The 72,089-nt window shown below is 38.5% G+C and overlaps 1 protein-coding gene across 2 annotated transcripts; it reads right to left on the bottom strand.

Annotated features, from left to right (window-relative positions):
- Positions 1-25,515: 25,515 nt before the first annotated feature.
- On the bottom strand, positions 25,516-47,697 carry USP38 (ubiquitin specific peptidase 38). 2 transcript variants are annotated; one of them, XM_063310691.1, is made up of 10 exons: positions 46,687-47,697; positions 44,979-45,111; positions 39,032-39,161; positions 38,763-38,864; positions 37,427-37,585; positions 36,490-36,683; positions 35,471-35,564; positions 34,865-34,971; positions 32,851-34,204; positions 25,516-26,491 (listed from the first exon to the last, which is right to left on the bottom strand). In XM_063310691.1, the coding sequence occupies exons 1-10, from the start codon at positions 47,408-47,410 to the stop codon at positions 26,330-26,332; spliced, it is 3,159 nt and encodes a 1,052-aa protein (XP_063166761.1). In that variant the 5' UTR covers positions 47,411-47,697; the 3' UTR covers positions 25,516-26,329. The 2 variants fall into 2 exon arrangements, with proteins under 2 accessions (XP_063166761.1, XP_063166762.1); XM_063310692.1 differs by lacking the exons at positions 44,979-45,111; positions 46,687-47,697 and adding an exon at positions 42,226-42,438.
- Positions 47,698-72,089: the final 24,392 nt, after the last annotated feature.

Consider the following 72,089-nt stretch of genomic DNA (forward strand, 5'->3'; position numbering starts at 1 on the left):
CCTGATTCTACATATTTGAAATTGTGGGCATATAGTTCCATTCCCATGATCTAACGTTGAACATGATCAGCAGAATAACACTGATGTGACAGGTGAGAATATTTCCATTGTGTTTCCTCCCAATTTAGTAAACATTCAGAACAGTTAAAGGAAGGTCCTTTACCTTTTCTCTTATTTAGTCTGCCAGCACTAGAATGTTTATGAAAATTCAGACCCTTCACACTGCTTATTTAATAGAAATACAAAGCTTTAATGCCACCACAAAAAATCCCTTAATGTGTTACATTATAGTTGCCTTCTTACTTGTGTAGCTGTCTAACATAAGCATTTTCCCCCATAGGCCCATTCAATAATCCATGAAGTATGTTTGAATTTATATTTGCTGCCATCTGGGATGCGTAATCTACAGAAAACAATTCATATTTATCTGCATGTATATCATCTGGAAGTATGGCTTTGTCTAAGTCAAGAAAGACTATTTTTTTGCTTTCACAGGACAAGCTAGCTCCATTCTATCAAGCCTAATTTACTTTATTATAATTCATGATAACCTTAAGTTTAATGTATGTATTATATGCTCCCATTTGTAATACTTTCTTATATTTATAACTGATACAGGACTTATTAGATCAGTTTGATGTTTTTGCAGTGTTCGGATTTTTTTTACTGAGCAAATAGCTAAATGCATACGTGAATAAAGATGTGATTGTTGTCATGACATAATTCATGTTTACTAAAAACATGTTAGGATTGTAATTTCAGTTGCATACTTTTCAACTGTTACAGTTACAGATCAATTCTCTTTTATTAATTATTGGTACTCCTGCCATTAAGTGTGTAGAAGGTCACAACAACTTCCCAACATGAATAGGAAGGGGGATTGTTTAAATATTTTGTTTATTTATTTAAACAAATCGAAGGACTTACATGGCTACCCATCTTATATACAATAACCCTGGGTGGCTCACAGGAACACCAATAAAAACATAAAAATAAAACACACCCCCAAGCTATACAGAAAAGAAAGCTTACTTTCCTCCACAGCATCATTCCAACTCCATATTTCCTGGGCCTGCTCCTGTCCTAGCACAAGGAAAGGTAGGTGGGGGAAAGGTAGGTGGGGGAAAGGTAGGTGTTCATTGCCATCTGGAAGGCTAAGAGAGTAGAAGTCTTCTAGTACGGCTGTCTCAATTAATTAAATAGGCACTTTATTTTTTTAAAGCCAGTAATCTAAATCTAGGTGGATAATGAATAAATTGAGAACAATTACAAACAGACTTCCATGAGACATGATCCATGTATATCCAGTATTTTTACTCAGGGCTCTAAACAGGCCCTCTTATCTTCTCTCCAGAATAAATAAACATAGTGCTTATGACTAATCCTTTAAATATTCAAAGTAATTTGGTTACGTGGGACAATTCAGTGATGGGTTCAGCAACTTAATTCCTATTTAGATACTCAGCTAAGTATAACCATATGTATAAATATGGATCTTTTCCATAAATGGAACTCTTCATTTGAGGCAACCTTTAACAATATTCTCCTTTTAAATAGAAATTCCGGCACTCACAATTGTGGTCATAAGTTGACTACCACATACAGGCAGTCAACTTATGATTACAATTGAGTGCCAGAATTTCTGTCACCAAGTGATGCAGTTGTAAAGCACAATGTCACATGACCCTATAGCTCAGCAACAGCAATCCCGGCACTGCCCCATTAGGTGAATTCCACTGGTCGTTAGCCGAGGACCCACCCAATCCAAGCCATTCTGGACTTGGTCCCTCCTAGCCCCAAGCCACAGTAAGGTAAGGGACTGCCTCCAACTCCCCCAACCTGTCTATCTCCTCCCCTTCCCTACCCTTTTGGCCCCCTGCTGCCCTGTGCTTCGCTGACCCTTCATTCCATGTGTAGCTAGATCAGATCTCTTCAAATTTAAATGCAGCTTGGATTCAATATAACAGGATTCATGCATCTTGCTAAGCCCTGGTTCTCCAACATAGTATCTGCAGATACCCTTCTTGGTGCCTTTCTTCCTCATAATGCCCTTTCTGCCAATATGTTAGATGATGTTTTTAATAGTCATGTCCTCTAGTATTATCATTTTATCTTACAGGTAGTTCTCGACTTATGACCATTCGTTCAGTGACCGAAGTTATGGTGGTGCTGAATGAAGGGACTTGGCCCCCTGCCACCCTGCACTCCGCTGCCTCAGCTGATCCTTGCCATCTTCTTGCTCCTGCTGCTGACGCGGCATGCCTGGCCTGGCCCTTCGTGCGGCAGTTGCTGGCCACACAAGGCTTTCTTCCCCAGGTCGTGCATGGCAGTTTCTTCACGAGAAGGCAATTATGATGTAATCTCAGAGAGAGAGGTTTGATTAGAATTGTATGTATAACTGCTGAGAGGAAGATTGGAAGCCATATATTTCTTTTCATGATTTCTTTTATTTTCTTTTTCTTTTTTCTATCTCCTTTTATTTGTCTCTCTCTTATTTTATTTTCTCTTTCACATTTACTATATATTTTTCTTTGAATGTACTTATTATTATATAGGTAAATCTTTTAATAAAAACTATTTTTAAAAAGTTACTTGAAGAGTAATATGAATTCCATAGAATCTAAGATGATCTCTATTTAAAAGGTTTGTTAATGTTTTGGGTTTTGTCCATTTTATTGCTTCAAATTCAAGACGTGATACTGGTTAGCCAACACTGACACACATGTCATTACCATGCTAATTTGGCGAATCCCAATATCACATATGTGGAAGATGTATCATTTAATCACAAATATAATTACTACATTATGTTAAATAGCACCAATGCATTTTTCAGAAGGACAAGAACAAGACAATACTGCATTAGAATCATGTTAACACACCCCTTATGGACTTTTTGCTGAAAAAAGAGAAAAATAAACTTGTGATTTATGGGTTTGAAGATTAGAAAGGGTACCTTATGGAAAGAATGAAATTATGATGCAGCTTTAGAGAAAGAGGGCAAAATATAAATGTATCTACAACCACTATCAAAAAGATCGGAAGCCGCCTGTTTATAGTCTTTTTCTTCCCTTTCCCTTTCCCTTTCCCTTTCTTTTTCCTTTCCTTTCCTTTTCCTTTCCTTTTCCTTTCCCATTTCTATTTTATTTTTTTACTATTTACTATTTTTATTATCTTTTTTTCTTTTATGGTTTTTACTTTGTTAAAAATTTCAATAAAAATTATTTTAAAAATCATGTTAACACAAATTTGTGGAAAGAGATATGAAGAGAATTCTGACATGGAAATAATTTAATAAAATAATCTTCCAGAATATAATAGCTCATAAAAGTGAGAATAGCAATCTGATTATACATGTTAGCTAAATGTTCCTATATCATCTAAACTCTGTCTAGCCTCACAACCAACCTATGTAAATCCAGAGGCTAATACTTTCAGGCACTCACTTTTGGGGAGGCAACTGCAATTAAGCTGTGTCATATTCTGTAATTTTTGAAGCTATTAATAGCAGCATATTCCATTTGCATTTGGAGATTATGAAAATAATCCAATAAAACAATAATCCAATAAAACAATAATCCAATAAAACATTTCAACAGACTATGAATAAAACTATGTAAAAAGCTAGACATATTTAAAAGAAAAAAAAGCATAGTAATAATCAGACAAGAGAGAGCCAGTTTGGTGTTATGGTTAAGGCATCAGGCTAGAAACCAAGAGACCATGAGTTCTAGTCCCACCTTAGGCACAAAGCCAGCTGGATAAACTTAAGCCAGTCACTTTTTCTCAGCCCTAGAAAGGAGGAAATGGCAAACCAGTCTGAAAAACCTTGCCAAGAAAATTGCAGAGACTAGTCCAGGCAGTTGCCAGGAGTCAACAGTGACTTGAATGCAAACAACAACAACAACAACAAAGCAGACAAGAGCCAGTCTAACTTCACATGGGAAATAGTTACATAAGTCTGGTGCCACCATCAGAAACCCTGTGATATAATTCAGCCAACAGGATCATTCTTCGTAGCAGGATGTGGAGTAAAAATTCCTAAATTGAAAACAACTGATCATCAAACACCTGGAAAAAGAAGTAATGCTTCAAATATCCCTGGTCCAAAGTTTGTCCATGACAAAAGGAGGAAACAGGGAAATTAACATAATGATGCCTTACAACTTAAAGAAATTTGTAACTAAGACATAGGCTGTTTCCATTAAATGTCTTTATGAAATTTATTACCCACTTTTTTGCCTCCTCTTCCTCTTACTTTAAGTGTACTAGCTCCAGTTGACAGCACAATCCTCTGAATATTCACACACAGCTCAATCCCAGTGTGTTCCATGGAGCTTAGTCATAGGTATGAGTGCATCGGATTATAGTCTTTTGTCAGAATATTGTTTGTTACCACACGCAGTAACAACTGCAACTATGATGAAATGATCACAGCCTTAGTTACTCTTGCATGTCTTACATATACATACAATCTTTCTCTACATCACTGGGAAACCCTTTTTGTAAAAAGTGTGCATGCATATGTTTGCATACCTATGTTTACATATCTACAGCCCTCACCCTGTTCCATCTTATCTCTGTGCTCAATGTGTTAAGGGATTAAATAATGATGGGAAAAAAGCACCTGCTTTTGTACTTAGGCAATACATACAATCTAATGTGACATTGTGCCCATTAGCAATGTGAGCGTTCAACTGAAGTGTGATGCAAAACCATTCTGCTAGCCTTTACGGACAAAGAAATAATCCTACTCAAAGAAACTAAACACATGGAATATTAAAAGCACCGGATGGAAACCGAATGCCCGCTTCCTTAATTGTTTTAACAATATTCTGGTCTTTCTTCCAGATTTAATTTACACTGTTGGTACCTAAGGAACTTACTTTAAGTAAATCTGAGACTGGCAATAAAATCCGACACACAAAAAAAAGTCCCACAGAGCTTCTTGGGATTTACTTCACAAAAGGCTGTATAGAATTACAGCCTTAGATCCCAAATCAAAGCCTACTTGCATTGTAGTTGGGAAGTACATGAAAGCTCAGCTCAAACTGGAGCTGCCTTAGATCCCATTTCTGTCACTTCTGCGGCTGTACTTTAAAGCTTGAGCATTAGTAATCTAACTATCGTCTGACCACAAGTTATTGCTGCAAAGTCTGGCAAGCACATTTGTCCAGCCTAAAATGCTTTATTGAAAGCAGGTGGCTTAGAACAAAAGAGCCAAGACACATGCATTTATTGGGACTCCCCTTAAATGTATGGGTATCTGAAAAGAGAAATATAATTGACACAAACCAGCCATCCTAACCTGATGCCATTAACCATACTGCTTGGGGTTGATGGGAGTTATAACTGGAGGGCATTAGTTAGTAAAGACTGCCATTGTTCAGTGTTATTTCCTGCAATGTCAACTTAATAATTAATCACATGGTCATTTAGCATGAATATAGTTACTGACTGTTCAATCTATGTATACCTGTATACCCCTTTTAGTAACTTGGCTCACACATTGCACTAAACCATGATTTATTTAAACATGGTTATTGAATAAATCTCAATTGGCTGGATTTACAATAACATACCAAGCAATAATTGTACCATGATTTACAGATTACAGTGGCTGGGACCATACAATACAGTAAACCAAAAGCATGCAAACTCCTTTTGCACAAAATGCCAATTTAGAGTGAATTAAATTATGAATACTAGCCTTGGTTCATACAACATACCCTACAGGCCCCCCATGAGCCACAGTTCCATCCATCTGAGTGAACACTGTGGACTGCTTGAGTTTCTTTACTTTTAAATTTAACGTGGTAATCAAAGCTGGGTGAATCAAACATTTTGTGCACCTTGAATCTAGCATGGCAGTTAAATTGGCTTTATGCTTGCTTCTTAAGTTCTTTAGTTCGACTCTGATAAGTAAAGTGGAACAGTTCTCACTTACCAATGGGTCTTCATTGTCTTCTTCCTCTGAAGTTGTGGATTTACGCCTGGGTCTCTCCACCTGCTCGTTGGCGTGATTCAGAACAGGTGCACCCCGTTTCCTGCCGGCTGGGGAACCTCATCTCTGGAGCCCTTACCGGAGTCCTCAGATTGATCAAACTTCTCCTCCTTATGGGCTGTCGCTGCAGCAGCAGACCCCTTGTGCTTGACCAGCGGAGATTTTGTGGGCTTCCCTCCTGATTTCACCGGCGCAGTGGATCCCCCATGAGGGCATTCCGATGACCGATGGCTGTTTTTTCCACACTTGTAACATCCTCCTTTCTACCCTTTCCTTTCTCTATTGCCTTCCCCAAGTCAGGCAGGTTTTCTTGGGTTCTGCACCATCTGGCTAGGGGCCACGGTGTTCCTTCCAATCGCTTGTGCACTTAGATGCCTGCCCAGTGCAGCACCTCAGGTTGTATACCCCGCTTAAAATAATCCACCTTGGTGGCTTCTGACCAGTCAGTTATCTTTCCTGCCAAAGCTTTAAATTCCACAGCATATTCAGAGACACTTTTATCTCTTTGCATCATTGCTGCAGAGCTGTCTTCACTTGCAATTTGGCTAACAGATCCTCAAATCTCTCTCTTAGGGCTCTCATAAAATCATGAGGGCTGTGGAGTTCGGGGGCCATGGCATGGTGTAATTACATGAGCCAATTGGCTGCAGCACCCCATAACTTAGATCCCACCAAATTCACTTTAGAATATTCAGTTAAAAAGGAGTTGCCAAACTCCTGCATATATGCTAACACAGTCATGAAAAAGGACAGCTGCTGGGGATCCCCATTAAACATAACTTGTAAGTCCCTTGGCACACCCCAAGCAGGGGAAGACTTACGTGCCCAGATATTGGATCACTCCAGGTCACCGACTGCCTCCCGCTTCTTCTGGCTCCAGGCAGCGGAGATAGCGGTCTGGGTGAGGGCGCAGGTTGGGACCCCATGCCTCGATCAGGGGAGGATCTCCTGGAATAAACCACTGACCCCTTCCTCCTGTAGGTCCACCAGATGTTCCAGGGTCCTTGACATATGCTGCAGCATGGTTTCCATGGCCAACATCCTGGCTTCCAAGCCTTGAAGTCACTGGGGTGTATCCCCCTTTTCACTCTCAGTCTCATGGGAGCTAAATCATCAGCTTCTCACTCGAGTGTCAATTGGTTGGTGTGAACCCATTCTGATCCCTCCTTTGGCTCCCGCAGTCCAGCTTTGGTCTGCATGCCTTTAGTCTCTGTGTGGTGACCACTCTGACTTCCTAAGGTCCTGCTGGCTCTTTGTTGGGTACCAAGGCGCCGCAGCTCAGGAGTCTTGGGTCACATCCAAGGTGATAAGCTCAGTCTCTAACTCGCAGTGTGGTCTTTCGGGGCCTTGGGGCTTTCTTCTGTCACATCGCCCTCCAAGTCCCTTCTCAGTTCTCCCATTGCTTCTGCTCCTTTGATGTAGTGGATGGTTTCGTCTGTCTCTCCTGAGGGTGAGGATTCTCTTGATCTCAGCCTTGGCATCTTGGAAACTTCCCTCAACTCTCAACTGGGTACAAAAGTCACCAGGCAGAGTCACAGGGTTAAAGGATTCACAACTTTATGTGGTGACTGGAACGCTCGTGCAGTCATTCAATTACGACTCATAAGCTTCTGCTTAGAAATCTATTTTAATGAAGCGAAGCATTCAGTACAGAGAAAAAGTTGTGAATGAAATTTCCGGTGTGTTTCTACAATTTAAAATCACAGTAACTTCAAATTCCCCCCCACTGCCCCCTTAGGTCTGCAGCCCCTCCTTCTCATGCCAGCAGATGGCTGTAACGGTTCTTCATGGATGACCTTGGCATGAGGAGCTAGCCCAAACAAGATGATTCACACTACAACCATATTCCGCTCCCTGCTGGTTGACTTGCAGGCTGACATGGGTTGTACCAAAATGGATGTGAGTACGATAAGATGTTCTGGGAATGTTTGATTGGGGAGCATGACACACTTACTAGCCAACTATATTTTAGCCTACCCCCTGCCAAGAGTGCTATGTATTTACTTAGGCACTGAAAGTGAGACAGTCACACATGTTCTTTTCAAGTGCCAATTATCATCCTTGGATCTCTTTTCTAATTACAAATTATCTGGACAGGTTCTGATGGGCAATTGTGAACTTCTTAAACAATAAGGATCTGAGGACTCTAGAAGGGTTGCCAAATTCTGTGCTGTAGCACTGGTAGTTAAAAAAATTGGATCTGATTGTTACTTAGGTATGTTTAGTTTCTGCTGTGAACAGGCCTTTATGCTGGATATTTTGTATTTATTTTTGCCTTTGGGTTTATGACTGAGTTGTTAATAATAACTTATTAATGTAGTAACTTTGCTAATCTTATGTACAGGCTTATTTTTTCTGTATTTTTAACACCTAATTTTTGGATAAAGGTAACTTTGTTTTTAAATTTTGAACATAATAAAAATAATACTGGTATGCATAAAAAGTATGATATAAACAAGGACCCAATTTCCTTGCTATTACAGATACTATTCTCCTATTGAATATTACAAATTATTAAGAATATTATAATTTAATTCATTTATTACATATATTTGTCTCAGTCTCTCTCCTATAAGCTTAGCATTTGAAAAATACTGACTCATTGTGTGAGTTTTATTACTGAGGAGAGATTTTGAAAGTGGACCTTCCAGCCTTCTGGCTGAATTCTCACTATAGACTTTTCCATGCTGCTGAAATGATACCTATGTATCTGTATGTCAGCAGAAAACTATGCCAGCATAACATTTATAGTCCCTATTACCAATCTCAGTCCTGCACTCTGTTTTGGCTTACTGTAAAATGGAGTGTCTTGACTTCAAAGGCACGTTAATCAAAGCAATTGGTTAACCCTTCTAGCTTTGCTGCCCTTACCTTTCCAAATATCACCAGCCAGCTGAAAACCATCTGCTGGTCTTGAGAGTGTTAAGGGATAGGGTTTGGGGAAGTGGTGAGTTTTGACCAGTGGCTTGACTAACCACTGTTGTTTTACTGCACATGGCAAAGCAGAGAAACACAGGACTACTCACCAATTCTATGACTCCACTGATGCAGCTGGCAGCAAACCATCTGCCAGTCCCAAAAGTATAGCGGGAATGAGGCTTAAGGAGGTGAGGTGTTTTGACAGATGGCTGGATCACACTCTCCTACTTTACTGTGTCCTCAAGAATGAAGGTTTAGTGCTCCTTCCAAACAGTTCACCATCACAAGCCTTCTGAATAAACTTTCATAAAAATGCTTGTACTGCTCTTTCAAAACCCAGCACCTCCATAAGCCTTTACTTTCCTGCTTTACCAAACTCATATTGTTTCAAAACTTGGCACTGCTGGAAACCTACTGAATGCAGCAATGGCTCCAAAGCTGTGCTCTGTATGCTTGGCATGGAAAAGAAAAAAGAATGGTGATAGAGGAGTCTCTGGGACTGGGGTGGCATGGGTGGGAGAGTGTGTATAATTCTCTTTTGAAGGAAAAATTCATGTGTTCTCTGGCAATAGAGAAAATGGTGAGAAGACATGAGCCACGTCAGCAAGAGAACTAAATGGACATCCAGCACTTCCTTCGCTGTTTTCACTGCTCAGTTCCCATCCAGGCAAGCTTATGCTCTGCTTTAAGAGGGACAAACCTTCAACTGTGCAAATTGCAAAGAAAACCTCTGGCTCCCAGCACTACTCTTTGAAAAACTGAAAAATAGCACCACCTAGTTTCAAGCTGGAAACACTGGCTGTGTACATATTGTGCTCATTATTTTGCTTAATATTGAGCAACAGAAATTGAACAGAACTGTTTCAGTAGCAAACAGATATCTTGAAGTTATCAGCAGTCTTATTCAAAATATTTTTCATTTGACTTTTATTCATATTAAAATACCATCTGTGTTCAGTTTCATTCCACATGAAAAACACTGATTCTGGAATATTCAAAACTGCAGTATTATTAGTAGTCAGTGACAGGATTTAGCCTAAGTACAAGGTTAATTCTAATTCCTATGACAATTAGTGACATTGGCTACTAGCCCATAAGTAAAGGCTACATTTTATTAACAATCACCTAGATAGATAATCAACACAGCAAATATAGAATGATTTACAAAAAACCCCTCTATAAGATTAAAATATAAGCAAAACAAGGTCAATAATGCAGAAGTGCAACAATGCAATTCTAGTATGATAAATATGCCTATAAAACAAAACATACTGATTCAAATTCTTCAGCAAAGGATCGTTACCGTGTCGTGGTGCTGGAGCTTGAGCACCTCAATGATGCCATGAGCTAAACCGTGAAGGGCCACCCAAGACGGGAAGGTCATGACAGAGAGGTCAGACTAAATGCGATCCCTGGGGAAGGTAATGGCAACCCACCTCAGTATTCTTGCCGTGAAAACTAAATGGATCAGTACAACCAGAGATATGTCGGTATACCATCGGAAGATGAGACCCCCAGGTCGGAAGATGGTCAAAATGCTACTGGGGAGGAACAGAGGATGAGCTCAACTAGCCCCAGACGTGATGACGCAGCTAGCTCAAAGCCGAAAGGACGGCTAGCGGCCGACGGTGCTGGTGGTGAACGGCGAATCCGATGTTCTAAGGATCAACACACCATCGGAACCTGGAATGTAAGATCTATGAACCAGGGCAAATTGGATGTGGTTATTGGTGAGATGTCAAGATTAAAGATAGACATTCTGGGCGTCAGTGAACTGAAATGGACTGGAATGGGCCACTTCACATCAAATGACCACCAGATCTACTACTGCGGACAAGAGGACCACAGAAGAAATGGAGTAGCCTTCATAATTAATAGTAAAGTGGCTAAAGCAGTGCTTGGATACAACCCAAAAAACGACAGAATGATCTCAATTCGAATTCAGGGCAAGCCATCTAACATCACAGTGATCCAAATATACGCCCCAACCACAAATGCTGAAGAAGCTGAAGTAGAGCAGTTCTATGAGGATCTGCAGCACCTACTGGACAACACGCCTAAAAGAGATGTTATTTTCATCACAGGAGACTGGAATGCTAAGGTGGGAAGTCAAATGACACCTCGAATTACAGGTAAGTATGGCCTGGGAGAACAAAACGAAGCAGGACACAGGCTGATAGAATTTTGCCAAGACAATTCACTCTGCATAACAAACACTCTCTTCCAACAACCTAAGAGACGACTTTATACATGGACTTCACCAGATGGACAACACCGAAATCAGATTGATTACATCCTTTGCAGCCAAAGGTGGCGGACATCTGTACAGTCGGTAAAAACAAGGCCTGGAGCTGACTGTAGTTCAGATCATGAACTTCTTCTTGCACAATTTAGGATCAGACTAAAGAGATTAGGGAAGACCCACAGAGCAGCTAGATATGAGCTCACTAATATTCCTAAGGAATATGCAGTGGAGGTGAAGAATAGATTTAAGGGACTGGACTTAGTAGATAGGGTCCCGGAAGACCTATGGACAGAAGTTCCCAACATTGTTCAGGAGGCGGCAACAAAATACATCCCAAAGAAAGAGAAAACCAAGAAGGCAAAATGGCTGTCTGCTGAGACACTAGAAGTAGCCCAAGAAAGAAGAAAAGCAAAAGGCAACAGTGATAGGGGGAGATATGCCCAATTAAATGCAAAATTCCAGAGGTTAGCCCGAAGAGATAAGGAATTATTTTTAAACAAGCAATGCGCGGACGTGGAAGAAGACAATAGAATAGGAAGGACAAGAGACCTCTTCCAGAAAATTAGAAACATCGGAGGTAAATTCCAGGCCAAAATGGGTATGATCAAAAACAAAGATGGCAAGGACCTAACGGAAGAAGAAGAGATCAAGAAAAGGTGGCAAGAATATACAGAAAACCTGTATAGGAAGGATAACAATATCGGGGATAGCTTTGACAGTGTGGTCGGTGAGCTAGAGCCAGACATCCTGAAGAGTGAGGTTGAGTGGGCCTTAAGAAGCATTGCTAATAACAAGGCAACAGGAGATGACGGCATCCCAGCTGAACTGTTCAAAATCTTGCAAGATGATGCTGTCAAGGTAATGCATGCTATATGCCAGCAAATTTGGAAAACACAAGAATGGCCATCAGACTGGAAAAAATCAACTTATATCCCCATACCAAAAAAGGGAAACACTAAAGAATGTTCAAACTATCGAACAGTGGCACTCATTTCACATGCCAGTAAGGTAATGCTCAAGATCCTGCAAGGTAGACTTCAGCAGTTCATGGAGCGAGAATTGCCAGACGTACAAGCTGGGTTTAGAAAAGGCAGAGGAACTAGAGACCAAATTGCCAATATCCGCTGGATAATGGAAAAAGCCAGGGAGTTTCAGAAAAACATCTATTTCTGTTTTATTGACTATTCTAAAGCCTTTGACTGTGTGGACCATAACAAATTGTGGCAAGTTCTTAGTGGTATGGGGATACCAAGTCATCATGTATGCCTCCTGAAGAATCTGTATAACGACCAAGTAGCAACAGTAAGAACAGACCACGGAACAACAGACTGGTTTAAGATTGGGAAAGGAGTACGGCAGGGCTGTATACTCTCACCCTACCTATTCAACTTGTATGCAGAACACATCATGCGACAAGCTGGCCTTGAGGAATCCAAGGCTGGAGTTAAAATCTCTGGAAGAAACATTAACAATCTCAGATATGCAGATGATACCACTTTGATGGCTGAAAGTGAAGAGGAACTGAGGAGCCTTATGATGAAGGTGAAAGAAGAAAGTGCAAAAGCTGGTTTGCAGCTAAACCTCAAAAAAACCAAGATTATGGCAACCAGCTTGATTGATAACTGGCAAATAGAGGGAGAAAATGTAGAAGCAGTGAAAGACTTTGTATTCCTAGGTGCAAAGATTACTGCAAATGCTGACTGCAGTCAGGAAATCAGAAGACGCTTAATCCTTGGAAGAAGAGCAATGACAAATCTCGATAAAATAGTTAAGAGCAGAGACATCACACTGACAACAAAGGCCCGCATAATTAAAGCAATGGTGTTCCCTGTAGTAACATATGGCTGCGAGAGCTGGACCATAAGGAAGGCTGAGAGAAGGAAGATCGATGCTTTTGAACTGTGGTGTTGGAGGAAAATTCTGAGAGTGCCTTGGACTGCAAGAAGATCCAACCAGTCCATCCTCCAGGAAATAAAGCCAGACTGCTCACTTGAGGGAATGATATTAAAGGCAAAACTGAAATACTTTGGCCACATCATGAGAAGACAGGACACCCTGGAGAAGATGCTGATGCTAGGGAGAGTGGAGGGCAAAAGGAAGAGGGGCCGACCAAGGGCAAGATGGATGGATGATATTCTAGAGGTGACGGACTCGTCCCTGGGGGAGCTGGGGGTGTTGACGACCGACAGGAAGCTCTGGCGTGGGCTGGTCCATGAAGTCACGAAGAGTCGGAAGCGACTAAACGAATAAACAACAACAACTGATTCAAATTACACATATACTGTGTGTGTATACACACAGACACACACAGACACACAAATTTTAAAAATTCCCTTCTCACCCCTATGGGGGTATGTGTCTTCTTCAACCTCAGGTCCTCTACCAGAGGCCTGGAAGTTTGAGGGTTCTGCGCAGTATCTTTACTGTTCCTAGCACTGCACTCTTCTGGACAGAGAGCTCTGATGTTGTTCCTGGGATCTGTTGGAGCCACTCTCCCTACCACCACTGGGACCACTTTGGCCTTCACTTTCCACATCTTCTCTAGTTCTTCTTTCAGGCCCTGGTACTTCTTCAGCTTTTTATACTCCTTCCTGATGTTTCTGTCACTTGGCACTGCTACATCTATACCACCGCTGTCTTCTGGTCCTTGTCTACTACCACGATGTCTGGTTGATTGGCCAGTAACTGCCTGTCCATCTGGATCTGGAAGTCCCACAGAATCTTAGCCCTGTCATTCTCCACAACCTTCTATAGAATCTCCCACCTGGACTTGGGAGGGTCTAGCCCATACATTGTGCAGATGTTCCTGTACACAATGTCAGATATTTGGTTGTGCTGTTCAGTGTATGCTGTTCCTGCCTGCATCTTACACCCTGCCACTATGTGTTGGACTGTCTCTGAGGCCTCTCTGCACAGTCTGCACCTCGGGTCCTGTCTAGTGTGGTAGACCCCTGCTTCTATGTGTCTGGTGCTTAGTGCCTGTTCTTGTGCTGCTATGATCAGTGTCTCAGTGCTGTCTTTTAGTCCAGCCCTTTCCAGCCACTGGTAGGATTTCCCAAGGTCAGCCACCTCAGCTATCTGTTGATGGTACATCCCATGCAGGGTCTTGTCTTGCCATGACACTTCCTCTGCTTAATCTTCCTTCCATGTCTGCTGCTGCCTCGGGCATTCTCTCAACAGCTCATCTTTGGGTGCCATCTTACTGATATACTCCTGGATGCTCTGGGTCTCATCCAGGACAGTGGCTTTGACACTCACCAGACCCCACCCTCCCTCTTTCCACCTGGTGTACAGTCTCTGGGTGTTGGACTTGGGGTGGAAGCCTCCGTACATTGTGAGGAGTTTCTGGGTCTTCACATCAGCAGTCTCCATGTCCTCCTTTGGCCAGCTCACTATACCAGCAGGGTATCTGATGACTGGCAGGACATACATGTTGACAGCATGGATCTTGTTCTTCCCATTGAGCTGGCTCTTTAGGACCTGTCTTATTCTTTGGTGGTACTTGGATGTTGCTGTCTTCCTTGCCTCCTCACTGTGGTTCCCATTGTAGCTGGTCTGTATGTCTGCTATGTGGCCTGCTGGTAGTTCCACCCCATCAGTCATAACTACCTTCCCGCTTTTTTACTACCATCTGGCCACACTTCTCCAGTCTGAATGACATCCCAATGTCCTGACTGTAGATCCATCTCAGGTGGATCAGTGAGTCGATGTCTTGTTCACTCTTAGAATACAGCTTGATGTCATCCATGTACAGGAGGTGGCTGATGGTAGTTCCACTCTTGAACTTGTATCTGTATCCAGTTCTTGTGATAATCTGGCTGAGGGGGTTCAAGCCCATGCAGAACAGCACTGGGGACAGTGCATCACCTTAGTATATGCCACACTTGATGACCACTTGTGCGAGCTGCCTTGAGTTGACTTCCAGTGTTGTCTTCCACAGTCCCACTGAGTTCTTGAGGAAGGTCCTGAGTGTCCTGTTGACTTTGTATACTGCCAGACATTCACAGATCCATGTATGTGGCATTGAGTCATAGGCTTTCCTGTAGTCAATCCAGGCTGTGCTCAGATTGGTCTGTCAAGAACTTGAGTCTTGGGCGACTGCTCTATCTATGAGCAACTGGTGTTTGGAGCCTCTGGTGTTATTCCCAATGCCCTTCTGAGCTGTGCTCATGTACTGGCCTATATGGTCCTGCACCTTGGCAGCTATGATGCCTGATAGGACTCTCATGTTGTGGGGAGGCAGGTTATTGGCTGGTAGTTGAATGGTGTTGTTCCCTTGTTGGGGTCTTTCATGATCAGCACTGTCCTACCTTGTGTTAGCCAGTCTGGTTGGGAGCCTGCTGCTAGCAACTGGGTCATCTGTGCTGCTAGGCATTCATTCACTGCTATTAGTTTATTTAGCCAGTAGGTGTGGATCATGTCTGGCCAGGTGCTGTCCAGCTCTTCATGTTCTTGACCCGCTGTTGTATGTCTGCTACTGTGATGGTGACTGGTTCCTACACTGGGAGATTGCTGTGGTCTGTCCTCAGGTCCTGCAGCCACTTTGCATTGGTGTTATATGTCTTCTCTTCCTCCCATATCTTCTTCCAGTACTGTTCAGTTTCTGCTGTTGGTGGCTCTGCTGTTACTGTGTTGTTGCACTGCAGTTGGGAGTACTCCTTGGATGGTTCTTTGGTGAACAGGGGATTTATCTTCTTGGCCTCTGCTTCTTTACAGTAGTGTATCTCTTTAGCCTGGCGGCCAGTGCTGTGAGCCTTTATTTAGCAGTCTCTAGGGCTTCAGATGGAGTCAGGCCCTTGTATTTTTTCAGTAGCCAAGTCTTATCCTTAATCTCCACCCCTTCTGTAGTTCCACCAGCTGACTAACTTCTCTCTGAGTTGCCTTGATCTTAGCCTCCAACCTCATTTTCCAGTGGGGTATGTACTGCTGTTCTTCTTGACCATGTAGCCAAGCATCTCCAGGATTACAGCAGCTGTAGCATATACTAGTTCATTGGTTTGAGTTATGGTGGTAGTAGGGATTGTCACGAGAGCTCTATTGGCATCTTCTAGCATATGATCTGATGGTACTTCTCCACTGAGGCTTTGTAATCAGTCTCGAGAGTTGACTGTAGCTAGTTTATCCATGACCTTTTGTCTCATATCAGCTGCTGTGCTCTGTAATGGAGGGGGTGGCAGTGATGTTCCAGCTTCAGGTGTTGGCTGAATATATACTGTGTATGTGTGTGTGTATTCCTTCCTGTTAAAAATGAATGTAAACTTGAGTATCACTGCACCTCTGAAAAAAGGAGAAAAGCAGGTATCAATGAAGTAACTTTGAAGGAACACAGCAATGCACTAAAGGCAGGAGGAAGCAGGTATTTGATCTTTCTCTCCTAATGGATTTATTATCTGTGTTTTTCTAAAATTATCAAGCCTACCTAACAATTAGACAAATAAAATATAACAAGAAACAATAATAAATAATTAAAAAGGACCTAGTTAGCAGAAGAATCAGCTTAATAGCAAGAACTGCAGGAAGAGGACACAGTAGCTTGACTTTATTTGGCAGGACCTTCTAAACTCTATAAATACAACCAAGAAGGTCTCTTTTATACACCTATCAAGTGTGCCTCTGATGTTGGTGGAACCAAGTGAAAAGAACTTTAAAACTGAAAAGTGAAGTCCAAAAGACCTTAAAAACTGAACAGTGAAGTCCTGGATGGCCATCATTTCCTTTATCAGGCTGGTACTCATCAGCTTAATCCTTATTGTGTTTTGCAAAGGCCAGACTCTCTAAATAGGAAGTCAGTTTGGGAGCAAGTAATACCTGTTGAATTTCCATCTTCTAAGTCAGCCAAAGGACTTGCTTCTCCAGTATCGTCCAATCCCCCATCACGTCATTTTCTGTTCTTTTGAGATTTGAATGCCAAATGAAAAGAAGTATGTGAGGGGGTAGATAAAGGGAAAACAGACATGAGCAGTGTAAACAGAGTAAAGTTCTCAAGAATCTCTGTAGAAAGGAGAAAGGCAGGAATGAGTGAAGTAACTCTAAAGGAGAAGAGCAATGCACCACAGGTATAAGGGGAAGGTTGAGAAGTGTCTCCCTATAATTGCTTTACCTGCTGCCTTAGGATCCACCAGCCAAACTGCTCTGAGTTAATAGCTGAAGGACATAGGGGATCACTGCAGAACAAGCACAACAGAAACAACAGACCACTTTAATATGTTACTGTTACTGTATTTACTTGGGTCGTACTGTAGTTTCTAATGATAAGTCAGTTATTTCAGTGCATTCATTATTAATCATATGATGTGTGAGGTGGAGGAATTGGACAAAAAGCTCCATATCATTTTACATTATATCACAAAAACGAAAAGGTTAAAAATAAATTTTCTATGCATATGGTCCAGATTGATTTCAGAAGATACTACCCCCCCACACATATTTTCTGTTAATAACAAATTCAGGTATACAAGAAGCAGCATTTAAAATAAGATTGCTCTCTTAATACAAACTCTGAGCTCAGTGATTTAATTTGCAGCATATTGTAGGAATGTTGGCAAAACTGTTTAACTTGGCATCTTGTTTTCTAGTTCAAGACAGAATGGAACATTCCACTTGATCACATCCTTTAAGCAATACTCCAAATTTATATGGAATTGATTTTTACTATTGCTTTTATAAAGTAGCTTTGTATCAATTAAGAATCTACAACTGCAAAAAAAGAGATTCAGAGTAAATACAGAGACCTGTACTTTCTTTCCAAAGCTATTCCTTAGCTTTTAGTAGGATTAGGCAGCTTTATCAAACACTTTGACAAAAACTAAAGGTGGACTTCTTCAGCAAAGGATCGTTACCTTGTCGTGGTGCTGGAGCTTGAGCACCTCAATGATGCCATGAGCTAAACCGTGAAGGGCCACCCAAGACGGGAAGGTCATGACAGAGAGGTCAGACTAAATGCGATCCCTGGGGAAGGTAATGGCAACCCACCCCAGTATTCTTGCCGTGAAAACTAAATGGATCAGTACAACCAGAGATATGTCGGTATACCATCGGAAGATGAGACCCCCAGGTCAGAAGATGGTCAAAATGCTACTGGGGAGGAACAGAGGATGAGCTCAACTAGCCCCAGACGTGATGACGCAGCTAGCTCAAAGCCGAAAGGACGGCTAGCGGCCGACGGTGCTGGTGGTGAATGGCGAATCCGATGTTCTAAGGATCAACAGACCATTGGAACCTGGAATGTAAGATCTATGAGCCAGGGCAAATTGGATGTGGTTATTGGTGAGATGTCAAGATTAAAGATAGACATTTTGGGCGTCAGTGAACTAAAATGGACTGGAATGGGCCACTTCAAATCAAGTGACCACCAGATCTACTACTGTGGACAAGAGGACCACAGAAGAAATGGAGTAGCCTTCATAATTAATAGTAAAGTGGCTAAAGCAGTGCTCGGATACAATCCAAAAAACGATAGAATTATTTCAATTTGAATTCAGGGCAAGCCATCTAACATCACAGTGATCCAAATATACGCCCCAACCACAGATGCTGAAGAAGCTGAAGTAGAGCAGTTCTATGAGGATCTGCAGCACCTACTGGACAACACGCCTAAAAGAAATGTTATTTTCATCACAGGAGACTGGAATGTTAAGGTGGGCAGTCAAATGACACCTGGAATTACAGGTAAGCATGGCCTGGGAGAACAAAACAAAGCAGGACATAGGCTGATAGAATTTTGCCAAGACAACTCACTCTGCATAACAAACACTCTCTTCCAACAACCTAAGAGACAGCTTTATACATGGACTTCACCAGATGGACAACACCGAATTCAGATTGACTACATCCTTTGCAGCCAAAGGTGGTGGACATCTATACAGTCGGTAAAAACAAGACCTGGAGCTGACTGTAGTTCAGATCACGAACTTATTGCACAATTTAGGATCAGACTAAAGAGATTAGGGAAGACCCACAGAGCAGCTAGATATGAGCTCACTAATATTCCTAAGGAATATGCAGTGGAGGTGAAGAATCGATTTAAGGACTGGACTTAGTAGATAGGGTCCCGGAAGAACTATGGACAGAAGTTGGCAGCATTGTTCAGGAGGCGGCAACAAAATACATCCCAAAGAAAGAGAAAACCAAGAAGGCAAAATGGCTGTCTGCTGAGACACTAGAAGTAGCCCAAGAAAGAAGGAAAGCAAAAGGCAACAGTGATAGGGGGAGATATGCCCAATTAAATGCAAAATTCCAGAGGTTAGCCCGAAGAGATAAGGAATTATTTTTAAGCAAGCAATGTGTGGAAGTGGAAGAAGACAATAGATTAGGAAGGACAAGAGACCTCTTCCAGAAAATTAGAAACACCGGAGGTAAATTCCAGGCCAAAATGGGTATGATCAAAAACAAAGATGGCAAGGACCTAACAGAAGAAGAAGAGATCAAGAAAAGGTGGCAAGAATATACAGAAGACCTGTATAGGAAGGATAACAATATCGGGGATAGCTTTGACGGTGTGGTCAGTGAGCTAGAGCCAGACATCCTGAAGAGTGAGGTTGAATGGGCCTTAAGAAGCATTGCTAATAACAAGGCAGCAGGAGACGACGGCATCTCAGCTGAACTGTTCAAAATCTTGCAAGATGCTGCTGCCAAGGTAATGCATGCTATATGCCAGCAAATTTGGAAAACACAAGAATGGCCATCAGACTGGAAAAAATCAACTTATATCCCCATACCAAAAAAGGGAAACACTAAAGAATGTTCAAACTATCGAACAGTGGCACTCATTTCACATGCCAGTAAGGTAATGCTCAAGATCCTGCAAGGTAGACTTCAGCAATTCATGGAGCGAGAATTGCCAGATGTACAAGCTGGGTTTAGAAAAAGCAGAGGAACTAGGGACCAAATTGCCAATATCCGCTGGATAATGGAAAAAGCCAGGGAGTTTCAGAAAAACATCTTTTTCTGTTTTATTGACTATTCTAAAGCCTTTGACTGTGTGGACCATAACGAATTGTGGCAAGTTCTTAGTGGTATGGGGATACCAAGTCATCTTGTATGCCTCCTGAGGAATCTGTATAACGACCAAGTAGCAACAGTAAGAACAGACCATGTATACTCTCACCCTACCTCTTCAACTTGTACGCAGAACACATCATGCGACAAGCTGGGCTTGAGGAATCCAAGGCTGGAGTTAAAATTGCTGGAAGAAACATTAACAATCTCAGATATGCAGATGATACCACTTTGATGGCTGAAAGCGAAGAGGAACTGAGGAGCGTTATGATGAAGGTGAAAGAAGAAAGTGCAAAAGCTGGCTTGCAGCTGTTGCTGTTTATTCGTTTAGTCGCTTCCGACTCTTCGTGACTTCATGGACCAGCCCACGCCAGAGCTTCCTGTCGGTCGTCAACACCCCCAGCTCCCCCAGGGACGAGTCCGTCACCTCTAGAATATCATCCATCCACCTTGCCCTTGGTCGGCCCCTCTTCCTTTTGCCTTCCACTCTCCCTAGCATCAGCATCTTCTCCAGGGTGTCCTGTCTTCTCATTATGTGGCCAATGTATTTCAGTTTTGCCTTTAGTATCATTCCCTCAAGTGAGCAGTCTGGCTTTATTTTCTGGAGGATGGACTGGTTGGATCTTCTTGCAAGCTAAACCTGGCTTGCAGCTAAACCTCAAAAAAACCAAGATTATGGCAACCAGCTTGATTGATAACTGGCAAATAGAGGGAGAAAATGTAGAAGCAGTGAAAGACTTTGTATTTCTAGGTGCAAAGATTACTGCAGATGCTGACTGCAGTCAGGAAACCAGAAGACGCTTAATCCTTGGGAGAAGAGCAATGACAAATCTCGATAAAATAGTTAAGAGCAGAGACATCACACTGACAACAAAGGTCCGCATGGTTAAAGCAATGGTATTCCCTGTAGTAACATATGGCTGCGAGAGCTGGAACTAAAGGAAGGCAGAAAGAAGGAAGATCGATGCTTTTGAACTGTGGTGTTGGAGGAAAATTCTGAGAGTGCCTTGGACTGCAAGAAGATCCAACCAGTCCATCCTCCAGGAAATAAAGCCAGACTGCTCACTTGAGGGAATGATATTAAAGGCAAAACTGAAATACTTTGGCCACATCATGAGAAGACAGGACACCCTGGAGAAGGTGCTGATGCTAGGGAGAGTAGAGGGCAAAAGGAAGAGGGGCTGACCAAGGGCAAGGTGGATGGATGATATTCTAGAGGTGACGGACTCGTCCCTGGGGGAGCTGGGGGTGTTGATGACCAACAGGAAGCTCTGGCGTGGGCTGGTCCATGAAGTCATGAAGAGTCGGAAGTGACTAAATGAATAAACAACAACAAAGGTGGACTCATATCTTGAAATATACAATTCAAGAGCAGCAGCCAAGGATAATCTAATTATCAGGGTATTTATTATGAATTAAATAAAAAACATCAACATAACACCAATGCTGGTCCACGAGAAGGACATCCAAAAATTTAGATTTGTATATATCCGTTTTGGGATCAATTCTAATGAAATGGCATGCAAGCTCTCAAATTTTCCAGAATTCAGACAAGATATTACAAAAAGCAGGGAATAAAGTAAGGCCAGATGTTCAACTGTAATGTCTGCAATTGAAACTTGGTCTTAGAATGAACTGTAGAATGAATGCATCTGTCAGAGAGAAGTATATTTCATATCAATTTTACATAGTCTTCAAGAACAAAGCTTTTAAAACACAAAAATTATTTATTAAACAGATTTATAAGGCTATCAAACTCACACACAGTAACTCAGATTCATTCTTGAATCAGTTGGCCCAGATTCATTCTTCAAAAAAAAAAAAACCTCTTACAAAGCTAACTTACAGGTGTTTTTACTAGCCTAGTATGAAGAGATCAGAAAAATGGGATCTCTTTTTTCTGCAGTGGCCCATAGCATTTCTGCTCCTGATTTGAAGGAGGCATCATCCCCTTTTTCTGGCCTGCTTAGACTTTGGAGCACTTCTCTCCTTGCTTTTAACCAGTCTGATCATTCATTGAGTTGTCAGTTATGACCCAGAGGCTAGTGTTTTAATACAAATTTGGGAATTATTTTGTATTTAATGCAGAAGAAAAATGGGATTCCCCATGGGAAAATTGTTTAGCTAGATCTGAACAATTTTGTAATGCTAATTTGAATACAAGCAAAAGGACTAAAAGAAGGCAGAAAGAAGAAAGTGGTAGTAATTAAATTGGAGATATGCAGAGCATGAAGCAACACTTTATAGACAAAGAACTGGGAATAATGTGCACATTTAGAAATGTATTGCCATTGTAAAAATAGATTTGTGAACTGCAGCTGTTTCCAAACCATTGGTGTTCAAATGTTTGGCAGGAATGCCATCGTTTGATCAGTGCCTTAGTATCCATCCCATGAATAAGAGTTCTCTCACGCTAGGAAATATATGTGACAAGGAAAGCTGTACATTCCAAGTTTCTGTGAAAAGTAGTGGTAATTGTTATTTTTCAGCATTTGAAGAAGCATAGGCCACTGGTAGAAAATGTTAGCATTGCTTTATAAACTTTTTTACTCTGTAAATATCCTATGTTAATTTGTTTGAGGCATGGACTCATATTGAATGGGAGTCGTAATAGTCACTGAATTCACACTTCATTTTCAAACATAATGTAGTTTATTTGGTTTGGGCTTAGCATGTTGTTTGAACTCAAGAAGTTGTAGCTTAGCAAAATATGCAAATTCAGTTGTGTACTGTTTTAATACTGTTTCACAGATCTCTCATATACACACCTGGGGTTCTTTCCTTGAGTTTATTTCAAGTTATGTTTGCATGGACTACAGTCCACATTCACACAAACAGTTGGAGAATATTTAAGTGATTTCCAAGGTAAATGAAATGCAACAAATAGGGGTAGGAATGGTCAGTAGGCATTCTCAGAAAATGAGGGGGGAGGGACTAATTGATGTAATATAAGAAACTTGTCCTTTGATTATAGGATTTGATCTCTTCATTAATTATATGAAACAGCTTTGATATAATTAACGTTATTTATATATTGATATACATGATTATAGCTGATTTGTGCTAAAATCTATGACAAAGCTCAAAAATTATGCTAACCTTACAGACTTCGCTTAGCTTGGATTATGTACCTATGAACTCAGTCAGTAATAATTTATCCAGCAAATTATGGTTATGGAAAATATGCCCTAGTGTGCAGTGCAAATCAGATGTCTTTTGAAAATTATTTATTGAATAATGGCCAATTTAAAATCACTGTCAGCCTGACTTTTCATCATCTAAATATTGTTACTCTGGATATGTTTTATTCTGTTGCATTTAGAAATTTGAAAAGCTAACTTCTGATTGGTATATTTAAAATGATTTGGAAGCTAAAAATAGCATTGTTCAAAGCTCTTAAAAACATAAGAAATTAGAAACAATGTTTCCACTGGAAAACAAACCATCTGTAGCAATGCTTTCATCTCTACACATGCATTTTCATGAATGAATTGGGAAAGTGCATCAAAATAACATGTAGACCTGACACACTTATCAAATGCACAAACCATAGCTTAGGGCTGCTTTCTCTAATCTGGTGCCCTCTACCCTTTTCACAATAGTGCCCCAAAACCCTGGCAAATGATTCTGATGTCTGGAAGCAATGTAAATTATAAGCCCAAGCTTCAGGTGTACAAATTCATCTAGTCTTGACTTGGGACCGATTCACAACCTGGCAATCAAGTAAGCTCAGTCAGAACAGAAACTATATAGATGGAGCAAGGCATGGAGGTAACTGTGAAGAACTGGAGGAAAATATAAACAAACTGCTGTCAGAAAGGCATGTAGGGGGAGGATAGTATAACAACATACAAGTGGGAGCCATATTAAAAGTGAGTTTGGAGTAATTTCAAAGATAATTGTCTCAAGAACCCACTTCATATTCATTCACAGTCACAGCAGAATAGGAAAGCTGAAAATAGCAACCTAAAGAAAAAAAAAAAATTTAAGTTTAATTTGTAGTTATACATCAACTCCTGTACCAGATTCCTGATGTCGGTTCAGCACTATTTTAATTGGAGCTATGTCAAATTAAATTGGCTATTTTCCTGATACGTGCAGTTAGTTCTCTGCCACTCCCCACTTTTAAGAAGACAGTGATTTAATATGTAAAACTGGACTGCAAGGCACTATTCAAGATGTAAAATAAAGTGCTATTTACGTAGGACACTGCTCTAAAACGTTAAGTAAATTGTCAGTGGGTATTTTGACTCTGGGAAATAACAGCAGAAGATGGCCGTTGTCCCCAAGTCTGCAGTCCAGGCATTTGATTGGCTATAAGTGAAAAACAGGATGCCAGACTACCTAGTTCTTTGGCTCTTGTGCTGCAGGACCCTTAGAATTTTTCCTTGCCTATATTTTGACACATTGCAATTGGAGGCAATGTGGAAAGAACCACAGAAAGACCGGTAAAGGAAAATCCAAAATTCCTAAGCCTATAGGACTACATATCAGGCTTTTTTTTTTTTTACTAATCTAATGTTTTAAAAACAACTGAGAGTTGTCATTTTTATCTTCCATAATGCACCATAAAATACTTGAACGATACTAGTTCAGAAAAATAGGTAATGGCTGGATTCTCAGTTAGGGAATGTAATTTGTTTTTAGTTCAATGCATCTTTGGTGTAATACAAACCCAGTCAGTGTTACAACCCCTGGTGCCCTTCAAAATAGTATTGTTAAAAATCACATATTTCACTTTAAAAATAAGGCTCAGATGTGAATATTCTCTGCTAGGCTCACAAAACTATTTTGACTTTCAACCCCTGAAGACACTGAAGTCTCTTCCCCAGTACTCAAATCTGCCTAGCTGTGTGGATATGGTGTGCTCCATGGAGCAGATGCATTCTAACTCGGGGTTCCTCAACCTTGGCAACTCTAAGATGTGTGGATTTCAACTCCCAGAATTCCCCAGCCAGCTTTGAATTCTGGGAGTTGAAGTCCGCACAGCTTAGAGTTGTCAAGGTTGAGGAACCCTGTTCTAATTCCAAACAGGCCGTCACTTGATGTTTGATTTTGAGTATTTTTTTCTCAATATCCAAAACTTGCATACTCACTGAATAACTTTGTTATACAACAGGATGTATGAGGGGAAAATCTAGAGGTTAATAGCAAGCATTTGTAAATGAGGAAAAAAATGAAAAGTCTCTTGCCAGCTACCACACGCTTAGCAAATGTATCAGTGACCCCAACAGGTTTCATCTCAACAATATATGTAAAGTTTCATTTCCGATTTTTAAAACAGTGACGTTAATTTTCAATGCAGTAAGTTTTTAGTCAGTGTTAGTACTAAAAACATGAACAACTAGTATACTTTTAGAACCATCAGACTTTACTTTTGGAGAAGCTAACACTTTTCAAAAATTCATGAAGTTCGTATTAAACAAGAAATTAACATCTCATGTTCTACACTTTTCTTCAGCTTCAAAAAAGTTTTGTACTTTGTTACAGTATAGCAAGGCACATAGAATCTCTTCCTTCAAAACACAGATGTACTCCCTGAAATAATTTTAAAATCCTCAAAGCAATATGAAATACTACAAACGTTTTTCTTTTTTTCTCCAAAAATTCTCTCTTCAAGACCACACACATTTAGAAAAGTGATTTAACAAGCACATGAAATTGATTCTTTACATACTTGTACTTGTAATACAAATATATTGAATTAGAGCTTTTCTTATTCTGGATTACATTGTTTAAAAGATTAGACTCCCATTTAATAGTTATCATTTCTAGTGCCTTTGAAAATTTACATATTTAAAAAACAAAATAAAACAAAAACCACAAGCACTGTTGGGGTCACACAACCATCTCTTTTTTCAAATATTATTATTTCATCAATGGACTTGGAATTAAATGTTTAAGTGCTTTTATTATCTTATCTAGTATTGTCAAAAAAACTTTCTAATTCCTTTTTTGGCCAAGAATATCTTTCCAGAAAAACAATTGAATTTAAGAGGTAGATTTCTCCATGATGCACTTATTTATTTCAAATAAAAAGCCAAAGTTCTTTTTAGAACAAAAATCACATCTTGAAAAAAGCTTGGTACATTATTTAATACAGTTCAGTAACATAACAGTCCTGTGCAGGAATGAGAGCTGTTTAGAAACCAATGCAATCTTCCTTAAAATACAAGCCTGCCAACGGTACTAAACCCTCCCCCACCACCTCCACCAGTTGGACCACAACTCCCTGGGGGGTCATTGTCATCAAATCCATTTGGCCGAAAGGAACACGAGGCTGCAGCTGCTTCTAGGGCCTGGGTTCGAGCACTAAGTTCTTGCTCCTAAAAGACAAAAATAACTGTGGTCACACACACAAATTAATTTTTAAGAAAACTGATTATGATTCAGACTTCAGCAAAAAAGCAGGGAACAGAATTCTACATATCAATAGATCAATACCATTTATCCAATACTTCTTCAGTTATCAGCTCAATAAATGTAAAACACCCCACAAATAACCCAGAAGTGTCCATTTTTGTACCAGTTTTAGAAATGTTTGCTTTAAACTAAACTATAACTATTTAACATTTCAAAATTCTTTAAAGTCTTTTAAGAAGCAGACACTGGTATTTCGTAATTCTAGTATTCTCCAGAACTTTCTGGAAAAAAAAAGTTTGTACAGTTCTAGTTAGTTTGCCTAGTGATGAAAAAGAACACATTACAAGTCCTGTATGAAGACACTCCTAGTTTTGCAATGATTGATTTAGGGTGGAGGCAAAATTCTGTTTACTAAACTACCAGAGATAATTAAGAGCATCAAATATTAGTGTTACAGGAATCCTGTATAATTCTTTGGCAATTTTTCTGGAACATGCTTTCAGTTCTACCAGAACCATGGCTGAGTAAGATGTATAACAGATCAAGGACTTGAATGAATGTTCATATCCTTTTTATTCCTACTGAGTATGCATTCATTAACTGGTAGAGCTATGTAAAGTTTTGAATGGATCAATAGATTCAACAGAGCTTTGATTAAATCAACTGACTGAAGCAGATTTGTTAATCAACATGGGGGTCTGCTTGAGAGCAGTTAAAACAAATGAAGTGGCTCCAAAGCACTTCAGAGGTTTGATGGATTTTGTGTGGCTTTTGGGATTCTTACAAATAATATACAGTGTTGCAACTTCAGCACCATGTTGCTGCATTGAATATTATGATTTCTGGCATTGACATGAGCAGCTGGCCAGTAAGTTTTATTTCTTCATTACATCTTCTACCAATCAGCTCTTTTGCACAGGGAAGGCTAACCTCAGGGTTTCTTTCACTTTCTCAGCTGTCACCTTCTTTAATAATGGCCACTCATAAGCCTTAATTTTGTTCTCTCTTGCACTAATGGAATGTGCTGGTCCTGCAAACACAACTGGAAGTTCAACTCAGCTTCCAGCATTGTAAATATAGACTCAAGGTTATTAATTAATTAGATGTATATGGCCACCCACTTGACATACAGTATGACTCTGGATGGCAAACAACAAATTAAAATTAGTAATAAAAACATCAACAAAAAGTATCACACAACGTCCTTGTCCAATGCCAGAGAAAATAGCAAGTTTTTAATGTCTTACAGAAGGCCATCAGGGTCAGGGCCATTCAAATCTTGGGGAAGATGTTATTCCACAGGGCAGGTGCAACAACAGAACAGGCACACTTCCTAAGTCCCATCTGGCAACATTGTTTAATCAAGGGGAATGTATGTTGAATCATGCCTAACTTGTCAGAACTTATGTGAAGTAAAAAGAAGTAAAAGAATAAGGTTGCCATTCTTTTAAAATGTGCTTGAGTAGGAAAGGTTTAAGTCTCTACTCTTCTAAAAATAGGGGTGTAGTGGCAATGGCATAGATGCCTCTCTCTCTTCTGTGCCACCCAATTTATTTATGAGTTGCCTATCTTTATGGCATTGTATCTGATTGTACTAACCTGCTTCTGTTGTCATGCCTAGCTAACCCAAGACATTATAGGCAAGCCATATCCTTGATACAAGCAGGGATTCCATTATATCAAAAAGTAAGTGAAGCTGCTTCAGACATTTGAAATTTCCTCATTATAAACTAAAGGGAAATCTTTTTCCAAATCAAATCTTGAAGTGGTGTGAATCCAATTGGATTGCATTGAATTTTAAATCACAAAGTTAAGCTGTATCGTATCACCTTCAAAACTCCAATTTTGGTCTAATCAGGGCTGATTCACACAGGACTACTGACCACCTTCTTAGACTTCCTGATAGGAATTTGTTTTGAGACCTACCTAGCCTTGAGAAGGAGTGAACCTGGGTTTTGTGGATAAAAATGTGTTCTATCATCAAGTTAACTCTTCACTTCCATTGGAACCATAGCTTTACAGTGAATTAACAGCCTTTGTTACAGTCAGGAAGATTTATAAAATTAGTGGACAATTTAAGTGAATTAGCCTTTGCAATCATCAATTTGTATGCATTTCTTAGCCTAAAACCAAGATAGCTAATTCTGTACCAGCATAAACTTCCTTTTTTGGTCTCAGGACTGAGCCAATTTTGAGGGTAAGATGATATTTACAGACAAAAATACAGCCAACTAAAAAATAAGTATGATTGAAATGGTTGATGTAATCTCATCAAGCAGCTGCTTTAAGGGGGCCCTTTAAGGTCTTTGTTTCTGTCACTACAGAAAAAAAAACTCCACTGGTCAGACACTGACCACCAATTTTAAATCCATCACCAACTCATTGTTTTAAAACATTGCCGAAATTTGGCTTCTTTAGTAAAAATTATGACCCATTATTTGATTGCTTTCACAAATTTTGTTTCTTACTTTCACCTTATCCACATAAACATCCAAATTATAGATTATTTATCATTTCATTATTATGACTACGTAACTCTACACCTAAAAACGCATCACTAGGTTCTTGCCTTTTCTCAAATCCCATACAAATATTGCAGTTGTCAAATTCTTCTATATTTTCTTTAATACTTTTTCCCTACCATCCTTTATCTATAATCCTTCTGTCTAGTCACATCACTTATTTGTCTCTCTCTCAATTCTCATCCCTTTAATTCTCATACTTGCTTGTGGGAAAAGCCAAAGCTTATGTAATTAAAACAACAGTCTTTCCTTGCATCCATACCCATTTTTCCTAGAATACGAACCTGCCAAACCTGTTATTTATAAAGCCAATGTGCAAAGCTGGAGTTTTGCATTAACAATAAATGTGATTTGAGAGGAATGTGCTAAGTGTTCAAGGATAGCATGGCTAACATGGAGATTCTGCTAGTATTCCATATTCAAACAATTAGATATTATCTGGGTTGTTTTTCCTTTCTGGAAAGGACATGGGATGGAGAGACAATATTCCATTAGGTGCTTTGAACTCACTTTTTCCCCTTAGTTATCAAGATGGAGTTGCTGGGACACTTCATCAGGGCCTAAAAGTAGTAATGGCTACTTAGCCTGAGGGCTAAAACAAATGGATACTTGAATCAAATAAAACATATGATGCTCCTTTTGAGGAAGAGATCTTTCACCTGTTTTGGATGAACTTGAATTCTCCTTGAAAAACAAGTATGCAGTCTGGAAAAGTTCCTAGTTTAAGCTTTACTATCAGGATGAGCAACTTGCACAGAAATAACTGTCCATTTCAGTTCAACTTTAACTGTTATTCAGTATGTAGTGTTTAAAATATTAGACTGAGAAGATCCAAGTTCAACACTACATTCAAGTTGACGTCTGGTCTAATGACTGCTGAGGCAGCAGCCACATCACATCTATCATATAATATCTGCACTAATGTCCACTTTCTTTCATTTGAACTGATGATTGCTTTTGGGTTCAGGATACAAAGAAATTACCTACCTTAATATACTAGCTGCTTGCTTAAATTAGGACACACATTTCTATGTCCAACCTAGGGGGGAAGCACATTTCATAGCAACAAGAGATAGATCCTTTGTGGGAGGTTTACCACTTTGTGGAATATCTTGATTATTCTGATAAAAATTTGATAAACAAATAAATTCTAGGAATACAGATGACGCCCTCTCTTGATGTAGTTTAACAGACACTACAGATCTCTTTATTCACCATGCCATTATATTTTATATATGTGCTATTTATGTTTTATCTGCTTCTCTTGTATTTTGACTGTACTTATATAATATTATCATTTTAGAGAGTTGTAAAACACCAAGATAAAGGCACAGGCAATAGAGTGGTGAGCTGGAGTTTAATATTTTTATTTTAATGGTTATTCTGTGGTTATTCCGAGTTTAAAATTTTCTTTTTCCTAGCACCACAATGCTACAGAATAGTTTTTACATCAAAGCAAGCACAATTGTCTATGACTAACGATCAAGTAGCATACTTAACATATGCTAAGATTTTGTAATTTTGCCCAGGTAAATTTCAACTGGATTCCATTTCCAACTTACTCAGATTAGAATTATTCAAAGCTAATGTGAGCCACCCAGAGTCACATATGTGAAATGCGCAGCTATATAAACTGAATGAATGACTTCTTGGGATGTGTATTATTGGGAGGAGGCACGTGATTGGGTCTGGGCAGTGGTTAATAATTCCTTGAGGGAGGGGGTGGTTCTGTCAGCTCTTAAGGAGGCGGTGGTGCACCCTCTCCTCAAGGGGCCATCACTCAACCCAACCAGTCTGGATAGTTTTCATCCAGTCTCCAACCTCCCCTTTTTAGGGAAGGTTGTGGAGACAGTGGTTGTGTGGCAGCTGCAAAGGGCCCTGGATGAAGCAGATTATCTGGACTCTTTTTAGTCAGAGTTCAGGCTGGTTACAGGACTGAGATGGAATTGATCACACTCTTAGATGACCTCTGGCAGCAGTGTGACCATCCTCACTCTTCTTGACCTCTTGGCGGCCTTTAATACCATTGATCATGGTATCCTTCTGGACTGGCTTCAGGAGTTGGGGATGGGCGGCAGAGTGTTGCATTGGTTCTCTCCTTCCTCTGGGGTTGGTTCCAGTTGGTGTTGATGGGGCGGCGGGCAAGACTAAGTGGCTTTGGGTATGTGGGCCTTCTTCCAGTGACAAGGTTTTTCCATCACTGGTCCTGGATGGGGTTGGACTGCCCCAGACAGACCCAGTGAGCAATCTGGGGGTCCTTGTAGACTCATGGCTCCTGCTTGAAGAGCAGGTGGCAGCGTGGCTAGGAGGGCCTTTGCACACCTTCGGGTTGTGTGCCAGTTCTGCCCATTCCTGGATTGAGAGGCTTTGTTCAGTCATTCATACCCTCATGACCTCCCATCTTGATTACTGCAATGTGCTGTACATGGGGCTGCCCTTGAAGAGCATTTGGAAGCTTCAACTGGTACAGAAAGCAGCTGCATGGGTAGTAAATGATGTCAGATATTCAACACATGTAACACCACTACTGTGTGAGCTGCATTGGTTGCCAGTGTGCTTCAGCATGCAATTCAAGGTGCTGGTTGTCACCTTTAAAGCCCTTCATGGCTTAGCACCAGGTTACCTAAGGGACTATCTTCTCCCAGTTGTTTCTACCCGTCCAATTTGATCCTCCCTTCAGAGATTAGGACGTCCCCAACCCTGTTGGCCTTTTTTAAGGCCATGAAGACCTGGTTATGTGCCTGGGCCCCCTAGTGTATTAATGGCCCCGTTTCTTGACTATATTAACATCCATGCACTGTTGACTTGGCAACCATATATATTTATTTTGTATTTTTAACTGTTTTAATTATTTTAACTGTTTTATAATTTTTATGATTGTAAGCCACCCAGAGTCACTTGTTGAGATGGCCGGCCACAGAAATTAAATTAATTAATTAATTAACTTGAGACTTTCAACGTTAAATATTCATTAAATAATGGAAGTACAAGGAACTGATATCCCCCACTTTGGCTACTGCTCTTGGTTTTAAAAACAGAACTGAAGCATACTGCTTAGGTAGAAAGAGATTTAGATTCAGCATATTGAAAAATATGAACACTTTAGCAAATTCCTCTCAAATCAGCCTAAACTCTTGGGAGAGCTTTTTGTCAAAGTGAATTCTAAATTGTGGTTTACAATATCCTGAGTTTTTAAACAACTTATTTTCATGTAAAGCCTTTAACTCTATAGTTATAATATTTACGTATTCAACACATGCAGATAATAAAATACTTAATAAAAATAATCTTAACAACATTATGGCTGTGATTCCATATATTTTGGATCCCATATCCAGAAGAACTACATGTTATTTCAATTCAGAAGATATTTTAAGATTTTTTTTTTCAGGAAACATTAAACCAACTCATTTTGTTTTTAAACTGTGAGGTTAACTCATTATGAACACAATTCACATTAGATATTTCAACTACTCCCCATCTATACAGAATTAACATCAGATCTCATAAACAGATGTTTTGAAAACTGTTTATCACTGAAGATTGCCAGTCCATGTTTCTATTATACTTCTAATATATATTATACTTCTATTATACTGAACTATGCTTCAAATATTTTTTTATTCCTTCCCCAGAAATCTGGCAATTCTAAATTTTAGCAATCCATGAAGTTATTTATCTCAATAATGCTGGTTAATACAAAATAATTTACTTAGATTAGTATTCCCTACCTTGTATCACAGTCCACATTTACAGTAATTACACAACTGATTTCCTTCAGGTTAATATCTGCACCTTACCTGCAAATATAGCTTATTGTCTTTTGTAATAGCATCCATAAGTTCTTTCTGTAGAGGAGGATCTCCATTGATCCAGAGCCCACTGGCTGATTTAGCACTGATAGCACCAGCACTATTCTGTTTTTTGTAAAACAGCACATAAGCAGTATCTTTGGGGAATCTGCTTGTAATTTTCTGGACTGACTGAAATGAGGTAAACGTCACTCTGCTGTCATTAAATAGAAACCATTCCTTTGACACTTCATTTTCATCCAGATCCTTTCCAGTAGCTGCAGTGGGAATCTCTCCGGCCATTAAATTGCTTTGAGGATAAGTTAAAGCCAGGCTTTGGGACTGATCAAAAGATCCTAGTGAAGACCCTGAATTAGCAACATTTCTTGCATAAGAATAATAATGCCCACTTTCAGAAGATATGCCAGAGTGAACAACTACAGAACTTAATACATAAGGAATGAGTTGAGGGCAACCTACTTCTTCAGCACCAGAAGGCTTAAGTTTTTTAGCTAGATTCTCCCCTGTGTCAGAAAACTCAACACTCATAGACCAAATGCCTGACAATGTACTCAAGGAAGAGAGAGCTCTATTGACAGGTAATTCTAGAACAAGTGGAAGAGACACATTGTCTAGGATTTTGCGCCTAATATGACACTTGGGATCATATGAAAATCTCAAAAGAGTAAGAATGAGGTATTCTGGCTCCTCTACAATCTGCATTATTTTTTCTGCATTTTGTAAGGAAGCACATTTTTCACAAAAGTATTTGTTATCCCCTTTAAGAACTTCAGGTGCCAAAAAATAATTTAGCAAATCAGTAACTGAAGGAGTAACTTCACTAATGTGTTTCTGCAAGTTATCCCCAACTTCAGCTTTACAGATAAAAGGATCAGTAGCATTTTCAGAGTTTGAGTCAATGGGGGGATCTTTCAATGTCCCATCATTTGTGACCATCTCACAGGAATCACCAACTGTTAGAGCACCAGATGCCATCTCTGTTGCAGGGCTCAATGCCCTACCACTGACTTGTTCCATGGAGTCATCTTTCTCTTCAGATGAATGTTCTACAGTTGGTGGACCAACATTTTTAAAGAATACTGGAGGACAAAAAGCAAGTGAAAGGTCTGTGAAGGCTTCTTCTTTATGAGAAGTACTTTTGCAATTTAAACAGCATATGCTTGTTTGCAGTTTCCCTCGAAACATTTTTTCTATCAAGGTTCTCTCCTCTTTCATTGTACAAGACTGCTTGATAAACAGTTGAGACTTGTTGGACACCTCTTGGACCAGGGAATCTTCATTCATATCCTCAGGAAGCTTTGATGAAGACAGAACTTTCAAGGTTCTCTCTTCTTCATGTAGCCTTAGAAGGAAAATAATTCTATTCAAATTATATTGCTCTCCACAAATTTATCTGCTATTTGATACATTGCTATGTTCCCGTATGGTTATACACACATCCAGTTATTTACTAGGACAAGATTAGAGTGGAATGAAAGGCTCTGAATGCCTCCCCACCCCAACCCCCAGCAATAGCTTAATACTCTGCTCCGTTACTTTAATTCCAGCAAGTACTTTACTTTAGTTCAGCCCTAGCAGTGGGATAAAGTTTTAATTATTTGGCCCATCATGTGAATTTTATAGACAGAGAAACATTCCACCGTAGAGATTCAAGTGGTTTTTAGGAAACAGTAGCTGAAAACCAAAGTTGTATTGAAAGAGATTGTGATTGAGATGTCACACATGTCAAAAGCAAAACTTGTATTTCAGCATGTATTTCAGATTATATAAAATTCAATTATTTTATTTTTAACTAATAGTTGTCTTTACAAAGATACCATATTTTCTGTACCTGAAGATTGGGAAGACTGCTTCAGTTTTGTAACTCTTTGTGAAGAAAGTCTATAGTGAATGCTTCTTAACCAACAAAGTTAAAAGAAATACATTACCTACAACATATTTTGCATATAAAACGTATTTAAAAAACAAGTATCTTGGACTATGAATCCCAGAGTATCATTACCTGTCTAGTAGGAACCTAAGATATTCAGAGCAGTCCTGCTGAGATCTAGAAGTGAACCAGGGAGGCCTAGATGCCTCAAAGAAAAGGCGAGGAGCATACGCATCCCTCTAGACCCAAAAAGCAAATAAGATAAAGTAAATTTCAAACACTGACAGTATTCTGGACAGCATTTCATAATTTGTGAAAAAAGGAATCAAGTGACTAGAATGAAAATATAGTGGTGGAAGAGCCAAGGGATTAATGAACTGTACTGATTGCAGAAGAAATCCAAATATGTAAGTATCTATTTCACAATTTCATGTTCAAGTTTAATCTTATCCCAAACTATTAATTTAGAATTAAAAAGTATATTTGAAATACAGGAAAAATAATAGCTTAGTTATAATTAAAGACACTAAATGGAATTTTACGTATTCAGGTGCAACAACAATGACAATTGTTTAATATCCTCTTCCAAAGTAAAGTTAGACATTAATCATAACCTCTTAATATATTGCTTTAAGTTGTGGGGGAGCCTCGTGTGGCACAATTTTTTTTCATAAAATATTGAGTGGCAGCTCCAAATATTATAGCTTTAATATTCAGAAAATAAAGAGTTATACAGACCTGTGTATGAGCAAGAAATGCAAAAAGATGTTGCAATTTTCTCATTAGTGAATTGCACCCATTTAGATTTAATGATAACACATGTCTCCTGAAACTGCAAAAATAAGAAAAATGAGATGTTTTCAGATACATACTTATACACACAAACATAATCTGATGTTTCAAGCATTTTTCTATGTAATTTCTAATAATTTAATTGTGCTCCAAATCATATTAGTAATACAAGACTGCTTATATTTAAATGAAATCTTAATCATAAACTATACTTTTGAAAAACAATTTAAATTAATCACTTTGGGAAATGACTTGGTTTTGGTTTGAAATTTACAAAAAATACAGACTTAAAGTAAATGTCTACCATTATAAAAATGCAGAAAGAATGCCTTTGAATTTCCTTCAAATATAGAAATATACTTAAATTTGATTTTCAGTAACTCACATTGAAAGTATATAAATGGGAAAATATATACCACTACAAGGTCAGTATACTTGGTATGTAAAATTTTGAACTCCAATATATATTCTTTGTGATTCAAATTTTGTTGATCAAGATGTTAACTGAGGCAAGGAAACACATTGTCACTACTTACTCAAATTCTTACTATCTATATTCAAGCCATAATAATAATAGTATTATGTAATACTATTATTACTAATAGTAATAATAAAAATTTAAATTTAAATGCCATTCAATTCCCAGCAACTCTGGGCAGTTTACAAATTGTTAAAAACATTTAAAAACAAGTTAACAATACAAGAAACACAAAACAAAGAAACAAAGATGGCAAAGAAAACAAAGAAAACAAACCTGGACAGGAACAAGGGAAAGGAAGAAAAGAGGTGTCAATTGTCCTCGCCAAAGGCTTGGGGGAACAGTTACATCTTCAGGGCCCTTTGAAATCCCAGTAGGGTAGGGGCCATTTGAATCTTGAATTTTAAAAATGCAATATATTTTTTAAAAAGGAAAATACTGCATACAAAAAAGTTGCAATACTTAAAACAAAGAAGTTTAAACTTACTCTGTAGCCATGAATAGTGCCTGAATCACACTGTTCATGTAACAAGTATTTCCTAAATTAATCAGACCAGTCTTTCCGGTTTCAGATTTTCCAGAAAATCTAGACAGACAAGATTGCAAAGAACTGGACTGAGATGTCCAGGCACTCTGATTCAGTATCATCTTAATTTTCTCTTCACTGGGTTTGGGAAGCTCCTATAATGAAAACAGAGAGGCAAGTTGAACACTGAGCAGCTAAAATTGTATTATGCATGTGTTTTTATTACACTTGCATCTACAAAAACAGCAGTCTAGCAGTCTGTGTCCCACTACTTCCAAATCTTAGCAATTTCTCTGCTGAAAAAAGTGCCTCTCAATTTGTAATCTGACTGCAACATATAACCACCTTGCTTTGCCATGATATCCAATCTTTTTCTTTCTTGCAGAGCACATCAAAGTTCAAAGGTAAGTTAAGTGCTCACCAATCCTTTACAGAAGCTGTCTGACATCTTGTGGAACTTTACTACATAAATCTAAACACCACATATCATTCTTCTCAAACACTTTTCTTCCCTTGCTAACAAAAATGATATGTGAAAGGATTTTTTCTTTATGATCTGGCAATCTTTGGGCTAATTTAAACAGTAATGTCTGGAATCAAAGAACTACCCAGCATGATTTTTTCTTCTTACTAATTAACCAGCAAGAAATAGCTCTATGAAAATCTTCCCATGTAAAAGTAAAAATATCCATTACCATTTTCTTTTATGGATAAAACAACTCAAGATCTTATTTAAAAGATCTATAATAATTACACTGTTATATTTTACTCTGCTTCTGATTTCAGTGTTTTTTCATTACTGTTTCCTGAAATCAGAAGCAGCTGACACAGTTTTCATGTGGAGAAGTAAGAAATGATGTTTAAACCCTATAGCACTGAAGTATTTGTATTTCCATACCTTTATTGCTTCTAGAATGGGTTCATAAAGTTCTGGGAATCCAGAGTAATGATACATCATACAGTGTATTAACTCACTGAGCTGTCCCAAGAATGCTGTGCTGGTGGGCAGACCATTACTTTTGATGGATATTACCAATTTAACCACGTGTGGAACAATCTAATTTTAAGATAAATAGATTAATGATTGGCTTGCTTCTTGAACTTTAAAATTATAACATATAATACAGTTTTAAAGAAAATCATAGTATTATGAAGTCAGAACATAATAATAATGAACTATGATATTCCTATTACATAACATATTAATTGATCAGTTTTGTTCTTTAGTTTTTAAATTAGGAACTTCAAGTTAAGAAACATAATTTCACATTTTATTGGGGTAGAAATCAGGATAGCCACTAATAATACACTGCTGCCCTACATGTTGTGGTTGAAACATTTACTAGCTTTTTAAAATTTATGTTAAGTCTGCAACTGTACAAACCGTTCTATGTTCTATGAGCCCTTCCTGAAATTAGTTTTACAGCTCCAGCTAGTGTGATATACATCACCTCTGCTAGCAAATAAAGAAATAGCTTAAGTGCTAAAAAAAAAGAATATTCCATAATTTTAGAATTAGCAGGGTGCATCTCTGATCTTTAGTTCCTAAGAATTTTTAATTACATTTTCATTTGCATTGACAGTTCAATTTTAACCTATGCTGTTCTTTATAACAGTCCTCTGTAGCAATATAACAAATAGAAAGAATTGCATCCAAGTTCATTCTTTCATTGATGACAGGCTTTTTAAATTCAGCTCAGGCTTCAATGAAGCAAAAGGGCAAAACAGTTTTTGCTGATTTCGCTTTCTCTCTGCATTAGCCAATCCTATTTCAGACAGTTATAGAGGTGGGTATAATGGAGGGGGCAACATGATGGAATGCAAAAAACAGGTTAAAGAACTTTTGACCACTGAAATAACAATAATTTGATACAACCCACTATAAGATGCAACACTCTTAGAAGGAAAGCACTAAGAAGTAGACATCAGTACCAAAGTATCACTCTCCCCACTATACACATTTTACTTCTTTATATAAATACTAAGGGAATTCCTGTTACTTAGATTTGTTTTAAATTTTTATGACATAAGCCATCAAGATACAGGAAAATAAAACTGAAGTTAAGAGTCAGATGTTACATAACCAAAATTTATGTTTCAATTTTTTTCCCAAGTTGTAAGCAGGACTTACACCAACTGTGGTTTTGGTTTTATTGATAAAATAGTAAGATGGCATGCTTACAGGTATTTTCTTTTTAACTGATACGTTTTAAAGCTCAAATGATAAAACTCACCAAGTGAAAAGCCTCTGGAGAATGCTGAAAACTGAGCAACATATGAGAAAGAACAGCCAAAGCCCCAGGTCTCACAAGAGGAAACCAAAGGCGATTAAATACCTTGAAAGAAAAGGAAGAATTGTTACTAAAATTCAGAAATTTACAGCAGTGTTATCATATATTTACAAACACAAAAATCAAATTGGATGAAGAATTTCTATTAAAAAGCCTCCCGTTTTTAATAACATTAACTAAAAGTCTAATAATTATTGAGTAATAATACTTACCAATTCAATCTTAAGCAAAGTAACATCAATAAGGATAGTAAACTTCTGAACTGCAGCCAATCCTTTCAGCAGTGCTATCACCCAGGTCTCCACATGCTGAGCTAGTGGCCAGGACAACCAGTCAATCATTCTGAAAAGTGATGAATTTCTCTTTTTTTAGTATTTCAGCTGCAAAACATATATCTCAGTCACCTAATTTCTGAAATCTGGCACTGGTTTACATGTTATATTCATTATATGAAGATCATCATAGGTCACACTGAGACTAGCACTGTATGATGCTTTGGCTGGGGGAAAAAGTTTTGCCAGATAGCTTTTTTGCTGTGGGGAAGCTATACCAAATATTCAGCATTTTTGCCTCTTGTTTCCTTCAAGGTAACACATATTTTGCTATTTGTAGTGCTCTATAGAATAAATTGTGTGGATGTCATGGACAAAGATGAGCAGTTTGATTCCCTCCTGGTTTTTTAACATTACGTAAACAAATAAAACTTTCAAAGCCAATAGACATTCTTTACACTTTCATCAATCCATCATCAAGACATCTATTATAGGAAAAAGCAAATTCTTGCAGCATAATTTGATATTCCTCATATAATCTTCCACAATATTAAGATTTGCTGCTGAACCACAATATTCACCATTTTTTTTACATTTTAAAATATTTTTTCTTCCAGATTTGATTTTAAAAATCCATGTAAGACCAGCAATCAGCAAAACTCACATTAACAGTGATAATGACCAATATATGTTTCCACATTCTATAATTACCTGAGATCCCCTTTCTTTGGAAAGCAGAAGTGCTGCTGATTTTTGCTGGAAATATAAATCTTATGATTTAAGTTTAAAAATGTGAATTTCTCCCCCTTTCCTAACTTTAGGTTAGTTTCTAGGAAAACTGCATTGCCCATCAACATTGATCCTAGAAGGTAAGATACAGTACATAAAATGAAACACCCCAAGGTGGAAAAAGATGGATAATCAGGTACAGAAGCTTGCAAACTATACAGGGTGAGGGCTAGAGAGATAAGTGTCGAAAAGAAAATATGGGGAAAAGTAGTTCTAACCCTTTACATGTCCTGTAGATAAATTCCAAAAAAGTTTAAAATTACTATGAAAAACAAACCTTTACTATGAATTCTCCATTTTTCATTACTTTTCTTTTTGTCAGTTAAAATCAAGCCTGCAAAAATATTCCCATTTCTAATGGACTGGCACTAGTTTCTTAACGTATGCATGGTCTCTGTGCAGACTACAGCAATTAAAAAAAAATACAGGTACATTTCTTGCAGTAAACTTAGGAATGAGCTTTTGTGATCACAGATAAATTATTTCCATAAATTAAAACAGGTACCATACAGCCAATCCATCTTTTAATAATTTGTTAGCTAATGAACAATAACAAAATATGTTACTTCAGATATACTTCTACTTATTCTACCTTGGAAGAAGGGGTAGGGAAGGAAAAATAAGATATAGGCATTTCTTATCTAGAAATTATCTAGCTTGCTGCATAGCTAATATACGTTGCCTAAATTAATGCCAAAATAAATTTTGTCCTATTCTATACAGATTATTTTAAAAGCATTATTAACTCCAGTTAATATTGGTATATAATTAACAGTCTTTATTTCATCATCATCATCAAATTTGTATGCCACCTGACTCCTGATTTCTTTCATGTTTATATGCGGCCTTTTCTATGCCAGGTTACCCACATATCAAACTAATATCTGTAATCTAGTTTTGTGAATGTGTGTGCATATGTATGTATGTGTGCTGAACTGTAATAGCCAGTAACTAGTAAAGATAGACATAAATCCAAAATCTTGAATTTTAATACATTATTTTTTTGAGGCTCATTTTTTTTCAAAAACTCTGACTTGGTTCCAGAAAGAGACAAATTGGGTTTCTTACAATGGAACTTTTCTTCTTCTTTTTTAGCACTGCTGCTTATATAAAATAACTTCTGAAAATCAGGATACCCTTTCCCAATATAACATGGAATATAACGCAGAGAGCTACAGTGGAAAGAGAGAAATTATCAGGAAAATGTTCTTAGGAACTTCTGGAGCAGAAGTTATATTGAACAATTCCACAAATTCACAATATCCCATTTTTAACACTAAAACTGACTTGCAAATTACTATTTTTATCCTCCAAGCATCCAGATTTATTTCCTAGCAGTTTATTTAAGAATTGATTTAGTTAAGCATATAAATATGAAAGCAAAATTTGCCATAATTAACTACCTCTATTAAATAAGTTAGTGGATTTGTTTATATTTCATGGCATATCCAAGCAATTTAAATAGTAATTTAAGATTCTGACTGGGCATGCTCACCAAATCATAGATGGAGGTTCCCTAGTTTGCCTAGCTGTTCCAACTGAAAAGAATAGCCAAGAAGCATGACTGGGCAATATGCACTCTAACTATAAATTAGAATTATCAACCAATCTGGTTAATTGCCATATCCAAATTAGGTCAAATAAATGCTATTTTAATGCAACACATTCCTAAATTGTAGAATACAGGATTGCATTATTTAGCACTAAATCCACTGTATTTTAGTAAAAACCCAAAATATCAAATCCATCTACTACAGCTTTTTTTTTTTTAACAGAGGCCAGTGATTGTAACCAACATATAAAAGAACTCAATCTTTTAAAGCTGTGATGCATGGGTTGGTAACCCACAGTAGTTGTCCAAGGTTGACTATTACAATGTTCTCTACATGGAAGTACCTTCATATCTAGTTCAGAAGCTTCAACTAGTATAGAGCTCAGCAGTTAGATTATTCTTTGGAAGAACTCAAAGAGGCAACAGTACACCAGAATTAAAAGTATTGCAGTAGTCACCAATTTGTTCCTAGGTGAAATACAAAGTGCTGATTATTACCTTTAAAACCATAAATGGCTTGAGTATAGGTTAAGGTAGAGAACACCTCTTTCTATAAGTTCCCATCAAATACCACTGAGAAGATTTATCTATAGCAGGGTACAAACTTTCCCGCTGACCAAGGATCCAAAACCCCCCGCCTCTTAAAAAAAGCCCTAAAACATGTATTTTAAAACAGGCTTTTAACTGATTTGTTTTTAGTATCTCAATTTTTAATTCTGATTTTGTGTTTTCCTGTAAGCTGACAAAACACTTTTGCAGCAGCAGCACATTTAATAAATACATACACACTAACCTCTTTAAATTCCTAGGATAAAGAATGAATTCAGGGTGGACACTCTTCATATTTTTTTCAAACTATCTTATGTAAGAAGTGAAGTATGTTCCAACTGGTCAAAGACAAAGTCAGTTGTCTCAGGGATTCAGATCAGCCTCATACTGACTGATCCATCCATCCATTCATCCCAAAGTATGGGATGTCTTTCTGCCACTCATTGTTCCTCTTGAACAGAGTTCTACCAAGTCATCATATCCCTATGCTTTCCACAGCTCCACCAGGACTTTCTCCTTGCTGCCCAATACAGGAAGACAGGTTACAGGTTAGATACTGTATAATCCTCATTAGTACATACAAGTGTGTTCTCAATGCCCCATATCCAGCTCAATAAACAGCCAGCAACCAATTTAAACCTCATATATAGTTTTTGATTCCTAACTTCTCAATATATGTACTGATCATTCTGAAATTTTGCAGTGAACATAGATAAGGTCAACTCTAGGTTGTTGCTCATATTCATGCAAATTGTCCACAAAAAATTAAAGTGATCTAAAGTTTCTTACAGACAAGGAACATTTATTTATTTAAACTTATAGAATCACCCATCTCATAGCAGTGATTCTGGATAGCGTACAAAGATTAAAACACCACATAGCACATAATCTATGACCATTCTGGTTAAAACAACCCTCAAAACAAAAACAAAAACAAAAAAAAACCCATTATCGTTGTCTAACTTCCCGACCCAAATGCCTGAGGACACAGCCAGGGGAATATTTAACCCAGCAACTAATGCAAATAGGAAGAAAGTATCTTTTTTTAAGGTAGGTTTATGCCTAACAGCAATGCAGACCAAGAAGGTCAGGTCTGAAGAGAATTCTTCCATGCACAGTCTTACTAAATATTGATCAAACAAGAAGGAAGTTTGTGTGCTGGAAAAAATGTAATTTAGACTGTAATCCTGTACGTCCTGTAGGTTCTGAGGACACCGGATAATTGAAAGGTAGAGAGGCAGTACTTTAACTTTGAAGAAGAAAATAAGATGTAAGATTAGAGGTGTTTTTTTTAAGGGATAAAAAGTCCTTTCTTTTTGTCTCAATTGTTGGTCATATACTTTGATGTCTAATAAAAAATATTTTTAAAAAACAGGAAAAGATGGAGACATCTCTCTGCCTTGCTATTTTATTACTGGCAGGGTACTGAAAATTACAGAGGCTCTAAGGTAAGAACACTCCATGACTGAAGATTTTGTTCTACCTCCGTGGGAAAAAGTTACATTTTCCAGAGTGTAAAAAAATCTGCAAATGTAATTGCTGAGAAATTCCTATGCTCATTCATAGTTACTTCATACTGTGCCAAGACATTCAGAATCAAACACTGTTCCAAATTCCAGTACTCATATTCTACATCTATAATTTAACAAACTTTTCTAATAAATACAAACTGAAAATTTGAAGAGGCTGCATTAATTAATTCATGGATTGAAGACACAGAATGGCAATTTCCAAATGAAAGTTAGTAAAAACTTCCTAAGAACAGAAGTGTGGGACCAATCAGTGAAGCAGTGAAGGGTCCCTTCACTCAATGTGTTCAGGGGAGGTTACACAGCTATTCGCTGAGATGCTTTAATCTGGATTTATGCACTAAGCAGAGAGCTGGACTTAATGGCCCCTTGCAATTCAGTAATTCTTTATCAGAAAAGGGTAACCTTCCAATAGCAAGAAGGGCCATGCCAGACTGCATTATTTTTTTCTCATTTAAGGAATTTTTAAGGTTGCAATATTGACTGAATTAATCAACAGAAACATTTTGATAAATTAACACACATTCTTGATTAGCGAAGCAGCAATTTATAAACAGAATACATATGTGTTTATTATTGTAAATAAATGCTTTCAAAAATCTTGAGTAACATGCTAAAGCTTAGAAAAGACATTCTTCTTACAAACAAGAATCTAAAACAAGTGCAAGCACCTTAAAACTGTGTTTTCTTCTTTTCAAAATTACTGCTTTATTTGTTGAATGAGTTTTATAGGCTGCTTTCTGGGGGGAAGGTGGCATGCCTGGTGACCTCTCCTAGTTTTATACCCACAGTAACAAGACTGTGAGGTATGTTGGGCTGAAAGAGACTAGTCTACAGTCTCCCAGGAGACCTGTTTCCAAATAGATCTTGAATCTAGGTCTCACAGTCCAAATCCAATTAAAAATACTATGTTCAGACATATGCAGATTTAATCTGCATATTAAATGGCATGGACCTGGTTATTTGAGGGACCACCTCTCCCCAACTGTGTCTACCTGTCCCATTAGGTCTGACAAGAGAGGCATGCTTCAGGTCCCATTTGTTAGGGAATGTATCCTGCAGGGCCCTAAAAGAGAGGCTTTTCTGTTGTGGTACCTGCCCTTTGGAATATCATCCCCCCAGAGATTAGACCAGCTCTGACCTTGTCAGCCTTCACAAGCCTTACAGACATGGATTTGGCAGTGGGCCTGGAGATCAGGTGGTGTGGCTGAGCCTGTACAATGGTTATGTTGATTTGTCATTGATGAGTTTGTTTTTACCTCTGCTGCTGTATATATGTATGTTGTCAGTAACTGCTTGTTATGTTTTATGCTGTTGTTTCAATATTGTTAGTCACCCAGAGTCATGAACTTGAGATGAGCAGCCATATAAGTTGAAATAATAAATAATCTGCCCTTTCAAATGCATACACTAAACAAGATGTTTAACTGAGTTAACAAGTACTCTTTTGCCAGACTGAAGACTATACCTGCACAAAGCTTGCGTCATACTTGCATCTTTTACATTTGGATCTGTGGTAAGGCTTCCAATCAGGACTGTAATCATTTGTAAAGGGATATGCTGCACGAGACTTGCCAAAGCAACCGAAGGTTCAGAAGTATCTAAAATTGCCAAACATATAGGAAATTTATACCTTCCTTCTGCTTTTCCCTGTTAAGATTTGAATCAATTTTAAAAGGCTAAGTTATTATGCAATTACAACTACTTATTCAAGGTTTAAGCATATTCTTAACCAAAGCTCTCAGATTCTCTCCCAAACACAGAAGGAATAATATTCAGCGGAAGCTCCTTGCCAGGTACTGTTTGAGCATTGCTTCCTACTTTCATTTGGAGAAAGGCAAAGAAAGCTACAAGACTAGTGGAGAAATCCATTCTTTCCCTTCCTCTAATGGGGCTTTCCTAGATCAAAGTTCACCTCACAGAGAGTCTGGATATAACACAATGTATTTCTGAATATTACACATTACAGTGTAGTACTACTAGTAAAGTATGATTGTGACACAAATAAGATAAAATTTAGATGAGAAGCATTTTCTCATCTAATTTTTTTTATTTGTCTTACGTTCATACTTTACAGTAGTACCACACTGTAAAGTGATACTACTATAAAAAGGAAATCAGCTTCAACATCCATTATTCTGTATGTAGAAAGAGCGTTTTTAGCAAATGCTACAGTTTCAGATGTATGTTGCCTCTATGCAGATAGCACCAAAACATGTGCAGAACAGCTGGGTGGTAAGAACTACACCCTCTAACTAGATTTGTACTATATTTAGCTAGTTTAACTAAACTAGTTCTACAGTAGTACAATTAATAACTGGATAATTTTTTATTTGTCAAACAGTTCACATAAAAAAAAACCTGAGTGTTTTAAAGCCAGCAGTCATTACAAGCTATGCTATATAGGTAGTACAAGAAGCCACCCAATGACATTTAATATTAACTGTAACGTCATTAATAATGTCATAACAACAAGTGACATAAAAGTTCCAAAAAATAAATAATGAAAATATGAGGTAGCTCCTATTTGGATCATCAAAGTAGGATCCAGCTTGGGTGTCAGCTGGATCCTACTTCGATGATCCAAATAGGAGCTACCTCATATTTTCATTATTTATTTTTGGAACTTTTATGTACTTTCCAAATACTTTCCAAAATATTTAATTCAGTTCTTCCTTCTTCCCAAGACTTCTAAAAGTCTAGTTACCAATTGTATTTATCAATGCAAATGCTAAACAATTTAATCATTTGTTTTACCTTCAAGATTTGAAACATTAGAAACTTTGCTCCAATCAGATATCACACAAATACTGTGAAAATCAGAGCCATATTGGCAGTAAAGAGAATGTGCTGTTCCCCAATATTTACCTAAGTTAAAAAAAGCAACCAAAGATAGGTGTAACATATCTGAGCTTCAGAAAGCTAGAGGCCACTAGATAGTAGCAAAAGATTTCAGTTTTCTGTATCGCTGTGCTGCCATCCATATTTCTGCAACCTAGATGTGGAAGCCTTAACCAGCTTTCCACTTGCCAACACCACTCTTGTTCATAACCTTTCTGGAGCAGGTGCGAATTACTTTTCCCCATTTGATATCACCCAGCTTATTTTTACTTATAGAATCCCAATGGGAATAGATTCAACAGAAAGACATTAATATAAGGAAAGCATTAGCTCACCGGTGGAAGAGATGATGGCAAAGAGTTCTTGCAAAGAGGGCAGCAGCGTATCGGGTTCTGCTTTCCAGATGCTGCGCAGGAGATTGCTGACTTGCGTGACTTGGGAGACATAGAGACGTAGGGCAGCTTCACGGGTGCCTTGCGTCTGGAAGTGAGCAATGCTGCGTACCAACTGCTGACAAAAGGCAAGGGCAGGTTTTCTACCACGGGGCAGGCACTGAGGAAAATCGCTCAGAAGTTGGCAGAGGCGAGCGCACAGAGGAGCCGAGGGCCTCTCGCCCACCAGACGTAACGCTTCCCTCTGGAGCAGCGCAAAGAGCTCCAGCACCGCCGGGCAGCTAATGAGAAGTCGCAAGCCGGTCTGGACGTAGTCTAATACGCTGGGGTCCAAGCTGGACCCAAGGCCGGGACCAGGAGACGGAGGCGGGATGGGCGGGGACGTCGGGCTTCCCCCGTGAAGCAAGGCCAGCACCAGATCGCGCGTGAAGAAGGTCTCGAAGTCGTCGCGGTGGTGGCGAGCGTAGGCCTCGAGTACTTGCCGCCCAACCTGGCGCTGGAACTGGTCAGGGCCCTGCAGGATGAGGCGGGTGCTCAGTGCGAACATAGCCTGGCAGTCTGGCCCGCTCAGCGGTGACTCCGCCGACTCCACCACGCGCTTCACGATCATACGCTTCACCGACAACGGGTAGGACGAGCTCACCAACCCCTCCAAGATCTTCTCCATGGTGAACGCCGGCCCAGCATTGGCCACCGAGTCCCCTTCGGCCCTTTCCTTCGCTCCGCGGCCGCCGTGTCTCCCTCCGGCCGCCCCTCAACCTCCCGACCAGCAACGACGCCTCAACATCGGCCCGCCCCGGTCTTTCTCGGGAGGCTTCTCAAAACCGAGACTTCGGAGGCCCCAAATGCCGGGAAACAGCTGACCCGGAAGCAACAGAGCAGCGCAGAGTCACGCCAGACGGGAAATAGAATACAGGCATTCCAATTGCGCATAAACAACTGTGGTTCGGAGGACGGCCCTAGCAACGCGCATGCGCTTTCTCACTGCGCAGGAAATGCAAGAGGCCTTGTGCAGGATCCAATCACAGAGTGCGGAAGGAAAGAGACGGAAGAATGTGATGAGAAGGGCGGAGCAAAAATGAAGCAGGAAGTTAAAGTGACGTGCTTCGTAGTGTTTTGTTACTGTTGTGCCTTTGGAATTTTTTATTTGCTCCCTAATTGTATAGTTAGCGATTCTGGAGGAGTAATAATTATTTTCGCAGTATCAGTTGATGGAAGACTGATGAGGGGCAGAACGACCCATGCCATTCAGACTGCCCCAAACGTCTCATTTTGTTAAAGGACAACCTGAAACAGTCCTTGCAGAGAGAGAGCTAGTGTAGCAGGGAGGTAGTTGGTAACTTTGCTCTTGCTGATCTGGAATTGTTCTTCTGACCAGCTGAAAATGTGTAGATTTTAAAAAAATGTGGGAGAGCATTCATAATGGATGCCTCTTGTACGATAAAGAGTTTTTCTGCCTCTTAAAAACATAATAAATCCACCTGGTCTAGAATCTTTTTTGCTAAAGTGGCCAGCCAGCTGTTCCTGGGAAGGTTACTAGCTGGGAAAAACAGAATATCTCACCCAGTCTTTCACAATATTTTAGAAAAGTGCTGCTTCACCTCATGGAATTATCTGTTAATCCTTTTAAAAATTAGCTGAATGCTATCACATATTTTACTGAATCAAAAAACTTAGTTTTTACTATATGTAGAAGTACGTCACTTTTACCTGACTCTTCTGACATTTAATGTTATTAGATGATGCTGGGCTCCAGCTCTGAGAGAGAAGAAAATTTTTATACCATGTCTAAAATTTATATACCTCCATCACCTTCCCTTCTATGCCTTGTTTCTAGAGTTAGTTATTTATCAAATTTATCACCGCCCATCTCCCCCACAAGGAGGGACTCTGGGCGGTTCGCAATCCCACTCAGAGTTAAAAGTCCCAAATGTTGTACTCGCACATGATAAATATTAGCCCACCTAGTTCAGTATTGTCTACTCCAACGTGATACGGGGGATTTGAATAAAGTAGGCTTCCTTGATTCTTCTGAAACTCAAAAGTAGCCTCTCCAGCCATACCTTGAGTTGGGTAAATAAGCATGGGGGGAGGTGTTATGGGTGGGCATGAGTGAATGACACTGGAAGTGTTTCAGATACCCTCTTTAAGAGCTCCCTGTGGCAGTCCATTTGCTAAAGAATTCTGTAGTTGTGCTGCTTTAGTCCTGCTCTTAAGGTTTTCATAGGGTTTGATTTGGGTCCACAAAGCTGATAAGTGTGTTTTTCAGTTAAATTCAGTGTTCCTCATTCTTAATTTTAAACCTCAACTGTATGAGCCAACTGTATGATTAAAACATGGTAAATCATCTCTATACATAGAGAATTCATTGTAATCGTTCAGTAAGACAGTTTTCCCCAATCTGGTGCCTTCTAAATGCAACAGCTAGAATATTGGTCAGTTTTGGAATATTGTGGTGTTATTCAACAGACATAAAGGCCATTAGGTTGAAAGGTTGCATACAGACAATAGATTTGAGCCACCAATTGTCAAATTATGACTGGATGATTGAAATATAAAAGATAAAATAGAAATATGAAATAACTGAAATATAAAGGATAAAATAGAAATAGAAACTGGCAATGTGTTTTTGAAAGTGTGCTATAAAATACTAGTAATATATGAGCAGTAAAAATGAATAATTCATCTGTTGAATAAACAAAAAAATAACTAACGTTCTGTACGAAAAAAGTTAAGAGCAAAACCATTGGCGTAGGAAGTCAAATAATTTTCTCATTCAGCCAGTGCAGAAAGTATGGCAATAGCTGCTTTGTAGACCATATGTGGAAGTTAATTATGTGATTTGGTAGGCAAGTGCTCATCAATTATTTTTAGCACAGCAAAGTATGACTTATCTTTACATGTGGTTTCAAACCCTATCACATAATCTCCAATTTAATTTTTTAATTACATCTTACCGTAAGAAATTCTGGCAGATGTACCATGACAATACTCAGTCTTGTGAAATAATTTATGAATCAGCTACATACTGATGTTAATTTGTTTCCTCTATCATATCACAGTTGTTCACAAGATAGCAGTTATCCAAACTTCATAATTTAAGACTACGCCACCCACCCTCAACTCCCTGAGCCGACCCAAAAGGATACCATGGTCGATGGTATCGAAGGCCGCTGAAAGGTCAAGGAGAGCCAGGATGGATGCACTGCCTCCATCCCACTCCCACCAGAGATCATCCATAAGTGCAACCAATGCAGTTTCTGTACCATATCTGGTCCTGAAACTTGACTTAAAGGGGTCTAGATAATCTGCTTCCTCCAGGATCCTCTGGAGCTGTAGTGCCACCACCTTATCAACCACCTTCCCCATAAAGGCGAGGTGGGAGACTGGACAAAAGTTATCCAGCACGGTAGGGTCCAGTGGTGGTTTGAGGAGGGGGCGTACCAACGCCTCCTTAAAGGCTGCTGGAAACACCCCCTCCCGCAAGGATTATTTACCATCGACTGGGCCCAACCACACATCACCTCCCGAGCTGCCTTCACCAGCCAGGAGAGACACTGGTCTAATTGACAGGTGGTGGCATTTACAGTCCGGAGGATCTTGTCCACTTTCTCAGGTCCAGGATCAAACTGTTCCCAGATAACTGGGTAAGTATGCTGCCCAGGCATCTCCCCAGACTCCATCCCACACTTGGAGTCCAGCTTAGAGCGAATCAGGGGAGAGGAAGAGTCACTCTTGGAGTTGGTTGGCTCCCTAGTCCTGGCGAGGCTGATCTCACTCCTCTCTGGGTGATATTAGATCTCCCATTACTTGGATCTCATTTTATATTAATTTATTGATATAGATATTTGTAGATTAATGATATTATGATTTTATTAATTTTAAATCTGTTTCATTGTGAACCGCCCAGAGTCCCCCGTATGAGGGAGATGGGTGGTGATAAAAATATGATAAATAAATTAATTAATTAAAATCCTGAACTTAGAAATTGCTTTTCTCTAGAAAAGCAATCTCTTTTGTACCAATAAAGAAAAAAAATGGCTTGGCAAATAAGGAGCTTCCTACTTCTCTAAGACAGTGTCTGTATCACTGTTGAAGACTTTAGTATTGGCTGAAAACACTGAAAATCAAAACAAGACTAATTTTTTAGAAAATTGTTGGCAGAATAGTTTATGTGCTTTGGGTTTCCTAGCTTGGGTTTTATGAGGGCTAGAGGCTTTTTTTTTTTTTAAAGAGAGAACTGAGAATCTAGGCATCCTTGTTTTATCTGGGAAAAGTAACTGCGGCTCTCTTCCTCTATCCCCTGGACATCCATGAAAACTGATGGGAATTTATTTCCAAATCCTATTTTTGAAATAGGATAATGCCCAAAAGACATAGTTCCAATTTCTAAAGATAGATGGGTGGATGGATGGATGGATGGATGGATGGATGGATGGATAGATTTAAAAATATTCAAGTTTTGTAGCCTTTTGGTTAGACTGTTCCAGAATTTCATCCACCAGACTGACCAGGTCAGAAAACTTTCTGTCCAGATACTTGGGCATAATGGGACTTTCAAATAAACTTGCATAGGACTGAATTGAAAATGGGTTTAGCAGCTTTCCCCAACCATATTTCCCAGTTGTGTTGGCTTACAGCTTTTATAATCCCAAACAAATGGCTGTTCCCCAGCTGGGAAAAGGGTGGTTAATCTTGATCAGGATAGCCATGATGAAAGATGTTTTACTTTATCTTTTGACTTGACACAAATAATTGCAGACCATACAAAGGTAAAATCTCTTCAAGTCATGCTTGACCTCTGATAACTTCACGTACATGCCCATGTAATTTACTTTGCAACAATGCAGAAGTAGTTGGCCACTTTTGGAATGTTTTGTCAACTTCGCCATCTCGTCTACAGTCCCATTATTTCTGTTTCTTTCCCAACCATGTACTAATTAGGTGAGGGTTGTGAGAATTGCAGACAGCAACAATTGAACAAGTTCAGAAAAAAGTTACGGTTGGAAGGACAGAGTATCTCCTTCACTGTTCAAGAAAACTAAGAATGCACAATAGCAGCTGCCTCTACTAACACTTTAGATTATGAGCAATACAAAGAGATTTGGGGATTCAAATATGGATCTTTTATCATTGGTTAATGAAACTGAAGTTTATTGGCAACTGTCCTTTTACTGGGAACCTTTAAAAGAAATATATTATTTGGTTTCTTATCACAAGATATTTCCAAAGATTTTATATCCTTCTGCAATAATCTGTGCTTTCTTCTTTCTTTTATTCCTTGCGTAACAGTATAGCAATAAATATTACAATTCTAGGTATCACAACCAACTCCCATCTTCTTAGTTACACTGAAAATATTGCTACTTCTATTTGTAATACAAATTACAGAGAGCCTCTAGATTATCTAGTAGCTGCAATCTTTTATCATATATACATCATGCTGTGTTTGATACTTACATTTATCTTAAAAAATGAAACCTAAACCTACCGTGAAAATACACCAACTCCCATTTTGATCTTCGGTTTCATTGTCTGGTTGATCTCAAAGTACCAACAGGGAACTTTGAGTTTATAAGGTTTATATTTGGGCATACTTGATAAAGATGGAAAAACAAGACTGTCCAGAGATAAGAAACATGGTGTAAATCTTAACTCCTGAGAAGTCTTTCTGTCAAGCTCCCAAATCCCTAGTTCAAAAGGTTCTTTGGTGTTAACACCTTATTGCCTCAGCTCCTCCTCCAATGTAGAGGAAACCAATTAGACACAGGCTTAACAGAACCACAATTTGTTTAACCTGCTAGGCCACTTTATGGTTGTTGATGAATGCATGAATTAGTGCATTTATGAAAATGATTCATTACTACTCAGCATCATAAGATTTTTCATCTGATGTTGAGCAGGAGAATCAGGTCCAAATTTTTTTGGTCACAAGCCAAAATTCATTCCATACATATCTCATCATTTTTCTAGGAGGGTTTGGAATTCCATTTTCTAGTTTTCTGGTATTATATCATGGTCTACCTGGAGTTCTTATATGCCTCATTTTTCCTTTTCCCGCTCTTTCTTCTTTCTCTTTTTGTTTAACATAAAATGCAGCTTGGAGAACATCTGTAGAAAGTTTGTGGATTATGTTATGATTTTTGGGTTAAACTTTATAAAGATGTTACCTTACTGTTGATTATAGAACTATGGATTTGCATTCATTGATTTATTATAACAAACCATTTAATTCATATTAAAGTGTTATGGGCTATTTCATTGCAAACACTTGAATTGTCTTCCCAAAGTAATTGAATTTCTTCTGCAAGTTTACTGTACTTGTGGTAAACAAAACACTTTTCTGTTGAGTGCAGATGTTCAGAGATAGTTTTGTAGAGATCAGACTTGTCCATCTGCTGCTGGTTTTCAAGAATCTGCTGAACACAGAAATGTTTTGGAGAGGAATTTCTGAACAAGCATTGTGCCATTTGATTCTTTATTTTTTGTTTTTATTTTTTGTAATTTTGACTTCATTGGAGGTTTTATGGTGCTATTGTTCATTTTAGCTGTACTGTGGATGTTTTAACCATTGCCATATTGAACATTCTATGCCACTGAGAGTTATCAGTTTGCTGGGAGGGATAATGACTATAATAATTAATTAATTAAAGTGGCCTCACCTTCTTCATCTGAAAATAGCACCCAAGTTGCCACAGTCACTGATCTTTCACTTTCAAGCTTTATTATTATTATTTTGGTACCATTCACCATAAACTTAGGAGTCATTATGAATTTATCTTGCAAATTCACACTTAGAAAAAGCAGCTAGTAGAAGTTCTGCAGGTTTTTAGTGAGCAGTATGCAAATAAACATAGGCTGTGCATCCCATGTGTATGAATGGGACATTTCCTAATATAAAATTATGGCCTGTAAATTAGCAGCCATTCCCTTTATAGGCCAATTCTGTAATTATTATGGTGCTTTGTCTTGTTCATCAATGCACCATACTTTTACTTACATAACTGGAATCTGAGGTGGTAGCAGTTTTTGAGTGAACAGGTCAAAAAGGAAATCATGTGATGTCTCTCAAAGTATAGTGTCTAGATTAGGTAAACAAATATGTAATCTCTGTTGTCAGCCCAACAGGCCACTGTTTCCAATATTACTGGTTCTATTTAGTTTGCTTCTGATTATATGCAACAAATCTCAGAATACCTGGAGCAAAATGTAAATGAACACTGGTTAGAAAGTTTATATAAATGTCACCAAGCATGATCTAGACTCTTTTCTTTGTCACCCATATGAAAATGAGTTCTAGCCTGCATTGGGCTTCCTAGATCTTCAGATCCCAATAACTATTTCTCATGACTACCTTGGGCCCTATTCAAAAACATTGGATACTCTGCTTTGGATAGACACACAACAGTTAAATGGCACAAAGAGGAGTTTGCTTAAAGCAAAGTAAGCAAATCCATTCCATTTTTTGGGCTACTGGTTGTAATCCCATTCTATTTTTTTACTATAATACAACTTCTGCCCAGGTTGAGTTAGTTTAATATCACTGCTTCCATATAATTTAAAAACCTTTAGGGAATATGAGGCTTAGTCAGTTCCAGCTGTGCTTTCCAGGTTCAGGCAACCTGGAGCCTCATGAAATGTTGGACAACTCTCTGAATTCATTATCATTGGCTATGCTGGCTGGGACTGATGGGAACTGAAGTCCCAACTTCTGGAGGATAGCAAGTTGCTGATCCCTGCTGCTTTATCTTTGCTCATTTCAGGACCATTGATTTCACAGTAACTTTTATCTGGAAATGGCTGTTGGTACAATATTGTGAACCCCATGACTGTGTAGGTCCAGTGCTATCAATTAGATCATAACTGGTAGCACAGGCTGAAACCAAAAAAGCCATCCTTAGATGGACTTCAGATTACATAATTTCTGAACAGCAGGTTAGGATGGTTGTCCAATGCAACTGTTTGCCAGAGAGTAGCACAAAACCAGAACAGTAAGCTATTGCTCCTGCCCCTGATTTAGGTGATACAAAACAGGTATGGCTGTAGGAAAGGATTTAGTAAATGTTTTAAAAACACTGGCACTATGAACATAAGGATAATTTAGTTTAAAATCTAGATATGAAGAGCAAAGTGAAATTTGAAACAAGATGAACCAATCAGATAAAGAATATAGCCTCAAGCATGTTGTTCAGATATGTTATGCACAAACTGGGAATAATACCTATTTTTGAGAGATATCTAACTTTTAACTTTGGGGGGAAAAAAACACATTTGCTGTTCTGTAAAATTATTATTATTTTTTAAATAGCTATTGCACCCCAGGGACGTTTAAGAAATATTAAGAATCAGATCCTTGTCCCATTTTCCCTAAACTTTGTTCTCTAGATGTTGGGACTACAGCTCTCAAACTTCTCAGCTATCATAGCCTTCGGATTATGGCAGTTGTAGTCCTTGCACACTGGGATAGGGCCATACTGGAGAAGGCTGACCTAAACTCAGTATTATAGTATGTGGATGGTAAGTTGCCTGGGGATATTAATTCTGTATATTAGCTTTCTGCTATTTAAAATCTGACTATTTTTAGGATGTGTTTGTAAAGTACATACTGAGGACATGTGGCATGAAATTACTTTGAAATAATGTAGACACACTTTTGTCCATATGTGTACAAAATTACTATAATTTAAACTCCATGTTGTATAAATGCCACTTTTCCTACATTAATTTATAGCTAGAAGAATATAGCTGTCTGTTCTTAAGAAAGTGCTTTTCTTAGGCGTCCTTGTTTAATGACACACATTTAACAAAACAAGTATTTAAATGTTGAAACAATCTCTTTCAGGCTTAAACATGTTGCTCTAAATGTATCACAATGTATACTTTTATAAACACTTTCTAAAAAAGGATACATCTGAATCAGTCTGAATACCTTCTGTGGATAGAAATTAGTAGAATAGTGGATTGGCTGAGAGCCAGCTGTGAAGCATCTGCTAGAAGGTAGTACTGTATGTATGTATGTATGTATGTATGTGTGTATGTATGTGTCTGTCTGTTTGTCTATCTCTCAGCATGCATTGTCTTTAAAGGAATAATTCATTTTATTTAAAAACACTATGTAACTTTGTTTTTAATGCACAATGAGTTGTTAAAAATAACCTTTCTTATAAATATAAGAGGCGAGCTTCAGGGCTAGCTCTACATCCCTGCAATCCCACAGCATTGTCTCCATTGAGTTTTCCTGCTTAGCTGTAGCTTATCAGAAATTGTGGTGAGTTCAGTTTTCCACCTAAAATACGGAGTTGGGCTGGGGCTGGGGCTGGGGGTCAATATTTCTCATTGGGAGAAACTCAGCCTCTCAGCTTCTGGACTCTACTTCCTCTCTGTGTTGGTAAGATACCATAGATGTACAGCAGCAAATTATTGGTCTTTTGAGCACTTAAAAAAAAAAAGCAGGGGTTGATCATAGTGATTATGGTGATTTTTTTTTACAAAACACCAAGCAGACTGACACAGCATAAGGAAGAGTGGCACAATGGCTGGGTGACATATTTGGTATATGCCAGCTGGTCAACTAGATGGAGCACTGTATTGTTCATGCAGAGCCCCCACCGTTATAAGGTTGGCTGTGGTGAGAACAAATGTGGGTTGCCTTTAAACCCTTTCTGTGGTTCTGGAATGTGAAAATGATAGTGTGGAAAGAGACACAGTTTACTGAAACATAACAAGAATTATAGCCTAAACTGACTGCCCTTTCTCAGTGCATGGGGGCTGTGGGGGTCTGGATGGGGAAGAACAGGCTTCAGCTGAACCCTGGTGAGATGGAGCAGCTGTGGGTTGACAGTTCTTCTGCGTCCGGGAAGTTGTCATCTTTAGTTCTGGATGGGGTTGTATTGCCCCATTCAGACTTGGTGCGTAACCTGGGGGTCCTTCTGGACTCACGACTCCTGCTCGAAGAACAGGTAGCAGTTGTGGGCAGAAGGGCCTTTGCACAACTTTGTGTTATGTGCCAGTTATGCCCTTTCCTGGATTGAGATGCCCTCCGAACAGTCACTCATGCCCTCGTCATCTCTCATATTGACTATTGCAATGCGCTGTACATGGGGTTACACTTGAAGAGTATCCGGAAGCTTCAGCTGGTCCAGAATGTGGCTGTGTGGTCAGTTATGGGTGCCCCAAGATCGGCACATGTGACACAACTGCTGTGCGAGCTGCATTGGGTGCCAGTTTGCTTCTGAGTCCAATTCAAGGTGTTGGTTGTGACCTTTAAAGCCCTACATGGCATGGGACCAGGCTACCTGAGGGACTGTCTTATTCCCATGACATTGACCTGTCCCACCTGGTCATGCAGAGAGGGCATGCTACAGACCCCGTCGGTAAGGGAATTCCACTTGATGGGGTCCAGGAGGCGAGCCTTCTCTACAGTGGTGCCCTCCCTCTGGAACATTCTGCCCTGGAGGTGAGACAGGGCCCTTTGCTCCTGGCCTTCTTAAAGAATTTGAAGACCTGGCTATGCCGCCTCGCCTGGGATGGGAAGGACAATAGTTCTTCCTGGAAGTGTCTGGTGCTGTAGAGCCCTCTCCACCTATCGCTACTTGGATTTTGTATCTATTTTTATTTTTTGTGTATATTTGGCTGTTTTTATTGTATTTATATGTTTATGGTTTTAATTGTTAATTTTATTGTAAACTGCCCAGAGCCCCTCTTTTGGGAGAGATGGGAGGTGATAAAAATTTGAAAAATAAATACATACATACATTACAAAAAATGATCTAATGTAGGTTTAACCAATCATTGCATGGCTTAGATAATGAGGTCTAGTTTGCACATTATAGATGCCATTTGAATGGTTCCATCTAGTGACCGTGACTGCTGTTACTTGATGAATTGTGTACTGGGAGAGGCTCACGTAGAATCAGATGACTTTAGCAATCAGTGACAAAAGCTTACAAAGATTTGCAGTGGTATGATGAAAATGATCTACTCTGCAGCATCAAAAACCAAAAACAGACACTAGATAACATGTTTTTGAATCACCCACTTATAACCCATCCTCAGCTTATCCAAAGGATAAAGCATTTTACATTTTTCAGGTAAAATTCAAGAACAGCAAACCTATTTATTATAGGAAATTCAGATTTCAGTGATATAATCTGAACATTAGCAGGCCAAGTTTATCTCACATTCCTTTGGCCTAATAAAGACATTATAGTGATGTCACAGCTACATCTGTAAAAGCCAGGCCATGCTGCTCCACAGGTCTCTGTCTTAGAGAAATCTCAGTCTTCCTAGGATCTGGGTAATATCCATATGGAAAAAAATATGCATAATTTAAGCCACCATAGGGTTTAATGTATTGCAGAAGTAGGTAATTCCCAGCCCACCCCCTTTTTACAGTTTCTCAATCTTTCCTTCATTAAACTGTACCACTGCAATTTGACAGCAAAATGCTGAATTCAGTAGTATCATTTTGTTTTTTAACAAAAACAAGAAGCAAAAATGGTCAGTTAAACTTCTCAGAGGTTTGGTGGCTGGAGAATTCTGGGAGTTGAAGTCCACACATCTTAAAGTTGCCAAGGTTGAGAAACACTGGTCCAGAGGAAGGGTGAAACATGAGCAAAAGATGCAGAGTAACTCTGCCTTAATCATACGAGGTATAAGTTGATCTGGAAGATTGCTTTGCAGACTTTTGAGAATCTGTAACATTACTAGCAATGAAGTTCATTCAGAAATCCAAGTGGCTGTTGTTTCCTGATTTGCCAGCCTGGAAGATCTTGATAAAAAGTAGATAAAGGAAAGTTCAATTCCTACTTCCACAGTACTATTTCTTAAAAACATTCAGTGAAAGGTACAGAATTTAAGGAATCTCCTGCTTTTATATCCTGCTTGAAGCATTTAGCCATCCACTAAAAGGAGGAGTTTCTTGACTAGTTGGATCTTTGGTCTCTCTTAGTAAGGCATTTCTTTTGTATGTCCAGTGTAACATCTTTTTCCATATCATTCTTGTAGCCTGTCATGTTCAAATCCACTTTCAGATCAGTCTCAGTTTTGTCAGGTAGAATGTGTCCTTCTTCCATAGACTTTTAAACAGTTTATCTCTAGAGGCAAACACTATTGAAATTATCATCTGCATCCATTGCTCAAAAATATCCTTCCATATATCCAATGTTAAACTACTTTGATTCATTCTGTAATTGTAAGTTGAGTTTGAGCATTCTTCTTGGGCCGACTTAAGCAAAAAACCATGCTGCGACGAGGGGATTGACTCTAGTGTTTAATAACTGCTCTAATAGACAGAAAAATCCTGCCCACCATCCGTACTCATGACACTTCTCCTTTAATTATAATCTTTATTTCCCTCCAGTTCCCTCTAGTGTCCAATTTTTAAAGTCTTATTTTGTTTTGTTTTTTTTAATTCAAAACAAACACATTTTCTCACAGGAAGGATTCTTTATAATTAATTCCAAAATCTTACTTCAAATTTATTGGGACCCTTAGTTTGTTTCTAACTTTCTAAAATCACCCTTTTGCTATTTGTTTCCGTGATTTTTAAAAAAAAATTCTTAGACTTGTAGTTAAACTTACTTCGCTAAGGACTGAAGGAAACTCACCCAGTGCTTTCGAATTTGTTGATCCAAAGGTTCCCAGTAGCTAAAAAGTAGTTAACAAGCCAATTCGAAAAGTGATTAGAAAAGGAAGTATGCAAACTTAGTGTCCTTTCAAAGGTGCTGACTGCAGTTTGAGCAAGATGGCTATTCCCTCATCTCCCAGAGCTCTCAACCCACTAGAGACCACTGCCTTGCAGTGTCCTCATAAAGAGCAACTGTCTGGAGCACTTGTGGGTGATCTCAAGTCCTCTCCTTGTCCGGAGAGGAATTATCAAAGAGACTGCCTACTCACCAGCTCTTCATTCTGCCACAGTTATCAGTTCCACTTTTGTGGAGCCATCTTCAGTCTGCCATTTCCCCAGAAGTCCAAGGCTTTTCTTAAGGAGTTACAGCACCAGCAGTGTACTGCGTAAGAATATGTCTGATATCACCAATTCTACTTATCACTATATAGTAGTTCATTGGGTCAAGTTATACAGACATAGATAGTCAAGGGAGTGTATCTATCACCTTAAAAGTGGAGTTCAGGAATTGGCTTCAGCTATCTATATATTCTCTTTGCCTTATTAAATTATAAGCATTGTTAGTTATTGCTACTTCCATGTGTGGTACATTTGCATGGAGAGTCACTATGACTTTCTTAATTTGATATTTTATTTGTGGAATATCTAATCCAGAAATAGTTTCTCACATAGTGGAAATTATACTTGGTAAGTGACTCAAATATTTTTAACACTGACTACAAACTCACCTGTGAAGGCAAGAGATTAATATTCCATTACAAATTAGCCTAAGCAGCCTCAAAATGTCATCTCCCATTTTTATTAACATAACTTGTTATACATAAAGTCTCTGTTTAAAAACAGCTATGATGGCCTGGAAGGATTTATTATATAATATACAGTTCTTGTATTGTCTGATAGCCAATGAAATGTAAATATTTTAAATATAATTAATAAAGCAATGGTATCTTTATCATATATTTACGGAACAGAAGAAACAAGTTTGTTATTGTACCCAGGAAAGTATACTTACAGTATTGTAAAGTAAAATATACTTATTATATCCAGTAAAGTATACTTGCAGCCTACTCTGCCAAGAATAGTTGAACAGTCATATATTAAACTAGTCAATTTAGATGTCTGGAACAAATAGTGTTGTCTCACAGTAGCAACAGAGCAATATCCCTGTCAAATGTCATGCAGTAGATATATCTGGTCCAGGTATAGATTTTGTCTGTATGTGGGAATATGGTATACCTTTGTAATGTACATACCTTTGTAATTACATACCTTTGTAATTCTAGCACTGACAGTTCTGTGCCAATTCAACCATAATAATTTAGAGTGGGGAAAGATTTCATGTGATTTTGAAAAGAAAGAAGTTGTGTGCTTATATCTTGTCCTCTATATTGCTAAAGGAAGCAGATGATATGTTGCTTTTCAAATAATTGAATGTATACTTCAGCAGTGCCATCTCTTGTGTCATATTTCTTTTGATCAATAATGAGCACAATATTTTTTATTTCATTGCCTCTATCTATTAAAATAGTCAGGAGGTACCTTCCTATGAATGGTGTGATGGTTCTCTTACACAAAATGGTCAATATTATGAATAACTTGTCACCAAGCAAATATACTAAGCTCATAGAACCTACTGAGTCTGAATTGCATGTCAAGATGAACTATGAATAAAGCTAGCTAAAAAATAAGCACAGCTCAGTTTCAGTCAAACAAAATATCTAAAATACACAAGTAATGACCTTTTGCTAGATAAGTCCAATTACAGTCACCATCATGCATATGACGTCTGCATCAGCCTGATCTGTCTAGTCACATGGTGTTACTCTGTTTTGATCAATACAGTAAAGGGCCAGGCAACATTTCATAAAGTAGAGAAGGAGACGATAGTAGAATAGTTGCCCAACCTAGAGCTCTTCAAATATATTGAGATAGCTCTCAAGAATTACAAAATATTGTTGAATATCTCCATGCTGGCTGGAGATTCAAGTCACTGTATTTGCAGCATGTCTGGTAGGTGCCAGTCTGGGTAGGGAACAGTAAAAGAATAGCAATTTTTAAATGTTTGGAAATACTCATATTTTATTCAAATCATACAATTTATTCATTTGATAGACCATGAGCTGAGTATTTTAATATAAGATAGTGATAGTTTTCTAAGATAGTTATGTGACTTCTTCATTATTGAATTATAGTGCTGTGTACCCAACCCTGAGTTAGCAGAATTGGTTGTCCCCACTGCTGTTCCTACCTGTGCCTGTGTTGCCTCAGTTCTCAATCCCTGGCACTCACCTCACTTCCTTTTAAGCTACCAGATGACAAAGCTTAACAGATTTTAAAATATACTGTATATTTTGAGGCTGCCATAGACATTGTTAGGATAAGGGGGAAAATACTACTTCAGTGGTTGTTCAGCTAAGGATGATTTAAGTTGGTTTCATGCATGGGGCTGGAATGAGATGAAAGCAATGTCATCTGGATATAGTAGAAAAAAATATATGTTGCCAGGGCATGTGTCAGCCATGGCTTGGTGTAAATGGGTGACATAGCCAGACATCCAGCTGAGCTAGAAACTGAGTTGACAACCCAATATATGACTCACTGAATTGTGCTAGGTTTCAGATATTTGTAAGGCTGAATGTTTATGACCAGATTAAACTTCGGGGTGGAGGACAATACAAGAGATGTGGAAAACTTGTAAAATTCCCAGTTCCTTTAACAAGAGCCTGGTGAGCAGAAAAAAGAACAGAGCAAAGGAATTCAGTGAGGCTACTCACTAGGAAGCAGCCTCACCCTCCTAAATGAGCCACACCAGGACTGCTCTTATATGAGCTTGAGACTCTTGTTGGAAACAACCATTTGCAAATCCAGATTCTGCATGCCTTGCCTTTGGACTTAAACCCATGTGATTGTGACTCTGAACCCAGATGACTTTGCTGATGCTTTGAACCCTGGATTTGCCTGACTACACTTGTGCCTGCTCCTTGGATTTTTGGACTCTTTTCTTTAGGCATGTTTGCTGGACTTGTGGGGACTTGGTTGCTTGTGCATGTGTTTGCACATAACCTTCCCTTGCTGCTTGCTATTGCTTAAAGTCACCCAGTAAAAGTTTACAACTACCTTTTTGTGTGTGCTTGGCCTGAGACAAGACAATGATGCTGAGAAGACTGCTATCATATCTCCCCTAATTCTTTAGGCCAGAAATACCAAGTTCCCTTAACTGCTTTTTGTAAGATTTTGCTTCCCAGCTTCTTACTATCTTTGTTGGTTTTCTCTGCATCCTTCCTTAGTGTCCTTTTTATATTATGGTGACCAGAATTGGACACAGTATTCAGAGAATTCATAGTATTCATAATGTTTAGAGATTATTCTATTTATCAAGACAGCTACTCCAGGTTATTGTTCTGACTGTTCAAAGATATAATTGTCTCTATTTACAAACATTGTAATCCTTACTAGAATCTCAGATAGGGACTCAAATTATATTACAGAGCAAAATAAATGCTAAAGCATTGAGGGATACTCAACTTCAGTCACAGGCAACTGGAAAGTGGTGAATCCCATTCTTATCCAGACTTGGTACACAGACTTCTGCCCCTAGTTTTAAACAAACCAACTTTTTGCCTTTCCAGCAGAGGGAAAGGATAGAATATCTTCTTATGTACATGACAAAGAGCATCTCTTTCTCATAGGAACATGTGTTGTGAACGGCTGCAATCTGGACAAAGGAATGTATATTCTGTCTTGAGTCTGCTGGCTGGCAACAAAACTGTGCTAACAGTAATCTGGGGAAAACCCAGAGCTTCACTCTGAATGTTCCTTCAAAACTGCTAATTCCCTCTCTCTCACTTGACAGCTGGAGAACATTGGAACTTCAGCTCTGTTCATTTTATACCCTCTACTTCAGGAATCCCAATGAGGGGAAGTGCTCTGATTTAAACTTCTGGCAGGTTCAATTTACCCACTCATCACAGAAAGACCACCTGTGTTCCCTGCTCATTTGGGTCTGAAGAATGGGGGGAGAATGCCTTGGTTAGCAGATAGTTGGATGAATTTGGAAGAGATACTGTATGATATTTGGGCTTTGGAAAGGAAAAATATTTTCTCAGGCAGAGGACAGTATTTTGTTTACTTTTGTATGCAGATAATGTTGAGATCCTACAACCTCCAGGGGTAGGATGAAAAATAAAAAGCTAGAATTGAATTGGTTAGAGGTAATTTTTGCAAACTGTTTATATATTTGACTGTCAGTAAATGGTCATAAATTTATGTCTTGGCCACCATTTTCCTTGTAATAAACACTGCTCAGCTAAAGACTGTTTATTTCCTGAGAAGACCAATCCTGGAGGGCCTGAAACTGGATATGAGTCAGTAGTGTGAAGTGATTCAAAAAAGGCAAAGGTAATTTTAGGCTAAATCAACAGAGGTGAAGCTTCCAAAACATGTGTAGTTCTATTTTTCCTTGATCAGTTCTGGATACCGAGGTTTATGAGGGATTCCAACAAAGTGAAACAGGTTGAGAGAAAGTCAGCAAGATCTATTAGGGCACTTAAATGAAGTCCTTTGATTGGAGATAGAAGGAGCTGTGCATGCTTAGCCATGAGCAGAGATTACTGAGGGTAACAGAACACAATATGTTAATGTTGTGGGGGAAATGCCTGCTTAAATAAGGAACCAATGCATTTGGAGATGGATGCAACAAAGTATTTTTTTATTGGCATGTGATCTTGCTGTGATCACTGGGCTCCTCACCAAAGGAATGCAGAAGAACCCCAAAGCCCACAGGGTTACAGGCTATATGTCCTCTGAAAACAATACATAGGATTTACAAAAGCAGTATAAATTATAACATGATTTTAACTGTAGGAATGTATAATCTGATAACAACATAGGATAACCTTACTATAGGCTGAGCTGGCACCTCTATATTCTGCTCTTCTAAGAAGATTCCAGGACTGCCCTTTCTACTGAGATTAGCACCTTCTAACATAAACAGTGCCCCTTATTGTACCCATATACTGTCTTCATTCCTTCACACCATGGAAAAGATGACAACCTGGTTTTTGTTACCTGTCTCCTTCTACTCCTGGGTCATCAGGCAGTTTCAGTTTGCCTCTCTATCTAATGTGCACTTCAGAATCATATACTGTATGTAAGGATAGAATGTAATTTGTCCCCACACTAATAATCTTAAAATGCTCAACAAAAAGTCACAAAGAAAGCTCTGTCTAAAATAGAGCTGGTGGCTTGCAAATGTCTGTTGTTCTTCCTCCCTGCTAATCTCTTGGGGGCTTATGATGACAGAGATGCTGTAAGTTTTCCCTGCTAGTTTCTGCACTGTCAGCAAGCTGTCCTCATCACTGTCACACTTTAGTTGGTGCCTTCAACATTGTAATTAGTATGTTGTAATAAAATTACCAGAGATTGATTGGTTTTTTTAGACTTATATCTGCTGCAATCACATAGACCCTCAAAGATAACTCTGTTGTTGCAACTACGTTCTTATATCAACAGTTAGTATGTTAGCTGTTTGGAATGCATAAAATTGTAGTCAACACTACTGTGTTGTTATCTCTGTTCTAGCTGCTGACCAATTGCAGGACAATAGAATCAGTTTTCTGTCAAAGCAGTGACAGATTTTTTCTTTATTTTTTTAAAAAATAAGAAGCCCAAGGGAATAACAACAACATAAATTGTATATATAAGGGCTTCTATGCATGTGTGTATGTGTGTGTGTATGACATTTTAAATAGCAGTTTCAATAAAAAACACATTTCATTGTAATTGTCCATACATAATCTACATTTACAGATAACTTGTTCGTAAGATGCAAGTAACATCAGGTCTTCAATCTTCTAGGTAACTGGGATCATAAATTTGTTTTTCTAAAGGTGGAAAACTAATCTCTTGGCAATAATCATGGCACGGAGAATCCATTTCTGTTGTCCAGCTGTCAATTTCCATGTAGTAGGTATGTAGTTCAAAAGAATGTGTGCATCCAAAAATATTAAACTTTGTCTCAAATTAAGTGCAAATTAGGTGCAAAGATTACTGCAGATGCTGACTGCAGTCAGGAAATCAGAAGACGCTTAATCCTTGGGAGAAGAGCAATGACAAATCTCGATAAAATAGTTAAGAGCAGAGACATCACACTGACAACAAAGGCCCGCATAGTTAAAGCAATGCTGTTCCCCGTTGTAACGTATGGCTGCGAGAGCTGGACCATAAGGAAGGCTGAGTGAAGGAAGATCGATGCTTTTGAACTGTGGTGTTGGAGGAAAATTCTGAGAGTGCCTTGGACTGCAAGAAGATCCAACCAGTCCATCCTCCAGGAAATCAAGCCAGACTGCTCACTTGAGGGAATGATATTAAAGGCAAAACTGAAATACTTTGGCCACATAATGAGAAGACAGGACACCCTGGAGAAGATGCTGATGCTAGGGAGAGTGGAGGGCAAAAAGAAGAGGGGCCGACCAAGGGCAAGATGGATGGATGATATTCTAGAGGTGACGGACTCGTCCCTGGGGGAGCTGGGGGTGTTGATGACCGACAGGAAGCTCTGGCATGGGCTGGTCCATGAAGTCACGAAGAGTCGGAAGCGACTAAACGAATAAACAACAACTCAAATTAATATATGTAATTACTTCTTCACAGAACATAATTTTAGGACACTGCAAAACCATGTGTTTTAATGAAGCATTAGACTGGTTGCATCTCAAACAATACAATGATTTACTCATTCCTTTTCTGTACAAACACAATGGGGCCAATAAATCCAAAACATTATTTTTTTATTGTATAAACCATAATCTGACATGTAGTGAAGTTTCTGGTATTAAGGTTAAAACATTTTCCCATTGTTTGGACAAAATGGGGTCTCCAGTTCCTTATTTCATTCATTCTTTAAAATGTACATATCAAACTGATTTACTGATAAGAGTTAGGCTGTGAGCTTTTGGTTTCGTAGATTTAGTGAGAATTTAGATGTCTCTGAAGCTGAAAATACTAACAATTCATTAAAAAAAAATCCATAACCCACTGTAAAGTGATGTCCATATTAGGCTCAGTTAAAATATTACAAAATGGTAAGTTTTCCAATTATGTAGAAGAATAGCTGGGAATGGTGTACTTATTCCTGAAATATAATTATCTTGAGTTGGATTAAAGCAAGAGGATTTGCTTATCAAGGTATAAAATAGTTTATAAAATGCACCCCAGGCTATAGGGTCCAAAAGCAAAAAATTGATGTTTCCCCATTTGCATTACTATAAATCTATTGATTTTGTATCAAGACCTACCTAGAGTACAAAGATCTCTTGGGAAAGAGAAAACAAAAATAAAATGGTGTTTTGCATTCCATATTTGCAAACATTGATTTGTACATAGTACTGAGTTAATCAATAGGACAATTGGATTGTATTAATTGACAGTAAATAGTATCACACAGTCCATTGTAATGAGTTAAACACACATTATCATAAATGTAAGCTATGTTTTAAATAAGCTGAATTCCACCCCTTGACTTGCCATAACATTTTCCCACCTTTCTCACAATTCTAGCCTGTGGAATTATGCATGACAAGTAAAAGGAAGCACTTGTTCACAAAGTCTGTTGTTATACTGTGGTATTTTCTATTGCAAGACAACCACCTTTTGGACATTATAAAGGAGATTAGATAAATGAATGGAGCTATAATGGAAGTCCCATACTGATACATTCCAGTTGTTGAGGATGAATGGAGATGAACTGGAGATGCTGCTCTGCTCCTACCTACTTATAGGCTTTCCAGCAAATCTGGCTGACTACAGGGGTGGAGGGAAATGCTGGGCGTGAGTATGATTCATTAACCTTAAAACACAGATTAATCTTGCCTAAATACTGTCAAACATTAATAATAAAATGCAAGGCACTTCTTTGGCACAGTATGATATATTCACTAGCTTAATTGTACTAAATAAAAATAAACTTAGCTATAATTTCCCATACATTATAGTAATAATAAAGTACTTTAGTTGATAGTTCATACGTGTTGGATGCTTTGAAGCTTATCCAAACTCACATTCCCATTAGAAATGGGAACAAATTCACCTTCCCATTAGAAATAAAGTAAATACCATTTTTATTACAGTTTAGACACAAGCTGAAATCATTCTTACTCAACTCGACATTTGACATCTCATTATGATAGTGTTGCTCTATGCTTTTTAATCTGTCTTTTTATTTAAAATATTTGATTATATTGGCTGTTTTGCTAATGTTTATATCATTTGGAAAGTTTGCATGATGAACATATATTTAAAATACATGTATATTTGAAGGCACTTATAGCTATATATTTTCTCTGCAGCATTAGGTGCTTGGAAATCTTTCTCAACTTCCTTTTTCTTCTAATGAGAGCATTATTTTGTATGGTTCATCTCTACAATTTGTTATGACACCTTTTCATTTAGTTCTTTTCTCTTTGAATAATAAATGAAGATTAGATAGATAGATAATAATCATTACTTAATCATTCAGGAAGAATACTTCCTTACTATTTTAATTAAAAATAGGGCAGCTTACAAAACATAAACTCTTGGGAGAGAGAATTTTGGCTGATGCCCTGTAATCACAGCATATTCTGACTCAAAAGTGTTCATACATGTGTGTGGTTAAGTTGCAAATCAGTAGCTGTTTCATAATGGCTGATAGTAGCTCTGATAAGGACTTGATTTCAAATTCATGATGCTCTGGAACAAATGCATTTGTCTGACCTAAACTGGGCAGTATAAATACAAATTTCTTTATTTCCTGTAAACTGACTTCCTAGGTTTTGATATGGTCAATTGACAAATCAATAAAGTTATACTACTACTACTCCCTAGGCAAGATGCTGCATGTACATAAGATAAATAATTTTGCTCCAAAGGATCATTAACTGCTCCCTACACTTCTCAATTTATGTTAGTAATAGCAAATATACAGTATATTTCCTGCATGATGGCTTTCTATAAACTGTATCATTTTTTATCACACTCTTGCAAATAGGTGTTGAATGAAATCACAAGGGGATAGTTGCATTTTGTGTGGCTCAGTTGGTTCTACTGAGAAATGCCAAACCCAGAGACAGCTAGATTTATTTAAATCTCTCCACTAGATTTATTCTCAGAATAGTGGGGATTCTGCTCAGATCTCCATTATCTGAGAATAATACAGAAGCAATACTGAAGTCTTTCAGAAGTGCCCTGAATGCCTCTTTAGTAAAATACAACCTAGGACTGTCTCTTATAATATATTTCCTCTGCAGGAGTGGTAATTGCTAAATATTAGAAATAAAACATAATCAGTCATCCGCAAAATGTAACACAAAGATGTATGTGCATTTAGATGTGAGTGCACAGGACAATTAATGTCTCGAAATGAGAAATCCTTAAATGAACAATATAACAATGCTAAAATAATTTGTTGCTATGTGTATCAGAATGATCAAAGAGAAACCAGTTACCTTATTCTACCTTCTCTTAAGACACCCTCATCTAAGCAGCAGTCTTTAAGCACATCTGCAACAACAGAGTGTGGGTAGTTCACCTTGAAGATGTCAGTGGATGAGATCATTTTCAGTGCAGCCAGCATCATTGCAGAATAAATAGGCCTCCACATAAGCCATGTTTCCCTGGATTAGCTGAAGATTTGGGTAAGTATCAGAAGTTTTCTCCTATTATGACCTATGACGTTAATCTTGGATCTGGAGACAAGGCTGGGCTTGGCTGGAGCATCAAGGCAAGGCTCGGATCTGAAGACAAGGCTGGACTTGGCAAGAATGCCACAATGAGGCTTGAAGCTGGAAGCAAAACTGAAATGTGCTGGAACAGTGAAACAAAGCTTGGAACTGGATGCAAGACTGTGCTCGGCTGGGACGGCAAGAATAGGCTCAACTGGAGTGGCGTGTGCAGGAAGCAGGTCTGCGATGGCAGGAGGTGCTGGCTCTGATTCCATGCTGGCTACAGGCAAGGCTCCCGACTTCGGTAAGGATTCTTCCTCAATTGCTGTGACCTTGAAGGATCGGTTGTCCCAGCAGCTTGCTCTTGGTGCACCAGCCTTTTAAAGTGATCCTTTCTGTGCCATTTTTCCTTTGCAGCCAATCGGACTGCTGTTTGATTTGCGTGCTTCTCTGGTCTTCTCTCTCGAGCACTGATTGGAGGATTCAAGCCTCCTTCCAAAGTTTGTCCAATTAGCGCCTCCCATTTCTCCTGCTCTGCTGAGTCATCCCTGGTTTCTGTTTTTCCAATTTCTTCCTGATAAGTTTCGTTTTCGGAGTCAGATTCAGACTCAAACCTCACACTTTCATTGACAATAAAATAATACTTGTACCTGTTCTTTTTCCCTTTCTTTGATATCTGTTTAATATTTGATATGACTCCTCCATTATTTGCTGGAAAACAATTTATGGTTGTATGCTTAGGAGAAGATGGCCATCTTTACTAAGAGCAGATTAAGTTTATCAACAGGTCAGTGATAAGCGGAACAAATATTTTTAAAAAGCCACAAGAATGCTGGTGCAGATGACTTCTTTTAATAACTAGTTATGAAGTATGTATTAGGTTTTTTTTCTCATTGTTTGACCTATGCCATGTTGCTGAACAGATACAAAATAGTAGCAATAGGTAGGATTTTTTAATTTTATTTTTTTATATTCAAACCGCATTTGCAATAATCATAATAGCCCAATAGGTGAGGAAAACAAGCAATATACTGTATATCTGCAGGACATCAGCTAACAAATATAAAATAACACGTGTTCACAATTTCACTATTCCGCCAAATACAAGTTAAATCCCAAAAGGAAAATACATGCACAATAAGAACTTATCATTTAAACATAAAATAAAAACGTCCCTATTATATCTTTATCCCAGGGAAGGAAGAAAGGGCAAAGGAGATTCTGATAGAGCAAATTCAGTTTTATGTATTAAAACCATCCTATCATAAATATCTGTAATGTTTTCGTATAAACACTTTGATCTCAAACCTAATTGTTCTGAAATGTTAATTTCAGTGATTAACATCCAAGTATGTATGGCTGCAGCTGAAATTAAAACATATTAAAATACATGCTTAATCTCTTTCCCAGAAGAAAGCCTCATATCCTAGCTAACTCTTGTTTCTGTTCTTTCTGTGCTCTTCCCTACCATATGAGCTATTGATTTCTCTTTCTGTTCTGTGATTAAGATTGTATTTCATTACATTTGCCCTTCTTTGAGTAATAAACTGTATATAAATTATAAATCCATAATAAGTAATATTTCTGAAGTCATCTCTAATATTATCTGAGATTATTTTGCCCCAACAAATAGTTCCTTTTTTCTCTGTGTGCAAACTAGTCTCACGTAGCCTTTCAGATCACTCTCCCTCTAGAAGTCACAAGTTCCGTAAGAAAAACACTAGTCTGATTAAGGTATTTGGATGGTATCAGCTAGCAGTGATACTAAATCATGGCTTTTCTGTATGGCATATAGTTCACCCCTTTTTCATCATGCAGTCTATTGAAGCTGATTTTCTACGGTCTTTATCTGAAATTCTAAGAACAAACACAGAAAACTATAGACCAATAAATTATTCCTTCGGCAGACAAATAGGAACATTGAAAAAGCTGGGATTTGATAAACTGTCGCTTAAGTGCCCATCATCACCATCATCATCCCCTCACACCCCAGTTCACACAAAATCATTTATTTTGATTCTGTTAAAAAGCCTCTGCTAAATATTGATGTAGGAGGAATAGCAATTTTGGAACCATCTCTTTCTCTTCCCTAACTGTGGTTGTAGATGCTCTGTGTGGAAGAGAGGAAAGGGAGTAACGTTTGCTTTAGCCCAGAGACTGGATGAAGCAAGAGTTTGGTGACAGTTACTTATATAAGCAGGAAAAATGAAACCAGACAGCTAAAAAAACAAAACAGGGATTATAAAACTGATGTCACAATCCTGAAACCATGTCTCAGTAGTAAATCCTAGCCCCCTGACTACGTGGCTTAACTTGGCTGTTAGGCTTAGACTCAGCTGGAGTCTCTCAGAGTTATGACATGGTATAGCTAGTTAACAAGATCTACTACAAATTATAATTAAGCCACAGTGACCAGGTTTCATGGAAGTGTTACTCTCCTGGCACTTCAAGCCCATTGCAGCTTTCCCCACTTTTGCTATGTTTCCATGTTTTCTTTATGCTCAACTTCATGACCCTGAAGCCGATTGACTGCTGGTTGCTGATACAACGGGAAAACCTTGCCTTGAAAATTGCAGGCTCTTAGCTGTTCTCTCACAAGTAGAAAGCATTACCATCAGGTTTTATAATAAGTGTAGCATTGTAAGGTTAGAGCAGACACCAAGCAAGATCTTTCTTACATCTAGGGTCTAAGAGGCAAAACCAATAAAGTATAAAAAGAAAGAAAAGAAAGGCCCAGCTTTGAGCCAGTTTTGTATAAACCAGAGTGGAGCTAGAAAAACTCTGAAATAGTTCTCAAGCTAGAATCATAGAGACAAGAAGGTCCACAGCCAAAATGGAAAATATACAACATGCATATGGAAGTATCTTAGTAACAGAGTATTCAACTATTGACAAATTTGTTTCATGTGATTTTGTTTTTGAAAGTTCCTGGTAATGTAAGGTCTGCTCTTTTCTGGCATTGTGCCTTCTGTTCTTTGTTCTTTGTCATTTTTCCTCAACTGATCATTACAGTAAAATAT

Source organism: Candoia aspera, chromosome 8, assembly GCF_035149785.1.
Source record: "Candoia aspera isolate rCanAsp1 chromosome 8, rCanAsp1.hap2, whole genome shotgun sequence".
Lineage (NCBI taxonomy): Eukaryota > Metazoa > Chordata > Lepidosauria > Squamata > Boidae > Candoia > Candoia aspera.

What these genes read in the sequence shown, in the direction of transcription:
- USP38 (XM_063310691.1), bottom strand. Translation starts at nt 47,410, where the DNA reads ATGGAGAAGATCTTGGAGGGGTTGGTGAGCTCGTCCTACCCGTTGTCG. An exon ending in TGCCATCATCTCTTCCACCG is followed by an intron (nt 45,112 to 46,686) that starts GTGAGCTAATGC and finishes TGGCAATTTTAG; the next exon opens with ATACTTCTGAACCTTCGGTT. An exon ending in CTCCAGAGGCTTTTCACTTG is followed by an intron (nt 37,586 to 38,762) that starts GTGAGTTTTATC and finishes TCTTAAAATTAG; the next exon opens with ATTGTTCCACACGTGGTTAA.